Source organism: Punica granatum, chromosome 3 (assembly GCF_007655135.1).
Source record: "Punica granatum isolate Tunisia-2019 chromosome 3, ASM765513v2, whole genome shotgun sequence".
Taxonomy (NCBI): domain Eukaryota; kingdom Viridiplantae; phylum Streptophyta; class Magnoliopsida; order Myrtales; family Lythraceae; genus Punica; species Punica granatum.
In genome coordinates, this window is record NC_045129.1 from 3,587,390 (window position 1) to 3,649,740 (window position 62,351).

General features: G+C 38.6%; 2 protein-coding genes across 2 annotated transcripts; both read left to right on the plus strand.

Annotated features, from left to right (window-relative positions):
* Positions 1-10,289: 10,289 nt before the first annotated feature.
* On the plus strand, positions 10,290-13,101 carry LOC116199493. The gene is made up of 8 exons (XM_031529857.1): positions 10,290-10,513; positions 10,731-10,817; positions 10,951-11,193; positions 11,360-11,524; positions 11,725-11,772; positions 11,876-11,954; positions 12,105-12,172; positions 12,690-13,101. The coding sequence occupies exons 1-8, from the start codon at positions 10,352-10,354 to the stop codon at positions 13,077-13,079; spliced, it is 1,242 nt and encodes a 413-aa protein (XP_031385717.1). The 5' UTR covers positions 10,290-10,351; the 3' UTR covers positions 13,080-13,101.
* A 21,337-nt stretch (positions 13,102-34,438) lies between these two features.
* On the plus strand, positions 34,439-37,231 carry LOC116199494. Its single transcript, XM_031529858.1, has 9 exons — positions 34,439-34,662; positions 34,883-34,969; positions 35,102-35,332; positions 35,512-35,657; positions 35,766-35,778; positions 35,875-35,922; positions 36,028-36,106; positions 36,257-36,324; positions 36,841-37,231. The coding sequence occupies exons 1-9, from the start codon at positions 34,501-34,503 to the stop codon at positions 37,228-37,230; spliced, it is 1,224 nt and encodes a 407-aa protein (XP_031385718.1). The 5' UTR covers positions 34,439-34,500; the 3' UTR covers position 37,231.
* The last annotated feature ends 25,120 nt before the right edge of the window (positions 37,232-62,351 follow it).

The following is a 62,351-nucleotide window of genomic DNA, read 5'->3' on the forward strand; positions in this document are numbered from 1 at the left end:
GGCTTCGTCTGAGTAATACGGACATCGGTTACTGGCCTAGCTCGATTTTCAACAGTCTACGTGATGGTGGTCATGGCATAGAATGGGGTGGTGAAATTCATAATAATGAAAGGATTTGGCAACACACGACGACTCAAATGGGGAGTGGCCATTTTCCTCGTGACGGGTACTTTACAAAATCATCGTACATTAGGAATCTTGCTTACATCCAAAATAATGGTTCGATGCAACGCACGCCCAAGGAAGACCTCGTGGCGTATATCACCAATCCTCGATGTTACGACCTAGTGTTAGGACCCTCGAACTTGAATTTCGGAACCCATTTTTATTTCGGAGGTCCTGGATTCTCGGCTCAATGCATAATATAGTGAAGGCATAAATAGATGGAATTATTGAATAAAAGTGAAACTGATTAAAGTATTCATACAAGCTTTATATGCTTCATGTTCAAGGCCATTCAATATATGGATCTTTTTTTCTTTTTTTTTTAAAAAAATAGCTTTGCAGGATTGCAGTTTTCGGATTAAGACCAAATTAATGGTTAGACAACGGTAACTTATAGACCAAGCTCAATGAACCAATATCTAAATCAGTTATTAAAGGACTCTTAACATAAATTCGGCTAATAATTAGATGCTTCTATTCACTGTTTAACAAGATGAAGAATATGGGGTCCTCATCAACTGTATAATTAAACATATACGATCAATCAGCCCTCAAGCATCCTCTTCTCAAGAATCAAACTGTCCAGATTTTCTTTTCCGCTTTTCTCTATTCCATATCAAAGATCAATCATAATAGCAAGGGAGAGATACGCGGCAGTCACTTAATTGCACGGCAATACCGTACCTCATGTGGCACATATAATACATGTATCTGCCACGTTTCCATTCCGTGGGCCTTCTTTAGGCGGCATCCTTCCTATCAACATAATTACCATACATTAAGTCGATAGCATGATAATCGGAGCAAAGAGAACATCCAACTGCTATATCTAAATATTTTGATAACAAAAACACTTTCTTTAATCCATTCACTGAGGTAAAAGAATTCCAAAACAAACAAGTGTGATGATCGGCTCCTTCCTCAGATGAAGTCGACACGTAATTAACGGTGGGTCCACGAATAGAGTGATGTGAACATGCCCGAGAAGTTTGTGTCCCAGACAATTACTCAAATGTTATATAGGACTGTTCCTAAGTCCTGGGGGCTCCCCAGATAAGGGCTCAAAAAGAGAGTAAACTGAAGCCCAGAGATAAAAGAGCCCTATCCGGAGGAAGCCCAACATAAAAACAAGGGAAGATATCATTCTTACTCCTCAAACTCTCTCACCTCAATTACTGTCACTTCCCAAACCTTCGGTTGTAAAATATCACTACCCAAATTAACATGAATGAAATTGTTACTCCCCCAGCTAATCAGAAGTCAAAAAGTACCTTGATAAAAGACCCAATATGCCCCTCATTTGTTTTCTATTTTGTTTAAATTAATATATACATATATATTTATACATCAATATTCATTTATGCTACGTTGATAAAGGGATAGATAATAAAGTAGGTGTAACATTTTGTTATTTAAAATGCCCATTGAAATATAAACTAGAAAATAATGAATCATTAAATTATTAGAAATTAAGGGACGATTTTAGTGTATTTTAACTACCCAATAACCCTCCACTTTCCCCACTTTCCTTTGTCTACGCCGCTCTCATTCTCTTCCTCTTCTCCACTCCCTCCCAAAATCAAATTACGTTCAACTTTCAAGGGGTTTTTTCCATAAATAAATAAAAAATTCCCTTTTTATTTAAAAACTTATTATCATAATAACTGAATCATAATTTGTATAAATGTTGTTAATATCTCGTAGCCCCATTAAGAGTCAAATGTAACATCATCAAAAACTATTGAAAATAATTATTACCCTTTCTAATTAGGAAAATTTACCTAAAATGGCCCATGATTTAACCGTTTTGTCAAATCTATCCTATATTTGTTTTTTGTCAAATCTATCTAATGGTTTACTTTTTGCATCAAATCTATCTCGATATTATTTTTTCCGTCGACATCTAACGGCCGTGCTGACGTGGCGCCCACGTGGTAAGTGTGGCCCACTATCCCTCCACTTGCCACGTCAGTACGGCCGTTAGATGTCGATGGAAAAGATAATGTCGGGATAAATTTGATGCAAAAAGTAAATCATGGGATAAATTTGACAAAAAAACATAGGATAGATTTGACAAAATGGTTAAACCATGGGTCATTTTAGGTAAAAATCCATTCTAATTGTAATTATAATTTTTTACAATTCATTATAATGTCACGTTATATATAATAAATTAGAATCTTATAAGTATATCTATAAATACAGGAAAATTACACCATGTAAGACGGGAATGGGCCAATAATTTGCATTAATCAATATTTATCTTGTAATAAAATAAATTCTTATTTTAAAAATGCACTTAAGGGATAAAAAGTAACTAACACGATACTGCTTGTAGAGCATTTGGAATTTTTAAATCAAACTTTTTTTTTGGGTGAATTGCATTGTTGAGCCGAAACCCGATGTATTCAAACCAATCCTATGTTGAATATCTCGCACATAACGCAGGTCACCTGCTATGTTTATTGTTGTGCGCACTCGAATTTTAATCTCGTCGGAGCACGCGTTCGCGCGCCTCAAATGCAACGCGGCTTGGGAGTGTCCACATTCCCAGAGACGCGCGACGAACGCATGTGAGAATGAGTCGCCACTACCTGTTTACGACCCGAGGGTCGAGGGCCGGTGAGTCGCCCGGATCTAGGGGTACGGGGTACACCTAATTGCTAAGGCGGTCTGCGAAACCCGAAATTCCGAATTCGGGGGTTCTGTTACATGCAAGCCTATATCTCGCACGCCCTATTGGTACTCTAGCTTGTCTAGGCTTGCCATTTTAATTTAATTACCGCTTAATTAAGTTACGCTCATCTTACGCGTTTTGACACCGTAAATTCGAAGAAAAACACTCCGACCGTTCGCTCTCCGACCGGGATTCTTACATGAATAAATGTACAACATAAACCCTTACATTGTTATCTCAAATAAATAAAATACAAATTACAACAACCGAATCCCGATCGATTTGCGTCCGGTTATTACTCCACTCGTACTCACCGTGTGGTTTGAAAAGACTAGAATTGAAATTAAGATGCGCTCCCAGTGTTAGGGGATTGGATCCCATGATCTACGATTGGGGCGTTGGACCCCATATGGATCGTATCCTAAATGATCGGGCTCGATTCGCTTAACAAACAAGTGTAAGAATGTAACAAGCGGGCACAAATAAACAAACAATGGGATTTTGTTATTGCCGAATTTACGTGATTTAACCAATTATTAACCAGGGTATCTTGGCATGCAAATCCTACCCTAAAACAAACAAAGTGGGTACAAGGTGTGTATCGATCAAGGATCGTCTCGAGAAGGTATTTCGCATTTGGCATTATTTTCCGAGGACTTGACGTACGTGACGTCTGTTGTTAAGTCTTGTGTTTGTGGGTTGCTTTTAGAATTGTTCTATATTATGACACTACGGTTGTTACAAGTTATTACCGAACATTGATTCCGCCCGTAAATCCTAGAACCTAGTGCTTATCACGCTATTGCTCATTTTTTACTTAGCCAAGTACACAATTAGTCCGATATTTGTATTTTGAGCCAATCCACCCGAACTAACTACTCGAGACTACGCTAGAATAATAAAAACTCATCGGTCGGATAGAGCGGGCTATGCAGATGAAGCTGCGCCTAGAAAGGTAGCCTATCCCTACCCTGACACCGTAGTGTTTATATTATTCTAACCATAAGGGTGTCGCTAAGTTGCAAATAGACGATTTTGCTTTTGAGGTGAAAATTATTTTTGGAAAAGAGAGACTACGCGGTGCGGGCCACCTCGGCCTGTGACCGGCGCTAACCGATCCCCTGGACCTTCCAAGGTTGTCAATAACCCTAAAAAGCCAAAGGATCGGTTAATCTATCCGAAAGTGATCTAAGAAGAACTTTCACGCCCCGAACTGAGTTTCCTGAAATCAGGTTAAGCCTCGAGTCAAGACGTGCAAGTCCTTCCTAGACATCCATGTCACATTGAACCACGTTAGTGGAATTATTGATTAAATTGATTAATGTTTTGCCAAATACTCTAAATATTTGGGTTTCAGACTATCGAGCCGATCATTGATGGACCGTCCGATACGAATCCTAATTCCCGATCACCTTTGGATTCAAAAATTAATTTTAGGTCGAGCTTGCATGATTAATCCGATTCATGTGAGGTTTCGATTAAAACGAGAAAATAAAGCGTTTAAACACGAATCAAGAACACATTATCACGTCAAGCACGACAAACATACACATTTACACAATCGGTGCCGCCATGATCATGATAAACACATACAAACATACACACATAATATTAACGAAATCGATAAAACGACATCGATTCATGGACGCGGAAAATCATGTAAAAAGTACGTATTATCATGTTGTATACGTATAATTACAGAAAACAAAATGTTCAAACGAGGCACACACTTTGTCGGTCGGGAATTCAAATAGGAAAGGATTGGGTATCTTTATAAATGTCCAGAGACTGAATTGAATATTTTTAAAAGAACAAAGACTGATTTGAAAAATCGGAAAAGTTCAGGGGACTGATTTGAAAATTTTGAAAAAAATTCAGGACTATGAAAAAATTACTGAAAATGTCCCAGGATTTTTTTTGAAACGAATTTGAAAAGTTTGGGCTGATCTGAAAAGTGAAAAATGCCCCAGGGACTGAACTGAAATATCATGAAAAATTCCCGGAATAGGTTTAGAAATTCTGAAAATTCAGGGACTGATTGGAAAATGGTAAAAATGACTGGGAATTGACTGAAAATTTTTTTAAAATTCGGGGCAGATCTGAAAAGGGCGGAAAATAGCCACGGGACTAAACTGAAACAACTTGAAAAGTTTCCTAGGATGATTGAAAAATTATGGAAAGTTTAAGGACTGATTGGAAAATAATAAAAATGGCCGGGACTCGACTGAAGATATTTTTTAAATTCGGGGCAGATCTAAAAAAATAAAATGCATCCTCAGGACTGAAATGAGACAAAACAAAAAGTTTGTAAAATCGAGTTCGGGACAAATCCGATCACCCACGCAACCCAAGAATGCTCATTTCACGTCAAATTCATCCAAGCAAACGTTAATATTCAAAAATGGAGCCCTAAACATGCCACTAAGCCTGGAATTTACCTTGCTTGAGAAGATTAGGGGCAGATATGTAAATAAAGAAACATTTCGCCAAATAAGTTGGGCTGCTGGGAAGTGGGCCGAACTGGGCCGGTGAGCTGGACTGGGCCAATGGAGGGCGGATTGGGCCAGATTGGACCTCTACTGGACTGGTTGGGATGCTTGCCGCAAGTCGAATTGCTGGGCCAACACGGGCTGGGCTACTAGGTGCACGAACGGTGCTGTTGATTGCGCGAACGATACCGGCAGCTCACGAGCGTTGCCCCTGCGATTCGGAAGTACGGCAGATCCGGTTAAAAAAAATTTGAAAATAGAAAAGAAAAGAGCGATGGTCCCGGCGGAAGGCTCTCGCGATAAGGAATCGAAGAGATCAGATCCCGTGGAGTTATGGCCCGAGTTCGAGCACGAGGAGGCAGCAGACTTCGATGTCTGAGCTGAGGGAGTTCCGGGGAGCCGTGGGCGAGAAGAGTCGAGCTGCGGGGAAGAGCGCCGGGGAACTGAGGGTTTTTTCTCTCTGTTTTTTTTTCGGAGCTTCCCGATTCCTCTAGCCGACCCCGAGCATTTTTTCCTTCTTTCTTATTTATTCAATCCGGGCGAGCTTAGGGTTTTCTTGCCGAATGTGTTGCCGTTTGTTTTCTATAATGAGCTGCGAGTTTCCTTTCAAAACGGGTTACGGTTTCCTTTTGGATTCTTGGGAGAATTTTTGTCCTGAGAGAGAGAGATCGAGAGAGCCGGGCATATTTCTAGGGTTTTCCTTTTATATTCGGCTGAAAGAAAAGAAAAAGAAAGAAAGAGACGTGGAGAAGGTGGCGGCTAGGTTTTCGTTTTCTTTTCTTTTTCATTAGGGTTTTCGTTTTTTGGAAAGAAGAAGGAGAGAAGAGAAGAAGAAGGGAGAGTCGGGGGCCAAAGGAAGGAAAAAGAAGAAGGAAGAAGAGGACAAAATAGGGGGAGGATGGAGAGACAACGGTCAGTTGACCGTTGCCACCCTTTTTTTTTTTTTTTGAAAATTAGTCGGTCAGACCGACTCTGATCGGTTCTGATGGATTTTGAATTTTCGGACTCTTTTCTTTTTTAAAAAAAATTCGAAAATTTAAATTTAACGCGCGTGGAGATTAAAACTCTCGTTTTTGCAATTGGATGTCCAAAAAATGATCTGTGACCGACATTGCGTCTAGAAAAATTTATGGATCAATATCATGCAATAAAATATTTTCCAAAGTTTTCGTCCTAAATTTTGAAATTTGACGTTCACGCACGTGGCATTAAATTGAGAAAATGTCCTAATTCCAGAAGTCGCGAATGCTCGAGCAATTAATCGAAAATACTTCCCTCATACGGGCGACAAAATGACGATTTTACCCCCTTCTGAAGTCGGTGGGCCGAAATGGGGTGTTGAGTTTTATCAAGCACAAACTTAAAATATATACATACATACATAAAGAAATTAAGGAAGGTCATAGCTCGGTGGAAAAAGATTAGATGGTAAATTTCAATTTGTTCCTTCCTAATTTGGGCTGTCGAGTTAAGCTCAATACACATACACACACCAACGAGAAAATTTTGAATGATCCTAACTCATAATGATGTGGTGATGAGGAACCAATAAGATTGCTTCAATTAAGAAGACCTACCACAATTAATCGAGTGATTAGAACTTATTATTTAGTTTATTACAATTTAATTGGTTCTTTCTCATGACATGTGAGAGGTAGAATCACCCAATAATCTCTCCACACCAACCCATTAAAATTGATCGAAGAACAAAGTTAAGATACAAAAATACATACATTAAGAAATTAAGGAAGGTCATAGCTCGGTGGAAAAAGATTAAATGGTGAGTTTCAATTTGTTCCTTCCTAATTTGGGCTGTCGAGTTAAGTTCATTTATACACATACCCATACCAACCCACTAAAATTGATTCTAACATATATAGAATATATGTAACTACATATATATCTTGGGCATGTAATGCATATGTATATATACGAATACAAGTTGATGTATATTCGTGGTTGATCCTTTTTTCCCTTTCTTTTCTCATTTATACTATACGTATGGCGACTCGAAGAAGAAGAGAAGGTATAGTTCGGATATTCTTGTTGATAACAGCAGTCCTAGTTGATTCGGCTCAAGCAAGGAGAAAACTATCATTGTCCAATAAATCAAACAATGTCGAGTTTGCTAAGACCCACAAAGGAACTGTAAAAAATGTTCAAGTTACATTTCATTTCAGTACATGTATTGCCGTTTCCTTTTCAATTTTCGGCATTCATCGTTATTTTAAACGAGTCATAACTAAATATTTTGCCCATGACATGAATTTCAAATCACAGATTTCAGTTACCATGAGGAGAATCATTGAATATGCATATAGTTATATATATATATATATATATATATATATATATATATATATTGGGCTATTCAGACTGGTTGTGGCGATGTTGTCGATTGTGTCGATATTTACAAACAACCGGCTTTCGACCATCCTCTACTGGAGAACCATACCATACAAGTAGGTTTCCTTCTTTTTGCACGTTTTTCCTCGACTTGTCATCATAGTGTAAATTTTTCTCTCACTAGGATTTAAGGTTAACTAATTTCTGCAGTTACTATAGCAATTAAAAGAAAATTCAATCAAATTTTACAGATGAAACCGAGTTTCCTAGAAGAAGGTGAAAGTCATTTGCAACGGCTGCCCCGAAGGAACAGTCCCTATTATCAGGAAGACATCGGAAAACGGTGTTGATGTTGAGGATTATGCTCCATTGCTCCTTGTTAACGAGAAAAGCGGCCTTCCCAACAAATCCTTTGCTGTTTTCGCTTCTTACAATAATGGACATGAGGCATGTACCTTCCTTCCTTCGATTGACTCACATAAAACATTGGAGCAATGGAAAAAGGAAATTAAGCCAATAAACCACATCATCAATTATATATATATATATATATATATTATTAAACTATCGATGTGCATTATTGTTTTGTCATTAATATACATGTTCATGTAATCCGTATGCAGTAGTGAAGACGAAAGATAACGAGGGAACCTTCCATGGAGGCCAAGCAGTCCACAATGTGTGAAATCCTCACACAGAGACTAGAGAAATGAGCATCCCCCAGATTTGGATCTTCGCGGGCTCAGTGGAAAACATCAACACCGTAGAGGCTGGGTGGATAGTAAGTCAAATTAAAGCGTAACCATGAATAATCGGTAACCGATCGACTCTGTGTTTGTTTCGCTTTAATATTTTAGTCAGTACCCGGTAAGCAAATAAATATATGTGATGAAAATGATATTAAATTAATGATGCTTGCTTACTTATTATTTAATCTTTTTAAATGTGATTAATTAAATTAATATGATAACCGATATATGGTGAAAATCAACCCGGTGCGATGCACGGGATAGAGCCCCAGTGTGTGTATATATATATATATATACCTTGATAAAGACCCAATGGTCCTTCTCTACTTTTTTATTTTCCCAATATTAATTTAAAGAAAACAGAACACAAAGGAGGGGCATTTTGGGTCTTTTTGAAGATATATATCAATATATATATATATATATATATATATATATAGGGGGCAAATGAGCCCCAACTCCATAGTTTGGGGGGTGAGAAAGTTAATTTTCCCTTTTTATTATATTAAGTTTTAAAAAATCGGGAAATTAAAATCTATATCAATATTCATTTATGCTATGTTGATAAAGGGATAGATAACAAAGTAGGTGTAACATTTTGTTATTTAAAATGCCCATTGAAATATAAACTAGAAAATAATGAATCATTAAATTATTAAAAATTAAGGTACGATTTAGTGTATTTTAACTAGGACTGGCAATATTTCACACGACACGATAACACGACACGGAGTTAAACGGGTTTGGGTTGGACATTTTTGATAATCGGTCTAAACGGGTCCAACCCGTTTAAACAAGGTTAATAAGCGTGTCTTATCAGGTTGAACCCGTGTAACCCGATTATACACGATTAAACCTGTTTATTTAGACATGTTTAATTGCGTTACTATAATTATGTAACCCGTTAATCCGTTTATGTATTTGGATTTACCAAAATATCCTTATGTAATCCTAATTTCCTAAGTCCCTAACCTAATTTACTTTCATTTCTTTCACCCAATCCAACACATGTCGTGTTAACTTGTAAACATGTCGTGTTAACGTGTTTGGGTAAACGAGTTAATCGGATAAACATGTCGTGTTAATGTATCCGGGTAACTGAGTTGATCGGATAAACAAGTTGTGTTAACGTGTTCGGATAACGTTTATACTCGTGTCGTGCATACGTGTACCTATTATGACACGTTTCGATAAACGGGTTTAAACGTGTCTAAACGGGTTGACGCGGATATAAACGTGTCGTGTATGGGTTTCCAAAACTTGACCCGTTTAATAATCGTATCGTGTACGGGTTATGACTTTGATGACACGAACCCGTATAAACACGACACGTATAAACACGACACGACACGAATTGCCACCCCTAATTTTAACTACCTAATAACCCTCCACTTTCCCCACTATACTTTGTCTACGCCGCTCTCATTCTCTTCCTCTTCTCCTCTCCCTCCCAAAATCAAAATACGTTCAACTTTCAATTAAGAAATTAAGGAAGGTCATAGCTCGGTGGAAAAAGATTAAATGGTAAGTTTCAATTTGTTCCTTCCTAATTTGGGCTGTCGAGATAAGTTCATATAGACACGTACCCACACCAACCCACTAAAATTGACCGAAGCACAAAGTTAAGATACAAAAATACATACATTAAGAAATTAAGGAAGGTCATAGCTCGGTGGAAAAAGATTAAATGGTAAGTTTCAATTTGTTCCTTCCTAATTTAGGCTGTCGAGTTAAGTTCATATTGACACATACCCACACCAACCTACTAAAATTGATTCTAACATATATAGAATGTATGCAAATACATATATATCTTGGCAATATAATGTATATGTATATATACGAATACAAATTGATGTATGTGTTCTGTTCCAGACTCGTGATTGATCCTTTTTTTCCTTTCTCTTCTCATTTCTACTATACGTATGGCGACTCGAAGAAGAAGAGAAGGAATAGTTGGGATATTCTTGTTGATAACTGCAGTCCTAGTCGATTCCGCCCAAGCAAGGAGAAAATTAGCATCGTCCAATAAATCAAATGATGTCGAGTTTGCTCAGGCCCCCAGAGGAACTGTAAAATCTGTTCAGGTTATATCTTATTTCAGTACATGTATTGTGTTTCCTTTTCAATTTTCAGCATCCATCCTTATTCAAAATGAGGCATAACTAAATATTTTGCCCATGACATAAATCTCAAATCACAGATTTCAGATAGCATGAGGAGAATCATTAAATATGCATATAGTTATGTGTGTACATATATATATATATATATATTTTTTTTTTTTTTTTTGTGGCTATTCAGAGTGGTGGCGGCGATGTTGTCGATTGTGTCGATATTTACAAACAACCGGCTTTTGACCATCCTCTACTGAAGAACCATACCATACAAGTAGGTTCCTTCTTTCCGCACGTTTTTCCTCGACTGTCATCATAGTGTAAATTTTTCTCTCACTCGGATTAAAGGTTAACTAATTTCTGCAGTTACTATAGCAATTAAAAACAAATTCAATCAAATTTTACAGATGAAACCGAGTTTCACAGAAGAAGGTGAAAGTCATTTGCAAGGGCTGCCGGCCGAATTGGAAGAATGGGGCGTGGATTGCCCCGAAGGAACAGTCCCTATTATCAGAATGACATCGGAAAATGCTGTTCAGAAGAAGGATTATGTTCCACCGTTCCCTGTTAACGAGAAAAGCGGCCTCCACAACAAATCCTTTCCTGTTTTCGCTTCTTACAATAAGGGACATGAGGCATGTACCTTCCTTGCTTCGATTGACTTACATAAACGCACGACCCATGGAAAAAGGAAATTAAACCAATAAACTAAATCATCAATTCTAGATATATGTGTTATATATATATATATATATATAATTAAACGATCGATGTGCATTATTGCTTTGTCATTAATATATATGTTCATATAATCAGTATGCAATAGTGAAGACGATAGAGAACGGGAGAACCTTCCATGGAGGCCAAGCGCTCCTCAATGTGTGGAATCCTCATGCAGAGACCGGAGAAGCGAGCATCTCCCAGATTTGGATTTACGCGGGTTCAGAGGAAAACGTCAACACTGTAGAGGCTGGGTGGATTGTAAGTCAAATTAAATCGAAACCATGATTAATTAGTAACCGATTGACTCTGTGTTTGTTTCGCTTTAATATTTTAGTTAGTACCCGGTAAGCAAAGAAATATATGTGATGAAAATGATATTAAATTAACGATGCTTGCTTACTTATTATTTAACCTCCTCGGATAATTCAGAAAAACTCAACATTATCCTTTTGTTTCAGGCAGGGTTAGATTCTCGGCCGACTACGACATTTTTTACATACTGGACTGTGAGTTTCTCAATCCATTTTATAGGGCTTGCGCTTCAATGGTCGCTTTCGACATTCTTCGGTACTCTTTTCTTTTTTTTTCCTTATGAATGATTTACTGCAGAGTGATGGATACAAATCAACAGGCTGCTACAACCTTAGATGCTCAGGATTCGTGCAAACGAACAAACACATTGCTCCTGGTAATGGTCGCAAACAAATACAAATTTTTAAATATTTTGCATGTTTCAAATTTATATCTATCTAAACCGTGAACGAAAATGACAACGAAACAAATATAAGGTGATTAGTGAAATATACTCTAACATAAATTGGTCTACATATCTATATAGGTTTTCAAGTACGACCAACATCCACCTTCAACGGGCAGCAGTTTGAAATAGGTGTACAAATTAAACAGGTGAACATAAGTTCTTTCCTCTAACAATATGCTTTTAATATTTTTCGGTGTGCACACTGGTATCCGAAAGCCCATCAGGCTCCGATGATCGAGTTCGAGTTGGGTTCACCCACTAAGAATTAAAACTCTTCCAGTATGAATTTTTTCCATTACAAAACTCAAATCCGAAGACTTTGTTTAAAGAGAATAAGCGCGGAACCACTTGAATTAATCCATGTTGGTACATATGCTTTTATTTGTTATTATATATATTTTTTTGGATAAATAATTTGTTATTATATTAATGTTGCTATCTTCCTTTCGTCATTCATCTAGGGTCTACTTTGTGGATGTAATTATAATAAACTGCCATAAGGGCAAATTTTACGATTATATTTGCTCCCAAAACCACATCATCAGTTTAATTATGTAAATATAACATTGAGAAAATATATAAAATTTCTCGAGAGGACTTCACTATTATATATTTGTATACCTAGCACAAACGTAATGACATTACTTTTTTTTAATGCATTAGGATATGTCTACACAACACTGGTGGCTTCGTCTGAATGATATGGACATCGGTTACTGGCCTAGCTCGATTTTCAACAGTCTACGTGATGGTGGTGTTGGCGTAGACTGGGGTGGTGAAATTCATAATTTTGGAAAGGATTGGCAACACACGACGACTCAAATGGGGAGTGGCCATTTTCCTCGTGACGGGTACTTTACAAAATCATCGTACATTAGGAATCTTGCTTACATCCAAAATAATGGTTCGATGCAAAGCACGCCCAAGGAAGACCTCGTGGTGTATATCACCAATCCTCGATGTTACGACCTAGTGTTAGGACCCTCGAACTTGAATTTCGAAACCCATTTTTATTTCGGAGGTCCTGGATTCTCGGCTCAATGCATAATATAGTGAAGGCATAAATAGATGGAATTATTGAATAAAAGTGAAACTGATTAAAGTATTCATACAAGCTTTATATGCTTCATGTTCAAGGCCATTCAATATATGGATCTTTTTTTTCTTTTCTGTTTTTTGAAAAATAGCTTTGCAGGATTGCAGTTTTCGGATTAAGACCAAATTAATGGTTAGACAACGGTAACTTATAGACCAAGCACAATGAAACAATATCTAAATCAATTATTAAAGGACTTGTCAGCACCCAATTTTGGTCAACTCTAGTAAAAGGAGGGCAAAATCGTCATTTGTCACTATCGAGGCCAAAAACTAATTTTCTATAAAATATCGATCCCTGAATTTTTCTGAGCGAAATGGCTGTCTCGAATCATTTTTTGATATCCAATTGAAAAAACGATAATTTTAATTTTTAAGCGCATCAAATTCAAATTCTTAAAAAAAAGAGAAAAAGTTCGCGCTCAGACCGGTCAGATCGGCGTTAGGCCGGTCAAATATTCAACAGATCGGTCTGACGAGGGTCAAAAGTTTCTGACCGTTTCATTTTCGCCCCTGCTTTTTCTTTCTTTCCACTTCGCCCCCTCTTCTTTTCTTCCTCTTCCTTTTCGCCCCCGTCGTTCTTTCCTTCTCTTCTCTTCTCCCCCCACTTCTTCTCCTCTTCTTTCACTGAGTCCCTCTGCCATCTCCGACACGCCGCGGTTGTCGACCCACCGCGACCGCCTGCCACCACCGACACGTTCGCCCGACACACCACCGCTCGCTTCCCCGGCACGTTCCCTCGGCCGCTATATCCCCCTCCCGCTCCCCCTCTCTCTCTCTCGACACCCGACTCGGAGGTCTCGAGTCACGCTCGAAATCTTTCCCTCTCATTCCGATTTTTCCCCGGGAACGGACTCGCGACACTCCCCGGAGCAAAACCCCTCTATTTCCCCTTCTCAATTCCCCCAATTTCCGACGATTAAACTCGGAAAATCCCTCGCCGGAAAACTCGAAAACCTCGCAAAAAAAAAAACCGAAATTCCTCTCGATCCCAATCGATTCGAGCCAAACGACGCCTCTCCCGAGCACGGCATAGCCTAGGCAGCGCTCGCCGCCGTCTCCCGTGCCCTCTCGTGCCGTCGTTGCGACACCTAGCGGCGGGAACCGCCATTCTCGGCCGTCGGAACCCTCCTCTCCGCCCATCTTTGTCTTCTCCGGCGTCTTCCTTCTCACGAGCTCGGCCCATCTCTTTGGTTTGTGCCGGTCCAGCCCAGCAGATTCGGCCCAAACCCGCTTTGCCCAGTCCAGCTGAGACGATCCGACCCGTTCCGCCTCGCCTCGGGTTCAGCCCGGAACGCGCGACCCGTTTCTCCCGCAGATTCGGCCCAGCTTCAGCGCCCGGCCCAGCTCACCCGTGCTCCTGGCTCAACGCGCCCTTTTGCGGCCCAACTCCCTCACGGTCGGCCCAACCCACGCGCGCGGCCCCGACCTCCGCACGCTCGGCCCAACTCGCCGGCCCACCACCCCGTTGCAGTCGGTCCGCACTGTTCAGACCCCCCGGTTCGATCTGAACGCCGGGTTTTCTGGTTTAAACCAAAATTAGGTATATTATCCCGACTTTAAAACCGATTGTTTGAAGTGAGAACGAATACACACGAATCAATCTCATGTTCACTCGGCTTTAAGGGAATTAAATCAGTTAAACACATCAAAATTAGTTTAATTAATTATTCGGACTTAAAAATTGATAAAATTAAATTCCGTCGTAACTAGTTTTGCTTATTCATGTACAGATGTGAATAATTGGATATGCTTTGATCGAAATCCTGCACGAATCGGCTAATCACATAAACACGACATTAAAAGACATAACTCTCTTGCGTTCACACGTTCATCGGATTTCATTTACTTTGTCTGCTTTCGCCATTTTGTTTGTTTTCCTGTTTATTTATTGCGGGTCGAGCCCAAATTCCTAGGATACGATATACACGGGGTCCAACACCCTATTTGAGCCCGCGTTGCTTTAATTTTGGTTTCGATCACTCAAACCACACGATGAGCCACGAGTAGAATAATAACCGAATGCGAACCGACCGAGATTCAGTTGTTGTAATTTGTATTTTATTTATTTGAGTGAACAATGTAAGGGTTTATGTTGTACATTTATTCATGTAAGAATCCCGGTCAAAATAGTTCTTCGAATTTACGGTGTCAAAACGCGTAAGATGTGCGGAACTCAATTAAGTGATAATTAAATTAAAACGGCAAGCCTAGACAAGCTAGAGTACCGATAGGGCATGCGAGATATAGGCTTGCATGTAACAGAACCCCCGAATTCGGAGCCTTGGGTTTCGCAGACCATATGCCTTAGCAATGAGGTGTACCCCGTACCCCTAGATCCGGGTAACTTGCTGGCCCTCAACCTTCGGGTCATAAAATGGCAAGTGGCGACTCCTTCTCAAGTGCGTCCGTCGCGCGTTCCCGGGAAAGTGGACACTCCCAAGCCGCGTTGCATAGGCGCGTGCACACGTGCCCCGACGAGACGAAATTCGGGTGCGCACAAGACTCTTAACATAAATTCGGCTAATAATTAGATGCTTCTATTGACTGTTTAATAGGATGAAGAATATGGTGTCCTCATCAACTGTATAATTAAAAATATACGATCAACTAGCCCTCAAGCATCCTCTTCTCAAGAATCAAAATGTCCAGGTTTTCTTTTCCGCTTTTCCCTATTCCATATCAAAGATCAATCACAATAGTAGAGGAGAGATAAGCGGCAGTCACTTAATGGCACGGCAATACCGTACGTCATGTGGCACATATAATACATGTATATGCCACGTTTCCATTCCGTGGGCCTTTTTTAGGCGGCATTCTTCCTGTCAACATAATTACCATACATTAACTCGATAGCGCGGTAATCGGAGTAAAGAGAACATCCAAATGCTATATCTAAAGATTTTGATAACAAAAACACTTTCTTTAATACATTCACTGAGGTAAAAGAATTCCAAAACAAACAACTGTGATGATCGGCTCCTTCCAAAGATGAAGTCGACACGTAATTAACAGAGATATAAGAGCCCAATCCGGAGGAAGCCCTACATAAAAACAAGGGAAGATATCATTCTTACTCCTCAAACTTTCTTATCTCAATTACTGTCACTTCCCAAACCTTCGGTAGTAAAATATCACTCCCAAATTAACATTGATGAAATTGTTACTCCCCAGCTGATCAGAAGTCAAAAAGTACCTTGATAAAAGACCCAATATGCCCCTCATTTGTTTTCTATTTTGTTTAAATTAATATATACATATATATATTTATACATTTATTTATCAATATCTATACATATAGTAAAATTAACTTGAAATGTAATAAATGCACTTCAATTAATGTATTTTAAAAAATATAAAAAGATGGATACTATTTTAAAATTATAAAAATAATATAATTTGAAAATATTGAAAACCAAAAAACACGATATGTGTTTTTAATCAAAGTAAGCAAAATGAATCATTAAAATTATTAAAAACTTATAAAATATTACCGAAAAGCATATAATATTAAGAAATTAAATCTATGAATAAAATTGTATGGAAAATTTTCAATTTTATTAGAATAATATTTGCATTTTATATACAAAATTGATTATCATGTTAGAATTCTAAAATTAATAATATATATAACATATAATATTTTACATTATAAAAGCTTAATCGCAACAAGAAATACATATATATAATTAATATGAGACTGTGCAATGCACATGACATAAAATCTATTATAATTGTAATTAAAAATTACTCTCACTTTTACACAAAAAATTCCTCTACTTTATTGAAAATTATAGTTATAATTACATTTAATGAAATATAATATTATTATAAATAAGAAGATTGATATTCCAAATGTGATTAATTAAATTAACATGATAACCGATATATGGTGAAAATCAACCCGCTGCGATACACAGGTAGAACCCGTATGTGTATATATATATATATATATATATATATATATTAATATATACCTTGATAAAGACCCAATGGTCCTTCCCTACTTTTTTATTTTCCCTATATTAATTTAAAGAAAACCGAATGCAAAGGAGGGGCATTTTGGGTCTTTTATCAAGATATATATTAATATATATATATATATATATATATATATATATAATATAGGGGCAAATGAGCCCCAACTCCATAGTTTAGGGGGTGAGAAACTTAATTTTCCCTTTTATTATATTAAGTTTTATGAAATCAAGAAATTAAAATCTATATCTATATTTATTTATGCTATGTTGATAAAGGGATAGATAACAAAGTAGGTGTAACATTTTGTTATTTAAAATGCCCATTGAAATATAAACCAGAAAATAATGAATCATTAAATTATTAGAAATTAAGGGATGATTTAGTGTATTTTAACTACCTAATAACCCTCCACTTTCCCCACTATCCTTTGTCTACGCCGCTCTCATTCTCTTCCTCTTCTCCTCTCCCTCCCAAAATCAAATACGTTCAACTTTCAAGGGGCTTTTTTTCCATAAATAAATAAAAAATTCGATTTTTATTTTAAAACTTATTATCATAATTATGTAAATATAACATTGAGAAAATATATAAAATTTCTCGATAGGACTTCACTGTTATAAATTTGTATACCTTTTTTTTTCGCTGAATAAGATAATTCATTACTAAGGAGAAGGTACAAAGTTCGATGGATCTAGGATAGGGTACTCTTCAAAAGTACAAAGAGAGTGAAAATTTGACTTAGAGCCAAATTGGCTCAAGTCATGGGCAAGAGTATTGTCTTCCCTAGGGATCCACGAGCAAAACCAATCCGAGAAGTAGTTAAGGCTAAAAGTAATATCCGCAACTAAGGTCCTAATTTCCCATGGAGTATTGTGCGGGTGCAAAATGGCATCTACAAGAATCAAGGCGCACTACGCAGCCAAATCTTTGTCATACCCCTATCCTTCGCTATAGAAAGGGCGAGAAGGGCGGCTCGAGCTTCTGCTTGGAGTGGCTTATTCTCATTGGAGACCTGGAACCAAGATAGAAACGGCGGGCTGTTTGGTCGTTGGATGATTCCCGAAAGGCATGCTTTACTACTGGTCCAAGCTGCATCCGTGCTTATAATGCTCCAATCTGGTCCAGTGGGTATTTGTGCCTCAGACAGTTGCAAGGGATGAGCCTGCGAGGTTGCTTCTCTTTGGTCCATGCTACTATCACGCCTGCAATGCTCCGAAAAGGATCTTTTGATTGATTTGATTGTTTCGTGAAGATCAGCTGGCTTACCTGCATGTAGAGTATTATTTCGTGAGATCCACAATTGATAAAGAGTTATAGCAGCATAGAGAGAAAACTTGGCCTTTTCATGAGAGTTCGGTAAGAGAGAAGAGGGAGGACAAGCAATAAAGTTAATCAATTCCTCTGCACTACTGTATGGGAAAAAATTGGATTGAAGATTCCAAGGTGATTCCCTCCAAGCAACACGATAAAAGAGGCACTCTCCGTAGAGGTGGCCTCGCTTATCGGAGCTGGTTTGGCATAGAGGGCAAGGGGTGCCCTCATTGCTGAACCAGGGGAGGCTTTCACTTGCCGTTCTCCACAGGTGGAGTTTAAGGCGTTCATGAATTTTAAGATTCCAAATGTCTTTCCATATTGTTCCGCTATAGCCCTGGAATCTATGATGCTGATCCTTAAGATAAAAGGATTTGACAGAATGCTTCCCTGAAGTATTTGGCGTCCACTGTGCAGAGTCTTCTAGGTTGCCCTGAGCGAGGTGGATCTTGATGATGTTCTGGACGGTTGCTTGCTCGAATAAGCTTGTGAGTAACGGGATGTTCCATCTCTTAGGGTGGCTCAATATTAGGTCACTTACCTTCAAGTTCGGGTCCTGGATTGTGTTAGATCTCGGAGATGGCTTGTGGTCGTTTATGCCTGGAATCCATGGGTCGTGCCAAACCAAGATGGATGTGCCGTTTCCAACAGATAAACACGTGCTGTTCTGAATGGTGTCTTTACACCATTGGAGGCCTCTCCAAATTGGGGAGGGGGAGGAGCGGTTGGAACTCTTGAGAAAGTTTCCATACTTTGCCTTGATAGCCCTGCCCGCAAGACTGTCATTTGTTTTTGTCATGGCCCATGCTGTTTTGGATAACATTGCTTTATTCGAATCTTCTGCTCTTCGGAAGCCCAGGCCACCAATTGCTTTCGGTTGACAAATGAAGTCCCAGCTTTTTGGCGCATAATAGTTGCCCTCTTCTTTATTCGTTCCCCACCAAAATCATTTTGTGATGCTGTCGATATTGCTTAATATAGATTGTGGAAGACGGAACAGTGACATGGTGTAGATCGGGGTACTATTGATAACGGATCTGATCAGAGTCGCTCTGCCTGCCCAGGAGAGTGTTGTTGTTTTCCAAGAGGCTAGCTTGTTTTTGATCTTGTCAATGAGAAATTGGAAAGATTCTCTCTTCTTCCTTTTGATGAAAAGTGGGTTGCCTAGGTATCTTGCATCTTCTTTCAGTTTTCTCATACCTAGGATTGTTTTCGCAATTCTTCTCGAATCTACTGGTGCGTTCTTGGAAAAGAAGAGGCCTGATTTAGCACAATTTACCTCTTGGCCCGACCACGCACAGAATTTATCCAGGATACTTTTGGTGGTTCTGATGTTTGCTTCTGTAGCTTTCGTCAAGATTAGAAGGTCATCAGCAAACATTAGATGGGTGATCTGCGGGCCTCCCCTGCTTATCTGAATCCCTTTAATCTCACCATTCGTTTCTGCCCTATAAAGGAGTCGAGATAGGATTTCCATTGATATCACGAATAAATAAGGTGAGATAGGGTCTCCTTGTCTTAATCTCCTTGATGGTGAGAAGTGGCCGTGCGGAGAACCATTGAGTAAGATGGAGAAGGTTGATGTGGAGACGCACTGATAAATCCATGAAATGAAGGTTGGGTGGAATCCCAATTGTTGGAGGATTTTGACGATGAAATTCCATTCAAGCTTGTCAAAGGCTTTCATGAAGTCAATTTTCATCCCAATCCATCCTCTGCGAGCCTTTGTATTCCTCATCGTATGGAGAATCTCCTGAGCAAGAAGACCATTCTCATTAATCCATCTCCCTTCAATGAAGGCGGTTTGGTTGGGGGAGATGATCTTGTGGAGGAGCGGCTTGAGCCGATTTGCAATGATTTTTGATATAACTTTGTAGTTGACATTGCAAAGACTAATGGGTCTGAAGTCTTTGAAAGTGGCTGCTCCTTGGCGTTTTGGGATAAGACAGATGAAAGTGTTGTTCCACTCTTTGAGAATGTGGTTTGAGTGGAAGAAACTCTTGACTGCTGAAAGCAGGAATGGCTTTACTGTCTCTCCGTAGTGCTTGTAAAAAAGTGATGGGATACCGTCAGGTCCTGGGGCTTTGAGGTTTGGAATTGAGTTTAGGGCCGTGAGAATTTCCTGATCATCCGGGATTCGGGTTAGGCTTTCATTTTCCTCTTGTGAGATGACTTGGTTGATTAGCTCTTCCATATCGTCCGGAATGTCTGGATGGGAGGTGTTAAACAGCTCTTGGAAGTTTTTGAGGAAATAGTTTCCCATTCCTTGATAATCCTGAACCCAATCTCCATTGTTGTCTTTGATGGCAGCTATACGGTTCGAACTCCGCCGGACGACAGTTGATAGATGAAAGAATTTCGTATTTCTGTCTCCTTCTTTTAGCCATAGTTCCCTTGATTTTTGTCGCCAAATAAGGTCCTTCCCGGTGAGGTTTTCTTCAAGTTCAGCTATAAGTTTTTCTTCTAGCTCCTTAATCTCGACTGTTGGTGTCATTCTTTGGATTTCATCTAGTTTCTCCGTGATCCCTGCAAGGTTAGTGTCGCAAAAGCCGAAGACCTCTTTGTTCCATTTCCTAAGATCTCTTTTAACCATTTTGATTTTTGAAGAAAGTTGGAAAGCATTTGAACCCTTCACTTTTGTGTTCCACGCGTTTTTAATAATATTCTTACTAGAGTTATCGCGTGTCCAGGCTTCCTCAAAGCGAAAGGGTTTGGGTCTTTGTGAGGAGTCCATCCACAATTTTAAAAGAATAGGGTTATGATCAGAACGAATTTGTGGGAGATGAAAAACTCCTGCTTTTGGAAAAGTGGTCCTCCATTCATTATTCGCAATTGCTCTGTCTAATCTTTGTTTTATGGAGGCTAAACCTAATCTTTTATTACGCCAAGTAAATGGATTACCAAAATAACCAAGATCAACACAGCCTGACTGATTAAGGAAGTTATCAAGGAAAGAGCGAGAAGAAGAGGTGAAATTTCGACCTCCTATCTTATCAGTTGAAGCACATATTTCATTAAAGTCTCCTATAATCATCCAGGGGCAATCAATAGATTTTGACAGATCAGAAAACTCAGCCCAAAACATGGGTTTGTCATTCAAGTAGGGGGGGCCATAAATTGCAGTAAGAATCCAAGGGGCAGGTAAGACATGATGATCAACAGTGGCATGTATAAAGTATGGCGAAGATTTAAGAATGTTTACCTTAAGCTCAGTGTTCCAGAGTAAGCATAGGCCCCCCACTGCATTTGAGGAGTCAACTGAGAAATGGCCATCGAGATTGCAACGCCTTGCTATCTTGCTACAATGCCTGGAGTTGGCTTTGGTCTCCGAGAGAAATATCATACTAGGGCGGTGTTTCCGAATGAGGAGTCGAAGGACTCTAACTGTCGGTTCTCCTCTTATTCCCCAACAGTTCCAGGCCAGTAGACTCATGGCTGAGTTGGGGGCTTGTTTAGGCCCGCCTCCTCGGCCATTTGGTTGTTCTCGGGATTGTCTTCCTCATCCATGCCTTCAATGTAACTCTGCATGTTCGAGTGTAACTACAGCTCATGTCGTTGGGTCACGACTTGGTTGGCGGTCCAATCCATTTGTGTGTAATCTCCGACTATCCGCGCCATTTTGTTCATAATTCTGGAGTATGGGGTGGGGAAATTAAGGGAATCTTCCATCACCAAGTCGTTTTTACGTTTCCTCGGTGTGATAGTAATTGTAAAGTCCTCCGACTCCATGCCCCCGGCTGTAGAAAATTTCCTTCTGGAAGTTTTGCTGAATCTGTGGGCGTGGGGAAGCATTGCGGGCCTGGTTTCCCAAAGGCTTGATCTTGGGCTTGCGCATGGGCCTTGGGCAAGTTTATTCTGGGCTGGAGGTGTGGTGTTCTGGGCTGCAGGTAGGGTATTGGGCTGGGCGTATGGGCTTCCAGGCTGCCCGTGAAGTTCGCTGAGTTCGGGCTGGCACCCCTTTTCACTGAATTGTTCTTGGGCTTGATCCTGCAGATCAATGAGGCCTGAATCAAGGGAGTCGGTACAGAGGATTTGCGGAGTCTTCCGGGTCGGCTGCTTTCTGGGCGTTAGGTGCCCTTTTCGGAGGAAGTCAGCGGAGGCAGCTTCGATGTCAGGACCGTACTCCTGCCCAACGTTCGAAAATCCCTGCTCCAAGTCAGTGTCCTGTCTTTCCTTCCGGCTGTCTTCTCCGATTGACAGAGTCGACTTAATTCTCGGGGGGTTGATGTCAACGTCTTGCACGGCTTTTTGGGAATTCGTGCGTTGGCGGTAAGGTCGGGAGGGCGAGCCGGAGTCTGGTAGGTGATTGTCTGAGGATGGCGGGGGGGGGGGGGGGGGGGGGGGGGGGGGGGCGATGTCAGGTTTTCCGGCGAGATGAGGGCGGCCTGTGGTGGGGATAGGTCTGATTGGGGGTCGAATCTGAGCCATGGTCCATAGACGTTAGGGTTAGCTGGGGTTTCAGAATCACAATGGGATTGGTCGTGTCCGAGAGTTCCACAATCATAGCAGAAGGTCTTGAGCTGTTCATACTTGAAGTAGACCCAGGTGGGTGCACCGGATTTACGGTTGATAAGGCATCCCGGGCAAAGAGGCTTGGAAATGGGGACCTTGATCAATGCTCTGGGTGTGACATACCATTTTGGTAGAGAGGGAGAGTCCTTCCAGTCTATGTCGATAACTTGCCCAGCTTTTTCAGCTAGACTGGTGATGTTCTTCATGGATAACATTTCAGGTGGTATGCCTCTCAGTTGGACCCAGAAAGCTACTGAGTTGAATTGAATCTCCTCCAGTGACTTGCCCTTGTCCCAGCGTGCAATCATCAAGTGAGCCCCTTGAACCGACCATGCTCGGTCTCTTTCAACATAGAGCATATCTTTCTTGTCTTTGAAAATGCAAACTAGGATGTCCTCTGTGTATTTCTTTGGAGTAATGGTGATTCCTTTTCTGATGTTCCAGGCCTGGAGGAGGCGGGGGATGATGGCTTTCGGTGGTGGGGGCTTGAAACCGAACGGCTTGAGGAGAAGGGTTAGAGGGATGGTTTCGGTTGATTCTTCCTCCTCGTTGGTGGGCAGGTTGAGAATCTCCTGGTCGTGGGCCATGGTCATCTGAGTGCCAAACATGTCAGCCAGGGAGTTCTCCAGGTCATAATGGTCCATTGGGGGCGGTGTATCTTGAGGTTGCGGAGGAGGTTGAGAGGGTGTTTGTGGTGTTGGAGTAACAGGGGTTCCTGAAGCTGAGTATTCTGGTGCGGTATTTGCAGTTTTCAGGTATGGAATTTGCTAAGTTTTTAGATGTGGTGTTTGCTTTGTCTTGAGATGCATGGAAGCCTGTGGTATTAATAGCTCGAAATGAAGTGTGTGATTGATGGGAGGGTTGTGTAATGCAGGAAGGAAAAGATTTAGGGCGGTGGGAGTTAATGACAGATGAAGAACTGCTAGAACAGGTTTGAGACTTGCAGGAGGTGGGTGAGATTAATGCCGCTGGAGTTAATGGAGATCATGTTGTCCCGGGCGGGAAGGAACTTGGATTCAACAGAGGAATGCTTGATCGAGCGGAAGAACTTGTGAGCTGATGAAGAGGAGATCAAATGCTTCCAACAAAGGGAAGAGATAGAGAGAGAGGCTCTCAACCAAGGAGAGACTTGGGGTATTGGTGTTGATACAACTTATTGTATAAATTTGTATACCTAGCACAAACGTAATGACATTACTTTTTTTTTAATGCATTAGGATATGTCTACGCAGCACTGGTGGCTTCGTCTGAGTAATACGGACATCGGTTACTGGCCTAGCTCGATTTTCAACAGTCTACGTGATGGTGGTCATGGCATAGAATGGGGTGGTGAAATTCATAATAATGAAAGGATTTGGCAACACACGACGACTCAAATGGGGAGTGGCCATTTTCCTCGTGACGGGTACTTTACAAAATCATCGTACATTAGGAATCTTGCTTACATCCAAAATAATGGTTCGATGCAACGCACGCCCAAGGAAGACCTCGTGGCGTATATCACCAATCCTCGATGTTACGACCTAGTGTTAGGACCCTCGAACTTGAATTTCGGAACCCATTTTTATTTCGGAGGTCCTGGATTCTCGGCTCAATGCATAATATAGTGAAGGCATAAATAGATGGAATTATTGAATAAAAGTGAAACTGATTAAAGTATTCATACAAGCTTTATATGCTTCATGTTCAAGGCCATTCAATATATGGATCTTTTTTTCTTTTTTTTTTAAAAAATAGCTTTGCAGGATTGCAGTTTTCGGATTAAGACCAAATTAATGGTTAGACAACGGTAACTTATAGACCAAGCTCAATGAACCAATATCTAAATCAGTTATTAAAGGACTCTTAACATAAATTCGGCTAATAATTAGATGCTTCTATTCACTGTTTAACAAGATGAAGAATATGGGGTCCTCATCAACTGTATAATTAAACATATACGATCAATCAGCCCTCAAGCATCCTCTTCTCAAGAATCAAACTGTCCAGATTTTCTTTTCCGCTTTTCTCTATTCCATATCAAAGATCAATCATAATAGCAAGGGAGAGATACGCGGCAGTCACTTAATTGCACGGCAATACCGTACCTCATGTGGCACATATAATACATGTATCTGCCACGTTTCCATTCCGTGGGCCTTCTTTAGGCGGCATCCTTCCTATCAACATAATTACCATACATTAAGTCGATAGCATGATAATCGGAGCAAAGAGAACATCCAACTGCTATATCTAAATATTTTGATAACAAAAACACTTTCTTTAATCCATTCACTGAGGTAAAAGAATTCCAAAACAAACAAGTGTGATGATCGGCTCCTTCCTCAGATGAAGTCGACACGTAATTAACGGTGGGTCCACGAATAGAGTGATGTGAACATGCCCGAGAAGTTTGTGTCCCAGACAATTACTCAAATGTTATATAGGACTGTTCCTAAGTCCTGGGGGCTCCCCAGATAAGGGCTCAAAAAGAGAGTAAACTGAAGCCCAGAGATAAAAGAGCCCTATCCGGAGGAAGCCCAACATAAAAACAAGGGAAGATATCATTCTTACTCCTCAAACTCTCTCACCTCAATTACTGTCACTTCCCAAACCTTCGGTTGTAAAATATCACTACCCAAATTAACATGAATGAAATTGTTACTCCCCCAGCTAATCAGAAGTCAAAAAGTACCTTGATAAAAGACCCAATATGCCCCTCATTTGTTTTCTATTTTGTTTAAATTAATATATACATATATATTTATACATCAATATTCATTTATGCTACGTTGATAAAGGGATAGATAATAAAGTAGGTGTAACATTTTGTTATTTAAAATGCCCATTGAAATATAAACTAGAAAATAATGAATCATTAAATTATTAGAAATTAAGGGACGATTTTAGTGTATTTTAACTACCCAATAACCCTCCACTTTCCCCACTTTCCTTTGTCTACGCCGCTCTCATTCTCTTCCTCTTCTCCACTCCCTCCCAAAATCAAATTACGTTCAACTTTCAAGGGGTTTTTTCCATAAATAAATAAAAAATTCCCTTTTTATTTAAAAACTTATTATCATAATAACTGAATCATAATTTGTATAAATGTTGTTAATATCTCGTAGCCCCATTAAGAGTCAAATGTAACATCATCAAAAACTATTGAAAATAATTATTACCCTTTCTAATTAGGAAAATTTACCTAAAATGGCCCATGATTTAACCGTTTTGTCAAATCTATCCTATATTTGTTTTTTGTCAAATCTATCTAATGGTTTACTTTTTGCATCAAATCTATCTCGATATTATTTTTTCCGTCGACATCTAACGGCCGTGCTGACGTGGCGCCCACGTGGTAAGTGTGGCCCACTATCCCTCCACTTGCCACGTCAGTACGGCCGTTAGATGTCGATGGAAAAGATAATGTCGGGATAAATTTGATGCAAAAAGTAAATCATGGGATAAATTTGACAAAAAAACATAGGATAGATTTGACAAAATGGTTAAACCATGGGTCATTTTAGGTAAAAATCCATTCTAATTGTAATTATAATTTTTTACAATTCATTATAATGTCACGTTATATATAATAAATTAGAATCTTATAAGTATATCTATAAATACAGGAAAATTACACCATGTAAGACGGGAATGGGCCAATAATTTGCATTAATCAATATTTATCTTGTAATAAAATAAATTCTTATTTTAAAAATGCACTTAAGGGATAAAAAGTAACTAACACGATACTGCTTGTAGAGCATTTGGAATTTTTAAATCAAACTTTTTTTTTGGGTGAATTGCATTGTTGAGCCGAAACCCGATGTATTCAAACCAATCCTATGTTGAATATCTCGCACATAACGCAGGTCACCTGCTATGTTTATTGTTGTGCGCACTCGAATTTTAATCTCGTCGGAGCACGCGTTCGCGCGCCTCAAATGCAACGCGGCTTGGGAGTGTCCACATTCCCAGAGACGCGCGACGAACGCATGTGAGAATGAGTCGCCACTACCTGTTTACGACCCGAGGGTCGAGGGCCGGTGAGTCGCCCGGATCTAGGGGTACGGGGTACACCTAATTGCTAAGGCGGTCTGCGAAACCCGAAATTCCGAATTCGGGGGTTCTGTTACATGCAAGCCTATATCTCGCACGCCCTATTGGTACTCTAGCTTGTCTAGGCTTGCCATTTTAATTTAATTACCGCTTAATTAAGTTACGCTCATCTTACGCGTTTTGACACCGTAAATTCGAAGAAAAACACTCCGACCGTTCGCTCTCCGACCGGGATTCTTACATGAATAAATGTACAACATAAACCCTTACATTGTTATCTCAAATAAATAAAATACAAATTACAACAACCGAATCCCGATCGATTTGCGTCCGGTTATTACTCCACTCGTACTCACCGTGTGGTTTGAAAAGACTAGAATTGAAATTAAGATGCGCTCCCAGTGTTAGGGGATTGGATCCCATGATCTACGATTGGGGCGTTGGACCCCATATGGATCGTATCCTAAATGATCGGGCTCGATTCGCTTAACAAACAAGTGTAAGAATGTAACAAGCGGGCACAAATAAACAAACAATGGGATTTTGTTATTGCCGAATTTACGTGATTTAACCAATTATTAACCAGGGTATCTTGGCATGCAAATCCTACCCTAAAACAAACAAAGTGGGTACAAGGTGTGTATCGATCAAGGATCGTCTCGAGAAGGTATTTCGCATTTGGCATTATTTTCCGAGGACTTGACGTACGTGACGTCTGTTGTTAAGTCTTGTGTTTGTGGGTTGCTTTTAGAATTGTTCTATATTATGACACTACGGTTGTTACAAGTTATTACCGAACATTGATTCCGCCCGTAAATCCTAGAACCTAGTGCTTATCACGCTATTGCTCATTTTTTACTTAGCCAAGTACACAATTAGTCCGATATTTGTATTTTGAGCCAATCCACCCGAACTAACTACTCGAGACTACGCTAGAATAATAAAAACTCATCGGTCGGATAGAGCGGGCTATGCAGATGAAGCTGCGCCTAGAAAGGTAGCCTATCCCTACCCTGACACCGTAGTGTTTATATTATTCTAACCATAAGGGTGTCGCTAAGTTGCAAATAGACGATTTTGCTTTTGAGGTGAAAATTATTTTTGGAAAAGAGAGACTACGCGGTGCGGGCCACCTCGGCCTGTGACCGGCGCTAACCGATCCCCTGGACCTTCCAAGGTTGTCAATAACCCTAAAAAGCCAAAGGATCGGTTAATCTATCCGAAAGTGATCTAAGAAGAACTTTCACGCCCCGAACTGAGTTTCCTGAAATCAGGTTAAGCCTCGAGTCAAGACGTGCAAGTCCTTCCTAGACATCCATGTCACATTGAACCACGTTAGTGGAATTATTGATTAAATTGATTAATGTTTTGCCAAATACTCTAAATATTTGGGTTTCAGACTATCGAGCCGATCATTGATGGACCGTCCGATACGAATCCTAATTCCCGATCACCTTTGGATTCAAAAATTAATTTTAGGTCGAGCTTGCATGATTAATCCGATTCATGTGAGGTTTCGATTAAAACGAGAAAATAAAGCGTTTAAACACGAATCAAGAACACATTATCACGTCAAGCACGACAAACATACACATTTACACAATCGGTGCCGCCATGATCATGATAAACACATACAAACATACACACATAATATTAACGAAATCGATAAAACGACATCGATTCATGGACGCGGAAAATCATGTAAAAAGTACGTATTATCATGTTGTATACGTATAATTACAGAAAACAAAATGTTCAAACGAGGCACACACTTTGTCGGTCGGGAATTCAAATAGGAAAGGATTGGGTATCTTTATAAATGTCCAGAGACTGAATTGAATATTTTTAAAAGAACAAAGACTGATTTGAAAAATCGGAAAAGTTCAGGGGACTGATTTGAAAATTTTGAAAAAATTCAGGACTATGAAAAAATTACTGAAAATGTCCCAGGATTTTTTTTGAAACGAATTTGAAAAGTTTGGGCTGATCTGAAAAGTGAAAAATGCCCCAGGGACTGAACTGAAATATCATGAAAAATTCCCGGAATAGGTTTAGAAATTCTGAAAATTCAGGGACTGATTGGAAAATGGTAAAAATGACTGGGAATTGACTGAAAAGTTTTTTAAAATTCGGGGCAGATCTGAAAAGGGCGGAAAATAGCCACTGGACTAAACTGAAACAACTTGAAAAGTTTCCTAGGATGATTGAAAAATTATGGAAATTTTAAGGACTGATTGGAAAATAATAAAAATGGCCGGGACTCGACTGAAGATATTTTTTAAATTCGGGGCAGATCTAAAAAAATAAAATGCATCCTCAGGACTGAAATGAGACAAAACAAAAAGTTTGTAAAATCGAGTTCGGGACAAATCCGATCACCCACGCAACCCAAGAATGCTCATTTCACGTCAAATTCATCCAAGCAAACATTAATATTCAAAAATGGAGCCCTAAACATGCCACTAAGCCTGGAATTTACCTTGCTTGAGAAGATTAGGGGCAGATATGTAAATAAAGAAAAATTTCGCCAAATAAGTTGGGCTGCTGGGAAGTGGGCCGAACTGGGCCGGTGAGCTGGACTGGGCCAATGGAGGGCGGATTGGGCCGGATTGGACCTCTACTGGACTGGTTGGGATGCTTGCCGCAAGTCGAATTGCTGGGCCAGCACGGGCTGGGCTACTAGGTGCACGAACGGTGCTGTTGATTGCGCGAACGATACCGGCAGCTCACGAGCGTTGCCCCTGCGATTCGGAAGTACGGCAGATCCGGTTAAAAAAAATTTGAAAATAGAAAAGAAAAGAGCGATGGTCCCGGCGGAAGGCTCTCGCGACAAGGAATCGAAGAGATCAGATCCCGTGGAGTTATGGCCCGAGTTCGAGCACGAGGAGGCAGCAGACTTCGATGTCTGAGCTGAGGGAGTTCCGGGGAGCCGTGGGCGAGAAGAGTCGAGCTGCGGGGAAGAGCGCCGGGGAACTGAGGGTTTTTTCTCTCTGTTTTTTTTTCGGAGCTTCCCGATTCCTCTAGCCGACCCCGAGCATTTTTTCCTTCTTTCTTATTTATTCAATCCGGGCGAGCTTAGGGTTTTCTTGCCGAATGTGTTGCCGTTTGTTTTCTATAATGAGCTGCGAGTTTCCTTTCAAAACGGGTTACGGTTTCCTTTTGGATTCTTGGGAGAATTTTTGTCCTGAGAGAGAGAGATCGAGAGAGCCGGGCATATTTCTAGGGTTTTCCTTTTATATTCGGCTGAAAGAAAAGAAAAAGAAAGAAAGAGACGTGGAGAAGGTGGCGGCTAGGTTTTCGTTTTCTTTTCTTTTTCATTAGGGTTTTCGTTTTTTGGAAAGAAGAAGGAGAGAAGAGAAGAAGAAGGGAGAGTCGGGGGCCAAAGGAAGGAAAAAGAAGAAGGAAGAAGAGGACAAAATAGGGGGAGGATGGAGAGACAACGGTCAGTTGACCGTTGCCACCCTTTTTTTTTTTTTTTGAAAATTAGTCGGTCAGACCGACTCTGATCGGTTCTGATGGATTTTGAATTTTCGGACTCTTTTCTTTTTTAAAAAAAATTCGAAAATTTAAATTTAACGCGCGTGGAGATTAAAACTCTCGTTTTTGCAATTGGATGTCCAAAAAATGATCTGTGACCGGCATTGCGTCTAGAAAAATTTATGGATCAATATCATGCATAAAATATTTTCCAAAGTTTTCGTCCTAAATTTTGAAATTTGACGTTCACGCACGTGGCATTAAATTGAGAAAATGTCCTAATTCCAGAAGTCGCGAATGCTCGAGCAATTAATCGAAAATACTTCCCTCATACGGGCGACAGAATGACGATTTTACCCCCTTCTGAAGTCGGTGGGCCGAAATGGGGTGTTGAGTTTTATCAAGCACAAACTTAAAATATATACATACATACATAAAGAAATTAAGGAAGGTCATAGCTCGGTGGAAAAAGATTAGATGGTAAATTTCAATTTGTTCCTTCCTAATTTGGGCTGTCGAGTTAAGCTCAATACACATACACACACCAACGAGAAAATTTTGAATGATCCTAACTCATAATGATGTGGTGATGAGGAACCAATAAGATTGCTTCAATTAAGAAGACCTACCACAATTAATCGAGTGATTAGAACTTATTATTTAGTTTATTACAATTTAATTGGTTCTTTCTCATGACATGTGAGAGGTAGAATCACCCAATAATCTCTCCACACCAACCCATTAAAATTGATCGAAGAACAAAGTTAAGATACAAAAATACATACATTAAGAAATTAAGGAAGGTCATAGCTCGGTGGAAAAAGATTAAATGGTGAGTTTCAATTTGTTCCTTCCTAATTTGGGCTGTCGAGTTAAGTTCATTTATACACATACCCATACCAACCCACTAAAATTGATTCTAACATATATAGAATATATGTAACTACATATATATCTTGGGCATGTAATGCATATGTATATATACGAATACAAGTTGATGTATATTCGTGGTTGATCCTTTTTTCCCTTTCTTTTCTCATTTATACTATACGTATGGCGACTCGAAGAAGAAGAGAAGGTATAGTTCGGATATTCTTGTTGATAACAGCAGTCCTAGTTGATTCGGCTCAAGCAAGGAGAAAACTATCATTGTCCAATAAATCAAACAATGTCGAGTTTGCTAAGACCCACAAAGGAACTGTAAAAAATGTTCAAGTTACATTTCATTTCAGTACATGTATTGCCGTTTCCTTTTCAATTTTCGGCATTCATCGTTATTTTAAACGAGTCATAACTAAATATTTTGCCCATGACATGAATTTCAAATCACAGATTTCAGTTACCATGAGGAGAATCATTGAATATATAGTTATATATATATATATATATATATATATATATATATGGGCTATTCAGACTGGTTGTGGCGATGTTGTCGATTGTGTCGATATTTACAAACAACCGGCTTTCGACCATCCTCTACTGGAGAACCATACCATACAAGTAGGTTTCCTTCTTTTTGCACGTTTTTCCTCGACTTGTCATCATAGTGTAAATTTTTCTCTCACTAGGATTTAAGGTTAACTAATTTCTGCAGTTACTATAGCAATTAAAAGAAAATTCAATCAAATTTTACAGATGAAACCGAGTTTCCTAGAAGAAGGTGAAAGTCATTTGCAACGGCTGCCCCGAAGGAACAGTCCCTATTATCAGGAAGACATCGGAAAACGGTGTTGATGTTGAGGATTATGCTCCATTGCTCCTTGTTAACGAGAAAAGCGGCCTTCCCAACAAATCCTTTGCTGTTTTCGCTTCTTACAATAATGGACATGAGGCATGTACCTTCCTTCCTTCGATTGACTCACATAAAACATTGGAGCAATGGAAAAAGGAAATTAAGCCAATAAACCACATCATCAATTATATATATATATATATATATATATTATTAAACTATCGATGTGCATTATTGTTTTGTCATTAATATACATGTTCATGTAATCCGTATGCAGTAGTGAAGACGAAAGATAACGAGGGAACCTTCCATGGAGGCCAAGCAGTCCACAATGTGTGAAATCCTCACACAGAGACTAGAGAAATGAGCATCCCCCAGATTTGGATCTTCGCGGGCTCAGTGGAAAACATCAACACCGTAGAGGCTGGGTGGATAGTAAGTCAAATTAAAGCGTAACCATGAATAATCGGTAACCGATCGACTCTGTGTTTGTTTCGCTTTAATATTTTAGTCAGTACCCGGTAAGCAAATAAATATATGTGATGAAAATGATATTAAATTAATGATGCTTGCTTACTTATTATTTAATCTTTTTAAATGTGATTAATTAAATTAATATGATAACCGATATATGGTGAAAATCAACCCGGTGCGATGCACGGGATAGAGCCCCAGTGTGTATATATATATATATATACCTTGATAAAGACCCAATGGTCCTTCTCTACTTTTTTATTTTCCCAATATTAATTTAAAGAAAACAGAACACAAAGGAGGGGCATTTTGGGTCTTTTTGAAGATATATATCAATATATATATATATATATATATATAATATAGGGGGCAAATGAGCCCCAACTCCATAGTTTGGGGGGTGAGAAAGTTAATTTTCCCTTTTTATTATATTAAGTTTTAAAAAATCGGGAAATTAAAATCTATATCAATATTCATTTATGCTATGTTGATAAAGGGATAGATAACAAAGTAGGTGTAACATTTTGTTATTTAAAATGCCCATTGAAATATAAACTAGAAAATAATGAATCATTAAATTATTAAAAATTAAGGTACGATTTAGTGTATTTTAACTAGGACTGGCAATATTTCACACGACACGATAACACGACACGGAGTTAAACGGGTTTGGGTTGGACATTTTTGATAATCGGTCTAAACGGGTCCAACCCGTTTAAACAAGGTTAATAAGCGTGTCTTATCAGGTTGAACCCGTGTAACCCGATTATACACGATTAAACCTGTTTATTTAGACATGTTTAATTGCGTTACTATAATTATGTAACCCGTTAATCCGTTTATGTATTTGGATTTACCAAAATATCCTTATGTAATCCTAATTTCCTAAGTCCCTAACCTAATTTACTTTCATTTCTTTCACCCAATCCAACACATGTCGTGTTAACTTGTAAACATGTCGTGTTAACGTGTTTGGGTAAACGAGTTAATCGGATAAACATGTCGTGTTAATGTATCCGGGTAACTGAGTTGATCGGATAAACAAGTTGTGTTAACGTGTTCGGATAACGTTTATACTCGTGTCGTGCATACGTGTACCTATTATGACACGTTTCGATAAACGGGTTTAAACGTGTCTAAACGGGTTGACGCGGATATAAACGTGTCGTGTATGGGTTTCCAAAACTTGACCCGTTTAATAATCGTATCGTGTACGGGTTATGACTTTGATGACACGAACCCGTATAAACACGACACGTATAAACACGACACGACACGAATTGCCACCCCTAATTTTAACTACCTAATAACCCTCCACTTTCCCCACTATACTTTGTCTACGCCGCTCTCATTCTCTTCCTCTTCTCCTCTCCCTCCCAAAATCAAAATACGTTCAACTTTCAATTAAGAAATTAAGGAAGGTCATAGCTCGGTGGAAAAAGATTAAATGGTAAGTTTCAATTTGTTCCTTCCTAATTTGGGCTGTCGAGATAAGTTCATATAGACACGTACCCACACCAACCCACTAAAATTGACCGAAGCACAAAGTTAAGATACAAAAATACATACATTAAGAAATTAAGGAAGGTCATAGCTCGGTGGAAAAAGATTAAATGGTAAGTTTCAATTTGTTCCTTCCTAATTTAGGCTGTCGAGTTAAGTTCATATTGACACATACCCACACCAACCTACTAAAATTGATTCTAACATATATAGAATGTATGCAAATACATATATATCTTGGCAATATAATGTATATGTATATATACGAATACAAATTGATGTATGTGTTCTGTTCCAGACTCGTGATTGATCCTTTTTTTCCTTTCTCTTCTCATTTCTACTATACGTATGGCGACTCGAAGAAGAAGAGAAGGAATAGTTGGGATATTCTTGTTGATAACTGCAGTCCTAGTCGATTCCGCCCAAGCAAGGAGAAAATTAGCATCGTCCAATAAATCAAATGATGTCGAGTTTGCTCAGGCCCCCAGAGGAACTGTAAAATCTGTTCAGGTTATATCTTATTTCAGTACATGTATTGTGTTTCCTTTTCAATTTTCAGCATCCATCCTTATTCAAAATGAGGCATAACTAAATATTTTGCCCATGACATAAATCTCAAATCACAGATTTCAGATAGCATGAGGAGAATCATTAAATATGCATATAGTTATGTGTGTACATATATATATATATATATATTTTATTTTTATTTTTTTTTGTGGCTATTCAGAGTGGTGGCGGCGATGTTGTCGATTGTGTCGATATTTACAAACAACCGGCTTTTGACCATCCTCTACTGAAGAACCATACCATACAAGTAGGTTCCTTCTTTCCGCACGTTTTTCCTCGACTGTCATCATAGTGTAAATTTTTCTCTCACTCGGATTAAAGGTTAACTAATTTCTGCAGTTACTATAGCAATTAAAAACAATTCAATCAAATTTTACAGATGAAACCGAGTTTCACAGAAGAAGGTGAAAGTCATTTGCAAGGGCTGCCGGCCGAATTGGAAGAATGGGGCGTGGATTGCCCCGAAGGAACAGTCCCTATTATCAGAATGACATCGGAAAATGCTGTTCAGAAGAAGGATTATGTTCCACCGTTCCCTGTTAACGAGAAAAGCGGCCTCCACAAAAATCCTTTCCTGTTTTCGCTTCTTACAATAAGGGACATGAGGCATGTACCTTCCTTGCTTCGATTGACTTACATAAACGCACGACCCATGGAAAAAGGAAATTAAACCAATAAACTAAATCATCAATTCTAGATATATGTGATATATATATATATATATATATATAATTAAACGATCGATGTGCATTATTGCTTTGTCATTAATATATATGTTCATATAATCAGTATGCAATAGTGAAGACGATAGAGAACGGGAGAACCTTCCATGGAGGCCAAGCGCTCCTCAATGTGTGGAATCCTCATGCAGAGACCGGAGAAGCGAGCATCTCCCAGATTTGGATTTACGCGGGTTCAGAGGAAACGCCAACACTGTAGAGGCTGGGTGGATTGTAAGTCAAATTAAATCGAAACCATGATTATTAGTAACCGATTGACTCTGTGTTTGTTTCGCTTTAATATTTTAGTTAGTACCCGGTAAGCAAAGAAATATATGTGATGAAAATGATATTAAATTAACGATGCTTGCTTACTTATTATTTAACCTCCTCGGATAATTCAGAAAAACTCAACATTATCCTTTTGTTTCAGGCAGGGTTAGATTCTCGGCCGACTACGACATTTTTTACATACTGGACTGTGAGTTTCTCAATCCATTTTATAGGGCTTGCGCTTCAATGGTCGCTTTCGACATTCTTCGGTACTCTTTTCTTTTTTTTTTTCCTTATGAATGATTTACTGCAGAGTGATGGATACAAATCAACAGGCTGCTACAACCTTAGATGCTCAGGATTCGTGCAAACGAGCAAACACATTGCTCCTGGTAATGGTCGCAAACAAATACAAATTTTTAAATATTTTGCATGTTTCAAATTTATATCTATCTAAACCGTGAACGAAAATGACAACGAAACAAATATAAGGTGATTAGTGAAATATACTCTAACATAAATTGGTCTACATATCTATATAGGTTTTCAAGTACGACCAACATCCACCTTCAACGGGCAGCAGTTTGAAATAGGTGTACAAATTATACAGGTGAACATAAGTTCTTTCCTCTAACAATATGCTTTTAATATTTTTCGGTGTGCACACTGGTATCCGAAAGCCCATCAGGCTCCGATGATCGAGTTCGAGTTGGGTTCACCCACTAAGAATTAAAACTCTTCCAGTATGAATTTTTTCCATTACAAAACTCAAATCCGAAGACTTTGTTTAAAGAGAATAAGCGCAGAACCACTTGAATTAATCCATGTTGGTACATATGCTTTTATTTGTTATTATATATATTTTTTTGGATAAATAATTTGTTATTATATTAATGTTGCTATCTTCCTTTCGTCATTCATCTAGGGTCTACGTTGTGGATGTAATTATAATAAACTGCCATAAGGGCAAATTTACGATTATATTTGCTCCCAAAACCACATCATCAGTTTAATTATGTAAATATAACATTGAGAAAATATATAAAATTTCTCGATAGGACTTCACTATTATAAATTTGTATACCTAGCACAAACGTAATGACATTACTTTTTTTTAATGCATTAGGATATGTCTACACAACACTGGTGGCTTCGTCTGAATAATATGGACATCGGTTACTGGCCTAGCTCGATTTTCAACAGTCTACGTGGTGGTGGTCTTGGCGTACACTGGGGTGGTGAAATTCATAATTTTGGAAGGGATTGGCAACACACGACGACTCAAATGGGGAGTGGCCATTTTCCTCGTGACGGGTACTTTACAAAATCATCGTACATTAGGAATCTTGCTTACATCCAAAATAATGGTTCGATGCAACGCACGCCCAAGGAAGACCTCGTGGTGTATATCACCAATCCTCGATGTTACGACCTAGTGTTAGGACCCTCGAACTTGAATTTTGAAACCCATTTTTATTTCGGAGGTCCTGGATTCTCGGCTCAATGCATACTATAGTGAAGGCATAAATAGATGGAATTATTGAATAAAAGTGAAACTGATTAAAGTATTCATACAAGCTTTATATGCTTCATGTTCAAGGCCATTCAATATATGGATCTTTTTTTTTCTTTTTTTTTTGAAAAATAGCTTTGCAGGATTGCAGTTTTCGGATTAAGACCAAATTAATGGTTAGACAACGATAACTTATAGACCAAGCACAATGAAACAATATCTAAATCAATTATTAAAGGACTTGTCAGCACCTCATTTTGGTCAACTCTAGTAAAAGAAGAGAAAATCGTCATTTGTCACTATCGAGGCCAAAAACTAATTTTCTATAAAATATCGATCCCTGAATTTTTCTGAGCGCAATGGCAGTCTCGAATCATTTTTTGATATCCAATTGAAAAAACGATAATTTTAATTTTTACGCGCATCAAATTCAAATTCTTAAAAAAAAAGAGAAAAAGTTCGCGCTCAAACCGATCATATCGGCGTTAGGCCGATCAAATATGCAACAGACCGGTCTGACGCGGGTCAAAAGTTTTTGACCGTTTCATTTGCGCCCCTACTTTTTCTTTCTTTCCACTTCGCCCCCTCTTCTTTTCTTCCTCTTCCTTTTTGCCCCTGCCGTTCTTTCCTTCTCTTCTCTTCTCCCCCCACTTCTTCTCCTCTTCTTTCACTGACGTCCCTCTACCATCTTCGACACGCCGCGGTTGTCGACCCACCGCGACCGCCTGCCACCACTGACACGTTCGCCCGACACGCCACCGCTCGCTTCCCCGGCACGTTCCCTCGGCCGCTATCTCCCCCTCCCGTTCCCCCTCTCTCTCTCTCGAAACTCGACTCGGAGGTCTCGGCTCACCCTCGAAATCTCTCCCTCTCGTTCTGATTTTTACCCGGGAACGGACTCGCGACACTCCCCGGAGCAAAACCCCTCTATTTCCCCCTCTCAATTCCCCTGATTTCCGACGATTGAACTCAGAAAATCCCTCGCTGGAAAACTCGAAAACCTCGCAAAAAAAAACCGAAATTCCTCTCAATCCCAATCGATTCGAGCCAAGTGACGCCTCTCCCGAGCACGGCATAGCCTAGGCGGTGCTCGCCGCCGTCTCCCGTGCCTTCCCGTGCCGTCGTTGCGACACCTAGCGGCGGGAACCGCCATTCTCGGCCGTCGGAACCCTCCTCTCCGCCCATCCTTGTCTTCTCCGACGTCTTCCTTCTCACGAGCTCGGCCCATCTCTTTGGTTTGTGCAAGTCCAGCCCAGCAGATTTGGCCCAACCAGCTCTGCCCAGTCCAGCCGAGATGATCCGACTCGTTTCGCCTCGCCTCGGGTTCAGCCCGGAACGCGCGACCCGTTTCACTCGTAGATTCGGCCTAGCTCCAGCGCTCGGCCCAGCTCGCTCGTGCTCTCGGCCCAGCGCGCCCTTCTGCGGCCTAACTCTCGCGCGGTCGGCCCAACCCACGCGCGCGGCCCAAACCTCCGCACGCTTTGTCCAACTCGCCGGCCTAGCGCCCCCTTGCAGCCGATCCACACTGTTTAGACCGCTCGGTCCGGTCTAAACGCCGGGTTTTCTAGTTTAAACCGAAATTAGGTATATTATCCCGACTTTAAAACCTATTGTTTGAAGCGAGAACGAATACACACGAATCAATCTCATGTTCACTCGGCTTTAAGGGAATGAAATCAGTTAAACACATCAAAATTGGTTTAATTAATTATTCGGACTTAAAAATTGACAAAATTAAATTCCGTCGTGACTAATTTTGCTTATTCATGTGCACATGTGAATAATTGGATATGCTTTGATCGAAATCCTGCACGAATCGGCTAATCACATAAACACGACATTAAAAGACACAACTCTCTTGCGTTCACACGTTCATCGGATTTCATTTACTTTGTCTGCTTTCGCCGTTTTGTTTGTTTTCCTATTTATTTATTGCGGGTCGAGCCCAAATTCCTAGGATACGATATACACGGGGTCCAACGCCCTTTTTGAGCCTGCGTTGTTTTAATTTCGGTTTCGGTCACTCAAACCACACGATGAGCCACGAGTGGAATAATAACTGAATGCGAATCGACCGGGATTCAGTTGTTGTAATTTGTATTTTATTTATTTGAGTGAACAATGTAAGGGTTTATATTGTACATTTATTCATGTAAGAATCCCGGTCGGAGAGTGGAAGGTCGGAGTAGTTCTTCGAATTTACGGTGTCAAAACGCGTAAGATGTGCGGAACTCAATTAAGCGATAATTAAATTAAAACGGTAAGCCTAGACAAGTTAGAGTACCGATTGGACGTGCGAGATATAAACTCGCATGTAACAGAACCCCCGAATTCGGAGCCTCAGATTTCGCAGACCATATGCCTTAGCAATGAGGTGTACTCCGTACCCCTAGACCCGGGTAACTTGTCGGCCCTCGACTTTCGGGTTATAAAATGGCAAATGGCAAATGGCGACTCCTTCTCAAGTGCGTCCGTCGCGCGTCCCCGGGAAGGTGGACACTCCCAAACCGCGTTGCATAGGCGCGTGCACGCGTGCCCCGACGAGGCAAAATTTGGGTGCGCACAAGACTTTTAACATAAATTCGGCTAATAATTAGATGCTTCTATTGACTGTTTAATAGGATGAAGAATATGGTGTCCTCATCAACTGTATAATTAAACATATACGATCAACTAGCCCTCAAGCATCCTCTTCTCAAGAATCAAAATGTCCAGGTTTTCTTTTCCGCTTTTCTCTATTCCATATCAAAGATCAATCACAATATCAAGGGAGAGATACGCGGCAGTCACTTAATGGCACGGCAATACCGTACATCATGTGGCACATATAATACATGTATATGCCACGTTTCCATTCCGTGGGCCTTCTTTAGGCGGCATCCTTCCTGTCAACATAATTACCATACATTAACTCGATAGCACGATAATCGGAGTAAAGAGAACATCCAAATGCTATATCTAAATATTTTGATAACAAAAACACTTTCTTTAATACATTCACTTAGGTAAAAGAATTCCAAAACAAACAACTGTGATGATCGGCTCATTCCTAAGATGAAGTCGACCCGTAATTAACAGAGATATAAGAGCCCAATCCGGAGGAAGCCCAACATAAAAACAAGGGAAGATATCATTCTTACTCCTCAAACTTTCTCATCTCAATTACTGTCACTTCCCAAACCTTCGGTTGTAAAATATCACTACCCAAATTAACATTAATGAAATTGTTACTCCCCCAGCTGATCAGAAGTCAAAAAGTACCTTGATAAAAGACCCAATATATAGGGGCAAATGAGCCCCAACTCCATAGTTTAGGGGGTGAGAAAGTTAATTTTCCCTTTTATTATATTAAGTTTTATGAAATCGGAAAATTAAAATCTATATCTATATTTATTTATGCTATGTTGATAAAGGGATAGATAACAAAGTAGGTGTAACATTTTGTTATTTAAAATGCCCATTGAAATATAAACCAGAAAATAATGAATCATTAAATTATTAGAAATTAAGGGATGATTTAGTGTATTTCAACTACCTAATAACCCTCTACTTTCCCCACTATCCTTTGTCTACGCCGCTCTCATTCTCTTCCTCTTCTCCTCTCCCTATCAAAATCAAAATACGTTCAACTTTCAAGGGGCTTTTTCCATAAATAAATAAAAAAATTCCCTTTTTATTTTAAAACTTATTATCATAATTTGTATAAATGTTGTTAATATCTTGTAGCCCCATTAAGAATCGATTGTAACATCGTCAAAAACTATGGAAAATAATTATTACCTTTTTTAATTGGGGGAATTTACTTAAAATGACCCATGGTTTAACCGTTTTGTCAAATATATCCTATGTTTTTTTTATCAAATCTATCACATGGTTTACTTTCTGCATCAAATCTATCACGGCGTTATCTTTTCCGTCGACATTTAACAGCCGTACTGACGTGGCACCCACGTGGTAAGTGTGGCCCATTATCCCTCCACTTGTCACGTCAGTACGGCCGTTAGATGTCGACGGAAAAGATAACGTCGGGATAGATTTGATGCAAAAAGTAAACCATGAGATAGATTTAACAAAAAAAAAGTAGGATAGATTTGACAAAACGGTTAAACCATGAGACATTTAGGTAAAAATTCCTTCTAATTATAATTATAATTTTTTAGGATTCATTATAATGTCACATTATATATAATAAATTAGAATCTTATAAGTATATCTATAAATACAGGAAAATTACACCATGTAAGACGGGAATGGGCCTATAATTTGCATTAATCAATATTTATCCTGTAATAAAATAAATTCTTATTTTAAAAATGCACTTAAGGGATAAAAAGTAACTAATACGATACTGCTTGTAGAGCATTTGGAATTTTCAAATCAAACTTTTTTTTTTGGGTGAATTGCTTTGTTGAGCCGAAACCCGATGTATTCAAACCAATCCTATGTCGAATATCTCGCACATAACGCAGGTCACCTGCTATGTTTATGAAGCACAAACTTAAAATATATACATACATACATAAAGAAATTAAGGAAGGTCATAGCTCGGTGGAAGAAGATTAGATGGTAAATTTCAATTTGTTCCTTCCTAATTCGGGCTGTCGAGTTAAGCTCATATACACATACACACACCAACCCACTAAAATTGATCGAAGAACAAAGTTAAGATACAAAAATACATACATTAAGAAATTAAGGAAGGTCATAGCTCGGTGGAAAAAGATTAAATGGTAAGTTTCAATTTGTTCCTTCCTAATTTGGGCTGTCGAGTTAAGTTCATATATACACATACCCATACCAACCCACTAAAATTGATTCTAACTTATATAGAATATATGTAAATACATATATATCTTGGGCATATAATGTATATGTATATATACGAATACAAGTTGATGTATATGTTTAGTTCGTGGTTGATCCTTTTTTCCCTTTCTTTTCTCATTTCTACTATACGTATGGCGACTCGAAGAAGAAGAGAAGGTATATTTAGGATATTCTTGTTGATAACAGCAGTCCTAGTTGATTCGGCTCAAGCAAGGAGAAAACTATCATTGTCCAATAAGTCAAATGATGTCGAGTTTGCTAAGGCCCACAGAGGAACTGTAAAAACTGTTCAGGTTACATTTCATTTCAGTACATGTATTGTCTTTTCCTTTTCAATTTTGCCCATGACATGAATTTCAAATCACAGATTTCAGTTACCATGAGGAGAATCATTGAATATGCATGTAGTTATATATATATATATATATATATATATATATTTGGGGCTATTCAGAGTGGTGGTGGCGATGTTGTCGATTGTGTCGATATTTACAAACAACCAGCTTTCGACCATCCTCTACTGGAGAACCATACCATACAAGTAGGTTTCCTTCTTTTTGCACGTTTTTCCTCGACTTGTCATCATAGTGTAAATTTTTCTCTCACTAGGATTTAAGGTTAACTAATTTCTGCAGTTACTATAGCAAATAAAAGAAAATTCAACCAAATTTTACAGATGAAACCGAGTTTCCTAGAAGGTGAAAGTCATTTGCAACGGCTGCCGGCCGAATTGGAAGGATGGGGCGTGGATTGTTCCGAAGGAACAGTCCCTATTATCAGGAAGACATCGGAAAACGGTGTTGATGTTAAGGATTATGCTCCATTGTTCCTTGTTAACGAGAAAAGCGGCCCCCCCAACAAATCCTTTGCTGTTTTCGCTTCTTACAATAATGGACATGAGGCATGTACCTTCCTTCCTTCGATTTACTCACATAAAACATTCGAGCAAAGGAAAAAGGAAATTAAACCAATAAACCACATCATCAATTATTTATATTATTAAACGATTGATGTGCATTATTATTGCTTCAACATTAACATATATTTTCATGTGTAATCAGTACGCAATAGTGCAGACGAAAGATAACGAGGGAACCTTCCATGGAGGCCAAGCGATCCACAATGTGTGGAGTCCTCACACGGAGACTGAAGAAATGAGCATCTCCCAGATTTGGATTTATGCGGGCCCATATGAAAACGTCAACACCGTAGAAGCTGGGTGGATAGTAAGTCAAATTAAAGCGTAACCATGAATCATCGGTAACCGATCGACTCTGTGTTTGTTTCGCTTTAATATTTTAGTTAGTACCCGATAAGCAAATAAATATATGTGATGAAAATTATATTAAATTGATGATGCTTGCTTACTTATTATTTAACCTCCTCTAAAAATTCAGAAAACTCAAATATCAGCCTTTTGTTTCAGGCCGGGTATGATTCTCAGCCGTGCTACGAGATTTTTCACATACTGGAACTGTGAGTTTCTCAATCCATTCTATAGGGCTTGCGCTTCAATGGTTGCTTTCGAGATTCTTCGGCACTCATTTTTTTCTTATGACTGATTTATTGCAGAGTGATGGATACAAATCAACAGGCTGCTACAACCTTAGATGCCCAGGATTCGTCCAAACGAGCAAACACTATGCTCCTGGTAATGTCGCAAACAAATACAAATTTTTAAATATTTTGCATGTTTCAAATTTATATCTATCTAATCCATGGACAAAAATGAGAAAGAAATAAATATAAGATGATTCGTGAAATATACTCTAACATAAATTGGTCCGCATATTTGTATAGGTTTTATACTACCATCAATATCCACCTTCAACGGGAAGCAGTTTGAAATAAGTGTACAAATTAAACAGGTGAACATAAATTCTTCTTTCCACTAGTAATATGCTTTTAATATTTTTTAGCGTGTACACTGTCATCCGGAATCCCATCAGGCTCTGACTTATCTATTTCAAGCCTAGATCACCCATTAAGGGTCAAAACTCTTCCATTATGAATTTTCTCAATTACAAAACTCAAACCCCTAGACTTTGTTTAAAAAAAATAAGCGTTGAATCACTTGAATTAATATATATTGGTAGATGTATTTTTAATTTGTTATTTTTTTTTAAATAATTTGTTGTTATATTAATCATGCTATCTTCCTTTCTTCGTTCATCTTGGGTCTATATTGTGGATGTAATTATAATAAAACTGCCATAAGAGCAAATTTTACAATTATATTCACTCGCATAACCACATCATCTGTTTAATTATGTAAATATAATATTGAGAAACTGCTCATATCCTTTTATTTTCTCTTGCCATCTTAGGCTCATCTCTTTTATAACAATATATATATATATATATATATATATATATATATAAACTCACTCTGTACCATAATGACCATATTATCTGAATTATTTTTAAAAAATAATAATAAATAGGACTTAACTGTTTGAAAATAAACAAACCTATTCATTTCATCCCAACAAAAATTACATCAATATTTTTTGGTCCATTAATCTTGAAGCCTAGCGCAAGCGTAATAACATTACTCTTTTTTCTTTTTTTTATGTATTAGGATATGTCTACGCAACACTGGTAGCTTCGACTGAATTATATGGACATGGGTTACTGGCCTAACTCGATTTTCAACAATCTACGTGGTGATGGTCGTGGGGTACACTGGGGTGGTGAAATTTATAATAGCGAAAGGAATAGGCAGCACACGACGACTCAAATGGGAAGTGGCTATTTCCCTCGTAACGGGTACTATACAAAATCATCGTACATCAGGAATCTTGCTTACATCCAAAATAATGGTTCGATGCAACCCACGCCCAAGGAAGCCCTCATCACGTATGTCAGCAAACGTCAATGCTACGACCTAGTGTTAGGACCTTCGAACTTGAATTTCGGAACCCATTTTTATTTCGGAGGTCCTGGATTCCCAGCGCAATGACCAAAATAGTGAAGGCATATATAGATGGAATTATTGAACAAAAAGTGGAACAGATACAAAAGTGATATAGACCAAGTTCAATGAAACAATATCTAAATCAGTTCTTAAGGGACTCTTAACATAAATTCGGCTAATAATTAGATGCTTTTATTGACTGTTTAATAGGATGAAGAATATGGTGTCCTCATCAACTGTATAATTAAACATTTATGATCAACCAGTGCTCAAGCATCCTCTTCTCAAATATCACACCGTCCAGATTTTCTTTTTCACTTTTCGCTATTCCAAATCAAAGATCAATCATAATAGCAGGGGAGAGATACGCGACAGTCACTTAAGTGCACGGCAATACCGTACCTCATGTGGCACATATAATACATGTATATGCCACGTTTCCATTCCGTGCGCCTTCTTTAGACGGTATCCTTCCTGTCAACGTAATTACCATACCTTAAGCGGAGAGTGCGATAATTGAAGTAAAGAGAACATCCAAATGCTATGTCTAAATATTTTGATAACAGCGACACTCTCTTTGATACATTCACTGAGGTAAAAGAATTACAAAACAAACAACTGTGATGATCGGCTCCTTCCTAAGATGAAGTCGACATGTAATTAACGGTGGGTCGACGAATAGAGTGATGTGAGCGGGGCCGAGAAGTTTGTATCCCAGACAATTACTCTATTATTATATATGACTGTTCCAAAGTCCTGGGGGGCTCCCAGAGAGTAAAACTGAAGCCCAAAGATATAAGAGCCCAATCCGGAAGAAGCCCAACATAAAAACAAGGGTAGATGTCATTCTTGCACTCAAACTCTCTCACCTCAATTACTTCTGTCACTTCCTAAACTTTCTGTCCGCACCCAATTTTGGCCCACCAGCTCCAGAGGAAAAAAGTCGTCATTTTGCCATCGTGAGAGAAGTATTTCCGATTAATTACTTGAGTATTCACGATCTTTCGGAGATAGCACATTTTCCTAACCTAACACCAATTTTTCGATTTTTTTTTAATTTATACTATTTGAAATGTTTTCGAATTTCGCGTACATCGACGTCAATTTTCAAAATCTGGGACAAAATTCGAAATTGAAAATAATTTTATCGCATGATATCGATCAACGAACTTTTCTAAGCGCGATGACTTCTTCTTCTTTTCCTTTTTCCTGTTCTTCTTCTTCCTCTTTTCTTCTTTTCTTTATTCTTCTCTCTCCTACTCCCCTGCCGACTGGACCCGAGCCTGCAACCCGAAGCCCGCACGCATGCCCTGCTCCCGTCATCCTTTCTCCCTCTGCACACGCCAATCGCTCCCGTGCACGCCGGCTCTCTCTCCTCTCTCTGGATTTTCCGAACAAAACCCGCTGCTCGGAACGAAAAAAGGGACGAAAAGAATCGCTGCTCACAGACACGAAAAATCCCGGAGCTCACGGATTCTCTTCAAAATGAAAAACAAAACCCTCAGCTGATCCGAAAAAAAACTTCCAGCTCGCCCACGGCCGAGAAACCCACAGCTCGACGATTTTCTCGGAAAATCTCTCGGACCCGAAAGCCCCCAGCTCTTTTTTTTCTTCTCCAGCTCGCGATTAACTCCCGGGTCGAACCCGTAATTCCTCGGACAGCTCGACTCCCCAGCTCTTTCTTACTCGTCTCGCCCTCACGGCTCCCATTTCTCCCCCACGCTCGGCCCGTAGCTCGCCCACTTTCTCCGGACGGGAGACCCTCGGCTCGTGACCTTCGAGCTCGTCCCGCAGCTCGCCACCCCACAGCTCATTCTCCCGGCTTTCCCTCACCTCGGCTCCCTCGGCTCACCGAACCCTTAGCTTGACCGAATTCCCCTATGGACGGTCCTCACGCACGGCCCAGCGCCACCCCAATTGCATCCCTTCTCTTCGATTTCCATTTTCGGCACTAACCGGGTCGGTCCATTTTTCTATCCGGGTCGCACAGGTAACGCGGAACGGACACACGCCGGCTCAGCCCGTGTCCAGTGGCTCAGTCGGCCCAGCTCGGCCCAGTCCGGCCCAATCCAGCAGCGGCAGCCCGTTAGCGTTCGGCCCAGCGGTCCATTCGGCCCAGTCCGGCCCATTCGGCCCAATTCGGCCCATCAACCCAGCGGCTCAGCTCCCCGACGAAATTTTCTGATTTTTTTCTAATTTTTTATTTTTACAGAACCACCCCTCAACTTCCCGAATTAGGTAAATCCTTAACTTAGTGGCATGATTAGGGCTCCATTTCTGAATATTAATGTTTGCTTGATGAATATGATGTGAAATGAGCGTTATTGAGTCGTGTGGGTGATCGGATTCGTCCCGAACTCGATTTTACGAACTTTTCATTTTGTCTCATTTCTGTCCAGAGGACGCATTTTTATTTTTCCAGATCTGCCCCAAATTTTAAAATTCTTTTCAGCCAAGTCCCAGTCATTTGTACCATTTCCCATTCAGTTCTGGAATTTTTCAGAATTTTTCAAGCACTCCAAGGAACTTTTCAAGTTGTTTCAATTTAGTCCCGGGAGCATTTGCTTATTTTTCCAGATCAGCCCCAAATTTTAAAATTATTTTCAGTCAAGTCCCGGCCATTTTAATATTCCTAGGTAAGTCCTTGAAATCTCCAGAATTTTGCAAGCATCCCAAGAAACTTTTCCAGTTGTTTCAATTTAGTCCCGGGGACATATTCGCCTTTTTCAGATCAGCCCTGAATTTTGAATTATTTCCGTTCAAGTCCCGGTCATTTTGATACTTCCAGATCAGTCCTCGAAATTTCCAGAATTTTATAAAAAAATCGGTTAAGGAACTTTTCGTGTCGTTTCAATTCAGTCCTTGGGGCATTTTTATTTTACAGATCAGCCCGGACATTCAGATTCATTCCAAAGGAGTCCTGGGGATATTTTCAGTAATTCTTACACAGTCCCTAATTTTTCAGAATTTTCAAATCAGTCCCCGAAACTTTATCCGAATTTTCAAATCAGTCCCTGGACATTTTTAAGATATCCAACCCCTACTTACTTGGATCCCCGATCGACAACGTGTGTGCCCGTTTAAATATTTTGTTCTTGTAATTATTTTGCATACAACGTGATGATGCGTGCTCCTTGCATTATGTTTGCGTATGCTCGTATGTGTTTATCATGATCATGGCGGTACCGATTGTGTAAATTTGCATGTTTGTTGTGCTTGATGTGATAATGTGCTCCTGATCCGTGTTTAAATGCTTTATTTTCTCGTTTTAATCGAACCTCACATGAATCGGATTAATCATGCAAATTCGACCTAAAATTAATTTTTAAATCCTAAGGTGGTCGAGAATTAGGATTCGCATCGGATGGTCCATCAATGATCGGCCCGACGGTCTGAAACCCGAATATTTAGAGCATTTGGCAAAACATTAATTAATTTAATCAATAATTTCACTAACAGATAATTGGACGTTCATGCGATTAATTAATTCACTTGGCCCTAATAATTTTGTACGAATTGGTAATAAACCGGTAACACGCGTCGATAGGTTGCAAACATGTGTTGGTGCCCTTCTCAAAACTTGCAAAATTTTATAAAACTCGAGACACGTGGTTCGATGTGACATGGATGTCTAGGAAGAACTTGCGCGTCTTGACTCGATGCCTCACCTGATTTCAGGAAACTCAGGTCGGAACGTGGAAGTTCTTCTTAGATCACTTCCGGATAGATTAACCGATCTTTTGGGCTTTTTAGGGTGCTTGACAACACTGGAAGGTCCAGGGGGATCGGTTAGCGCCGGTCACAGGCCGAGGCGGCCCGCACCCCGTAATCTCTCTTTTTCGAAAATAATTTTCACCTCAAGGGTAAAATCGTCTGTTTGCAACTTAGCGACACCCCTAGAGTTAGAATAATAGAAACACTACGGTATCAGGGTAGGGATGGGTCACCTGTCTAGGCGCAGCTTCATCTGCATAGCCCGCTCTATTCGACCAATGAGTTTTTATTATTCTAGCATAGTCTCGGGTAGTTACTTCGGGTGGATGGGCTCAAAATACAAATACCGGACTAATTGTGTACTTGGTTAAGACGAAAACGGGCAATAGTGGGATAGGCACTAGGCTCTAGGAGTTACGGACGGAATCAATGTTCGGTAATAACTTGTAACAACCGTAGTGTCACAACATGGAACAATCCTAAAAGCAACTCACAAACACAAGACTTGACAACAGACGCCATGTACGTCAAGTCCTCGGAAAATAATGCCAAATGCGAAATACCTTCCCGAGGCGATCCTTGATCGATTCATACCTTGTACCCACTTTGTCTGTTTTAGGGTAAGATTTGCATGCCAAGACACCCCTGTTAATAATTGGTTAATTCACGTAAATTCGGCAATAACAAAACCATATTGTTTGTTTATTTGTGTCCGCTTGTTACATTCTTGCATTTGTTTGTTATGCGGATCGAGCCCGATCTTTTAGGGCACGATTCATACGGAATCCAACGCCCAATCGTAGATCACGGGGTCCAATCCCCCTAACACTGAGCGTGCGTCTTAATTCCAATTCCAGTCTTTTCAAACCACACGGTGAGCACGAGTGGAACAATAACCGAACGCGAACCGATCGGGATTCAGTTGTTGTAATTTGTATTTTATTTATTTGAGAGGACAATGTAAGGATTTATGTTGTACATTTATTCATGTAATAATCTCGGTCGGAGAGTGGACGGTGGGAGTGTTAATTCGAATTTACGGTGTCAAAACGCGTAAGATGAGCGGAACTTAATTAAGCGGTAATTAAATTAAAATGGTAAGCTTAGACAAGCTAGAGTACCGATAGGGCATGCGAGATAGGCTCGCATGTAACAGAACCCCCGAATTCAGAATCTCGGGTTTCGCAGACCATATGCCTTAGCAATTAGGTGTACCCCGTACCCCTAGACCAAGATAACTTGTCGGCCCTCGACCTTCGGGTCGTAAAATGGCAGGTGGCGACTCCTTCTCACGTGCATCCGTCGCGCGTCCCCGGGAAGGTGGACACTCCCAAGCCGCGTTGCATAGCTTTCGCGCATGCGTGCCCCGATGTGATGAAATTCGAGTGCGCACACTTTCGGTAGTAAAATTTCACTGGCCAAATTAACATGAATGAAATTGTTACTCCCCAGCTAATCAGAAGTCAAAGGGTACCTTGATTAAAGACCCAAAATCCCCCTTATTTGCTTTCTATTTTGTTTAAATTAATATATACGTATATATTTATATATTTATTTATCAATATATATATATATATATATTCATTTAGGGGACAAATGAGCCCCGACTCCAAAGTTTAGGGGGGGAAGAAAGATAATTTTTCCATTTTTATTATCTGAAGTTTTATAAAGTTGAGAAATTACAACATCCATATTGTGTGTCTATCTATATCAGTATTTATTTATGGTATGATAAAGTTGGTTTAACATTTGTTATTGAAAATTTCCAATGAAATATAAACTAGAAAATAATGAATCATTAGATTATTAGAAATTAATGAATGATTTAATGTATATGTGCATCACTTTTAACTACCTAATAAGTAATAACCCTCCACTTTTCCCACTATCCTCTGTCTCCGCCGCACTCATTCTCTTCCTCTTCTCCTCACACAAGTACATGAGTAATATTCTATAAATCTATTATTTGGAAAAATATGAATTCATTATTTGTATGCATTTCTGAAAAACTAAACATCAATGAAAATAAATATCAATTAATAAGTTTAATTAAGGAAGATAATATTTCAAAATGGTTGTGGAAATAGTCCCACCCTTATATATCAAAAGTTTTAATATACACCAGAATTTTGAACATAAATTCCTTACATGATTAGGAATCATATGTATGAGATTCTATTACTATGGATCATGCTTTTAATCAATATTTATTATTTTACAAAAATTGCATAGATTCCATCAACCTACATGTTTTTGGAATGTAAATTTTTTTTTTAAAATGGATCAAAATTATCGTCCTTCAATATTATCTAAATGAAATTTTTCGATTTGCAGTGTTGCCGCGAGCAATCTTCCTAGTATCCTAATATATATAGTAAAGAAAGATAATATTTTCAAATGGAAAGTAAGAGAGTTATTAACGATTCAATCCATATTAGTTAAGGTAATTAATAGATATTAGGGGTATTTTGGTAAGTTGAATAAAAAAGGGGGTGCATTAGCCAAAAAAGGGGGGGAAATAACCCCAGCCAAAGATCAAATGGTAAATTTCAATTTGTTCCTTCCTAATTTGGGTGGTCGAGTTAAGTTCCCATACACCAACTCATTAAAATTGATTCGAACATACTTAGAATATGTGCGAATGCGTACATATCTTCTACATATAATATATATGTATATATGAGAATTCAAGTTGATGTATATGTTTACTTCCACACTCGGGGTAGATCCTTTCTCTCTTTCCTTTTCTCATTTCTGCCTCACTTAATATAGAGCTAGTATACATATGGCGACTCACAGAAGAAGAAGAGAAGTTGTAGTTGGGATATTCTTGTTGATAACTGTGGTCTTAGTTCATTCGGCAAGAAGCCTAACTTTGTCCGATAAATCGAACAATATCGAGTTTGCTAGGGCCCCCAGAGGAACTGTAAAAACTATTCAGGTTACATATTGATCATTTCCTACATGTATATATCGTGTCGTTCTTTTCCATTTACGCCATTCGTCCTTACTTTTGATGAGGCATATAACTAAATATTTCGCCTAGAAAATGATCATGACTTACATTGAGAGAATCATTGACATATGCACAAAATTAAATAAATATATTGTTTTTCTTTTGTGTTCCTATAGAGTGGCGGTGGCGATGTTGTCGATTGTGTCGATATTTACCAACAACCGGCTTTCGACCATCCTATGCTGAAGAACCATACCATACAGGTAAGTTTCCCTCTTCCTGCCCGTTTCTTTGACCGTCATCGATCATAACGTGAATTTTTCTCTCACTAGGATTTAAATTTAACTAATTTCTGCAGTTATTATACATTATTATTAAGAACAAATTTGATCAAATTTTACAGGTGAAACCGAGTTTCGTAGATGAAAGTGAAAGTCATTTGCAAAGGCTGCCGGCCGAATTGGAAGAATGGGGGGTCGATTGCCCCGAAGGAACAGTCCCTATCATCAGAAAGACATCGGAAAACGGCCTTGACATTAAGGATTATGTTCCATCGTTCTTTGTTGATGACATGAAAAGCCCCCACAACAAATCCTTTCCGGTTTTCGTTTCTCCCAATAATGGACATGAGGCACGTACCGGCTATTCCTTGCTTCGGTCGAACACATTCAAATAATGGAAAAAGGATAAATTAAACTAATAAACCACATCATCGATTCTCGATAAATTTTGTATACATTGTTAAACGATTGATGTGCATTATTATTGCTTCGACATTAACATATATTTTCATGTGTACTCAGTATGCAGTAGTGCAGACGACCGGTAAGGGGACCTTCCATAGAGGCCAAGCGATCCACAATGTGTGGAATCCTCACACAGAGACTGAAGAAATGAGCATCTCCCAGATTTGGATTTATGCGGGCCCATATGAAAACGTCAACACCGTAGAAGCTGGGTGGATAGTAAGTCAAATTAAATCGTAACCATGATTAATCGGTAACCAACTGTTTGTTTGTTTTGCTTTGATTTTACTTAGTACCTGACACACCGGGATAAGCGTGATAGACAAGGACTATGCGATGATAATTCTTCACACATCCAAAAGAGCCATGATAAACGAGAAAACTCTTGAATCTATATCAAAGAAATATTATTCATCGTATATCATATGGCCATAGGCCCACAAGGCATATATAGAATACTAATACGACTAATGAAAGGAAACTAGAATCCTAGAAATGCCTATACGACTAAGAAAAGAAACCAACTGAAATAGGAAATGCAATGTTAGAATAATTAGGAAGTGGAATATAATCTTGACAGAAAAGAAATGTTTTATTCTTCTCGGTTTAGGCTTCTTGTAACAGCCGGATCGGTGCCTAGGAGCTGGAAATCGGGTGCTTAAGCATCAACAGCACTGTCTTGATATGCTACTGAGGCACGGGACAGTGAGGTGCTGAGGCACCACCCAAACTGAATGATATGCTACTGAGGCACGGGATTTCGGTGCTGCTGCGTCAAGGCTAATACCTTGTCCTAGCCTAATGATGATCCCAACGCTTCATAAAGTCATTCGTTGTTTCCGTTATTTCTTCCGCATCATTACACTCAAAAAACTGGATCACGACATCTTATCTTCCCTTTTCAAATCACTAAAATCCTTTCTTGATAAATCCAGTATAGGTTTATTCGCGCCTAGATTCCTTGAAGTCCAATCGGTACGAAATTCCTCCACGTCAGTACCCGGTAAGCAAATTAGTATATGTGACGAAAGTGAGTACTAAATTAACATTGCACTTGCTTATTAATTAACCCCCCTTAGATAACTCAGACATCGTCCTTTTGTTTCAGGTCGGATATAATTCTTCGCCGAGTACGAGATTTTTCACATACTGGACTGTGAGTTTCTCAATCCATTCTATAGGGCTTGCTTCACTGGTCGCTTTCGAGTTTCTTCGGTACTCATTTTCTTTTTGTCCTGTGAATGATTTATTACATCAGAGTGATGGATACAAATCAACAGGCTGCCACAACCAAAGATGCCCAGGATTCGTGCAAACGAACAAATACTATGCTCCTGGTAATGGTCTCAAACAAATACATTTTTAAATATTTTACATATTCCAAATTAATGTCTATCTAAACCGTGAAAAAAGTGACAAAAAAAGGTGATTAGTTAAATATACTTTAACATAAATTGGTCTATATATATCCGTACAGGATTTATCCTACCATCAATATCCACCTACAACGGGAAGCAGTTTGGAATAAATGTACAAATTAGACAGGTGAACAAATGTTCTTCTCCCCCCTAATCATATGCTTGAAATTTTTTATTGCCATGCGCATTGGTATTCGAAAGCCAATCAGGCTCCATTAATTCAGTTTGAGTCCGATCGGCCCATCAAGGAGTAAAACTCTCACAATAATGATTTTTTTCCATTCACATTACTTGAATCTGAGTCCTCATTTAAGAAGAACAAGCGTCGAACCACTTGAATTAACAGATATTGGTGCATATGCTTTTAAATTGTTGTTATATTATACATGCTATCTTCCTTTATTAGGTCATCTTAGGTCTACTTTGTGGATATAATTAATAAAACTGCCATAAGGGCAAATTTTACGATAATGTTTGCTCTCAAAACCACAGCATCAGCTTCACTATGCAAATATAATATTGAGAAAAATATATCAAATTTCTAGGTTGGAACAAATATTTATACTTGAAATATATTTTTTTTACCTATTTTAGATCATACATTATAGGAAGTTATTATATTCAATAATATATTTTTTAACCATTTCAAATGATAAATAAACAGTTAAAAATTATTGTTAAAGCATATACTGTAGGGATATATTTTTATTTCCATTATATGTATGTTATAGAATTTTAAATATCATACTTCGTTATGATAATTTTTTTTCCTTTGGTCTAGTATATGTGTGTGTTTCTCTTTTCAGTTTCATCACGTGCATAGTGGCATCCATTCTGTCTTTATTTATCAAATATGAAGAGGTGATGCTCCTACTCATTCCATCCAAAAAAAAGAGTATATATATATATATATATATATATTTATTTATTTATTTATTTATTTATTTATATGTCTCAATATTTCTTGGTCCATTAATCTTGAAGACTAGCTCGAACATAATAACAATTAGTTTTTTTTTAATGTATTAGGATCTGTCTACACAACACTGGTGGCTTCGACTGAATAATATGGACATAGGTTACTGGCCTGGGTTGATCTTCAACAGTCTACGTCATGGTGGTGATGGCATAAACTGGGGTGGTGAAATTTATAACTTCGAAAAGAATGGGCAGCACACGACGACTCAAATGGGGAGTGGTCATTTCCCTCGTGATGGGTACTATACAAAATCATCGTACATCAGGAACCTTGCTTACATCCAAAATAATGGTCCGATGCAACCCGTGCCCAAGGAAGCCCTTGTGTCATATGTCACCAAACGTCAGTGCTACGACCTAGTGTTGGGACCCTCAAACTTGAATTTCGGAACCCATTTTTATTTCGGAGGTCCCGGCCTCTCAGCGCAATGCCCAAAATAGTGAAGGCGAAGATAGATGGAATTATTGAACAAAAGTGAAACTGATTAAGCTATTCATACAAGCTTCACGTAAATCATGTTCGCTTTTCGATTAATCTATTTAGTATATACAATAACCAGCGTAAGCTTTGGATTGCGATTGAGTTCTCAAACTTGCTCAACTCAACCACGACATAGGGTATTTCTAATTAATGCATCTCTCTTTGCTACTCTTTTTACTATTCCACCAACTATATAAAAGTATAAGTCCAAAGAATCATACGGTGTATATCTTGATGCTTAATCGATTTTGCTGATCGAGATATCTTAGGTAATTCGCGAAGGACTTGATTCTCAACTATGAAACTTATCGTACCATATACATCCCCCTTCTTTCTATCTCCTTCTAGGCTTACGCACCTCGTTTGCTGATAGATATATCTAAAGTAGTGCTTAAAGAACCCTAACATAAATTCAGCTAATAATAGTCAGATGCTTCCATTGACTGTTTAATAGGATTAATAATACGGTGTCCTCATCGACTTTATTAACATATATGATCACACAGCCCTCAAGCATCCTCTTCCAAAGAATCACACTGTCCTGGTAATTTTCATTTTCGCTTTTCGCTATTTGAAATCAAAGATCAATCATAATAGCAGGGGAAAGATACGCAACAGTAACTTAATTTCATGGCAATACCATACCTTATGCAGCACATATAATACATATATAATGCCACCCCGTGCGCCTTCTTGAGACGGCATCTTTCCTGTCAACGTAATTACCATACCTTATCTGAAGAGAGCGATAAGAATTGAAGTAAAGTGAATATCCTAATGCTATATCTAAATATGTTGATAACAAAAGCACTTTCTTTAATACATTCACATAGGTAATACCATGAAGCCAATTAATACCAGCACATATAATACATTGCACTTGCTTATTAATTAACCCCCCTTAGATAACTCAGACATCGTCCTTTTGTTTCAGGTCGGATATAATTCTTCGCCGTGTACGAGATTTGACACATACTGGACTGTGAGTTTCTCAATCCATTCTATAGGGCTTGCTTCATTGCTCGCTTTCGAGTTTCTTTGGTACTCATTTTCTTTTTCTCCTGTGAATGATTTACTACATCAGAGTGATGAATACAAATCAACAGGCTGCCACAACCAAAGATGCCCAGGATTCGTGCAAACGAACAAGTACTATGCTCCTAGTAATGGTCTCAAACAAATACATTTTTAAATATTTTACATGTTTCAAATTAATATCTGTCTAAACCGTGAAAAAAGTGACAAAAAAAAGGTGATTAGTTAAATATACTCTAACATACATTGGTATATATATCCGTACAGGATTTATCCTACCATAAATATATCCACCTACAACGGGAAGCAGTTTGGAATAAATGTGCAAATTAGACAGATGAACAAATGTTCTTCTTCCCCCTAATCATATGCTTTTAATTTTTTATTGGCATGCACATTGGTATTCGAAAGCTTATCAAACTCCACTAATTCAGTTTAAGTCCGGTCGACCCATCAAGGGGTAAAACTCTCCCAGCAATGATTTTTTTCCATTCATATTACTCGAACCCGAGTCCTCATTTAAGAAGAACAAGTATCGAATCACCTGAATTAACACATGTTGGTACATATGCTTTTAAATTGTTGTTATATTATACATGCTATATTCCTTTATTAGGTCATCTTAGGTCTACGTTGTGGATATAATTAATAAAACTGTCATAAGGGCAAATGTGAAGGTTATTTTATTTTATTTTATTTCCATTTTTTACTCTTTTAGTTTACATGGTCCCCTTGATTTCTATGGCAGTCTTAATATAACTATATGATATACATTAGTATACCGATACTAAAATGAAATAATTTCAAGATACATTGTAAATTGTATGTAAATAAATATAATAAAAATCCTATGATTGATATAATAGTTACACTATTCTTGAATATAATTAAATCAAAAATTTAAAGTTTTTAAAACTAAAATTTCTAAGATCCATATGAACAAATTAACAGAAAAGTTTGAGTGAAAATATAATGGAACAATGGTACACTTGAGTGATTGGGGCTGATATAATATTATTAAATAACTTTTCATAAGATTTATATTGAAAACTGAAACAATATAATACGGTAGAATGTGAGTTTTTACATTTTTGTAATTAAGTTATTATACCTATAATAGTAAAATCACGCACATATTTTTCCTAAAAAATCATGTGAAATAATGGTTTTACTTAAAATATTATCAGTATTGAAAGAACAAAGATATTGTTTGTTTTCACTTCAAATCAAATATAAGTTAGACATGTGTCTCAAATGAAATATAATATACTTAACACGATGTAAATCTAAAAAACAAATACCATGATTTTAAATTGAAGAATCTTATTCGAGTGAAATAATTTTAAGAGACAAAATGGGATTTACGTAATAAAGGACTCTAATAATGATGGGAAAAGGAAAGTGACTGAATTGAGATGAGAGGTAGAAGGAATGGATTGAATGCATAAAATATTAGTTTTCTAATTTGGCATATATTTCGTTTTAATTAATTGATTTTCTCCAATTATACGTCGGGTGGGGCTATTTCCACCCCATTTATGGCTAATTCACCCCTGTTATAATTCATACGACTAATATGAACTCTAGTTTATTTTAGTAATCTCCTAATCAGTATTGTAAGACTATCTAATTACTCTAATCTAATTGCTTCCCAAAAATAAGGATCAAAATTTTTCTTTTTATTTTCTAGACCTAGAGAGCAATCGCTTTCTCCTTATTCATAGTAATAAAATGTCAGCATACATATATTCAACTAAAAAGAAAAAAATAAGGGTAAATTAAAAAAAATCTAAATTTTGTAAAACGTCTTAGTTTTGTTCTAAATTTTACTTTATAACAAAAAAATCAAATGTTTTGATAATCGTCTCATATTTTCCCTCCATTACTATGCCGTTAAAATTTCCGTCTATTTGTCTATGTGGACTTTATGGGACCCACCAAATTTGCACAGCATTTGATCATCTTCTCTTTTCTTTACAAAAATAACCTAAACTTTCATAAAAATCACAGTTTTGTTCTAGATTTTGATTTGTAATTTTGAAAAAATATATGTCGGCACTCCGTTTTGGTCCACCGACTCTATGAGAGATCACTAATAACATTCATGACTACAACCTGAAAATTATTACAAAAGAAGACCCAGCAAATCTCGAGTCACTATTCACAGTCGGGTCAGCCATGTCAACCGGACGGCCTCAGGAGCGATGCACAGAGGATCGCAGCCCAAGGAAAATTCGAAATCGACAACCTAGTATGATCATAAGGAGGAGGGGCAAAATCGTTATTTCTATCATCCATTGGTGGGAAGTAACCCAGCTGACCTGGCTGTGAATAGTAACTCGGGACTTTACTGATATAAATTTTTAATATTTGAAAAATGTTTGATCTATTTTAAATCATATATTATAGGAAGTTAGTATTTTCAATACTATATTTTTGAACCATTCCAAATGATAAATAAACAGTTAAAAATTATTGTAAAAGCATATAGTACTGTATGGATAGAGTTTTATTCCTGATATATGTATCATTATAGAATTTTAAATAGCATGCTTCCTTATGTTAATTTTTTTTCTTTGGTCTACTATATATGTGTGTTTCTCTTTTCAATTTCATCGCAAGCACAGTGGCATCCAATCTATCTTTATTTATCAAATATGAAGAGGTGATGCCCCTATTCATGCCATCCCGAAAGAGGAAAAAAAAAGATTATATCAATATTTCTTGGTCCATTAATCTTGAAGCCTAGCACGAACGTGATAACTATTACTTTTTCTTTATATATTAGGATCTATCTACGCAGCACTGGTGGCTCCGAGTGAACAATATGGCCATAGGTTACTGGCCAAGCTCGATCTTCAACAGTCTACGTGGTGGTGCTGATGGCGTATATTGGGGTGGTGAAATTACTAATAGCGAAAAAAATGGACAGCACACAAGGACTCAAATGAGGAGTGGCCATTTCCCTCGTGATGAGTACTATACAAAATCATCCTATATCAGAAGCCTTACTTACATCCAAAATAATGGTCCACTGCAACCTGTGCCCAAGGCAGCCCTTGCGAGGTATGTCTCCCAACCTCAGTGCTATGACCTAGTGATGGGACCTTCGGGCCTGAATTTCGGAACTCATTTCTACTCTGGGGGTCCGGGTCTCTCCTCGCAATGCCCAAAATAGCTAGGGAAGGCATAAATAGGTGGAACTATTGAACAAAAGTGACATTGATTAAGCTATTCATACAAGCGTCATGTAACTGTCTTTTCTTTATACTTTCCCCGGTTCCCTTGCTACTTCATGTTCTAGCCATTCAATATATATTCCCCACCCCCCTCCCCAAATAAATAGTTTTGCAGGATTGGAGTTTTCGGTTTAGGAACAAATGGTAAACAATAATGGAAACTTATAGATCAAGCTCAATGAAACAACAACTAGGGTAAGCTTTGCATTGCGATTGAGTCTCAGACTTGCTCAACTCAACCACGACACACCCATGTCTATGATAATTATAACAAAATCCATTGTGTGTTTAAAAAGGATATAACGCAATAGCGCACTTCCTCACTTGATAATTAAGAAGTTTCATGTTCGATACTTAGTAAGACTACTCGTATCTTTTTATTAGATATTATGATTTTTGTTTCATTGTACCATATTAAGGCGCTTCTCTTATAGCCGAAAGAGGAAATTAACTTTGTGCACTTACTCTCCATGGCAACCATAGGGTATTGACCGAACAAAAAAACATAGGGTATTTCTTATTAATGCGCCTCTCTTTTTTAGGTGGTGTTTGGTTTCATAGTAGGATTTTAAAATCAGATTTTGATTTTGATTTTGAGTGGTATGAATGGGACCCACTCTTTGACTTTGTATGAGTTATGTTGTTTTGTTGTAGGAAAAAGTGATAAAAATGGGACCCACTCTTTGACTTTGTATGAGTTATTTTGTTTTGTAGTGGGTAGAATTAAGTTAGAATTGTGATTCTAAAATACAATTGCGAAACCAAACAGGCCCACTCTTTTTACTATTCCACCAGCTATATAAAATTATAAGTACAAAATGTCATACAGTGTATATCTTGATGCTTAATCGATTTTGCTGATCGAGACATCTAAGGTAATTCGCATAGGACTTGAGTATGGCTTGTCATAAAGATTAGACTGACCGTGCTTTCGTTGATGGCCTTGCTTGATGCAATATGGCTCAGCATTTCACTGAGCCAGACGGAATTGTGAAGACGATCAGAGATACACAGGAGTAGAATTGCAGGAAATGTGTAATTTAACAAGGAAAATGGAAATATAAATTATTTCCATTTACGATAAGCTTTATCTAAGATGCTTAATATGCTTATATTAACCTTTTGACAAGATGAAAAATTTGGCGTTCTGATCGACTGAATTAAGCAAACAACCAGCTCTCAAGCATCCTGTCCTCAAGAATCACACTATTCAGGTTTTCTTATTTCGCCCTTTCACCTTTTCCATTTAATTTCACGGTTTTTGTCACAATAGTTTGTACTTGTCTCTCCCTCATCCAAGTGACCCAATCAAATCGTCACCCTTGTCCACACGCGGCCAACATGTAATCGGATAATGAGCACAACCCGACCCTCATTAATTGGATTAAAATCAAATCAGTAGACTGGTCTTTTGCAACTTCAGTTCTTTCATCCATTCATTTTGCCCTTTTCAATTTCAATCACTATGTACGATCATCATCTAACAATTGATAGAGAAAAAGAGATATATATGTATATATTTTTTTATGTATACCTGGTATTCAAAAGCCTAATGGATTCTGACTAATCCAGTTCGAGCTGAACCGGGTCATTAAGGGGTAAAACTCTCATACCATAGATTTTTTTCATTCACAAGATTCGAATTCAACACTTTACTAAAAGAGAATAAGTACTGAATCGATTGGACCAACAATGTTGGTATAAGAAGAGATATATTAATAACAAACTAATTCTCAAGACACGCCATTGAACCTTAATTAAAATTTCTTTTTCTATAGTTATTTTCTCATATTGTAATCAATACTGGCGGTGATTATAGTTTGCAAATTTATGTTACATAGTAATTAGTTTATTATTGATGGAGGGCATGTGTTTAGCATATACTTTCAGTTAACATCTTGTAAATTATCGAAGTACTGCCATAGCATATTGCTTTCATACAAATGGGGGCTTCTTATTGTAAGAATATAGAGAGTTCAGTATCCTATTAATTCGCGAACGAAAAATGAGAGTAAATATCTATATAGCCTGAGGATGCCTGAAGTTTCTTGCAATAATGAACACACACCTGCACGATTGATAGAGCATATGAAGGTCATGTCCATGAGCCCATTGTCATAGACATAGATATCAAGCATCGTGGACTAGTAGGATTTCAGGATGTCGAGCCTCTTAACTATATTTGTAGGCCAACGGGCCGCCAAGATGCGGCCCATTAGCAACATGGTGACCTTTACCTGCCACTAGCCTTAATATATATATATATATATATATATATATATAAGGGGTCAGAGGCGACCGGCATAGCAATTCTCACAATGCGTAATCATATGGGTCCTAACCCAATCACAAAATGTTCAATTTAAGTCATAACTACACCAGGACCCAAAGGCGCGTGCTTTTCATTGTGACTCTAATGAGGTATCAGAGGAGCACCGCCCATCCACAACTCTATAGTGGAGATAATACTACCGCAAATGAGTTCGACAATAAATAGGGAGACCTTCCTCCCCTTTTTTGCTCCCAAATCTCCAAGGAGACTTGAATCCCCGACCTAGTGCTTGGAATACTAGCATGTTACCAACTAAGTTACACCTCATTGATTTACCTACCACTAGCCTACTAGTGTGGGGTAATCAACAGTCAAGATCTTGAAAGGGAACAACCCCTAATCCCTCGAAAACACAGAACCAAACAACATATCACACTATAAAAAAAGAGGAAAAAAAACTAGTTGTCCTACAATTGGCAAATTATACTCTTAAGTCTGCGAACTTTATATATAACTCAGGAGTTCGAAAGTCATTAAAAGC

Bases quoted from the DNA above. Each gene is read 5' to 3' on its own strand.
- LOC116199494 (XM_031529858.1), top strand. From the start codon at position 34,501: ATGGCGACTCGAAGAAGAAGAGAAGGAATAGTTGGGATATTCTTGTTG. The intron at 34,970-35,101 runs GTAGGTTCCTTC...CAAATTTTACAG, and splicing joins TGAAGAACCATACCATACAA to ATGAAACCGAGTTTCACAGA. The intron at 36,325-36,840 runs GTGAACATAAGT...TTAATGCATTAG, and splicing joins TAGGTGTACAAATTATACAG to GATATGTCTACACAACACTG.
- LOC116199493 (XM_031529857.1), top strand. From the start codon at position 10,352: ATGGCGACTCGAAGAAGAAGAGAAGGAATAGTTGGGATATTCTTGTTG. The intron at 10,514-10,730 runs GTTATATCTTAT...GTGGCTATTCAG, and splicing joins GAACTGTAAAATCTGTTCAG to AGTGGTGGCGGCGATGTTGT. The intron at 10,818-10,950 runs GTAGGTTCCTTC...CAAATTTTACAG, and splicing joins TGAAGAACCATACCATACAA to ATGAAACCGAGTTTCACAGA.